Raw genomic sequence first — 60,948 nt, 5'->3', positions numbered from 1 at the left:
AGACCGGTAGCTGACATATAGTTGCAAAGTTACTCATAGTTAGAAGAATCCTAAATGCACTATTAAAAAATAGTGTTGCTAAACTTTTTATGCATTTGTTATTGAAATGACACAGGTTTTCTATAAAGTTACATACGGCTTCAGGCAACTGGAAAGTTGGTTTAAAACCCAAAAGATGTCATTCCTGATCACTTTTCCCCTTGAGTGTGACACTTAACCCTAGCTTACTCTCTAAACACTGTCACAGTAAAACGGCTCATCTGAAATAATCTCATTAATCCCCAAAACGCTATTATTAGATATGCCTCCAAGAATGTGGCTCTTTAACTCCACTATATAATATATATAATATAATAATTCATGCATTCCAACACACAACCCGTTGTTGACATTTTAAATGCGGCATGGATGAACCATCTTCATATAGTTTTTGCATATTAAATAACATGCGGCTGCTATCAGGCGCTAAATATTTGATAACATCATTAGGTTTTATTGCACAGTGTGAAATAGGGAGGAAACTAAACTGTCATTAAGTGCGAGGTATGCACTCTCATTACGCTGTGGGTGGGCGCGCGCTCTGCAGGTGGACCGAACAGAAATGTTGATGGGATAGTCCTAAAGGCTGATTCTAAACACTCATCAGTGTCGACTTTAGCCCATGTATTAGCTCTGCGTTTCACTTTGATTTACTGCCACGCCAGCTGCCGACGTTTCCGCAGACCACATGTTCACACCACTAATTTAACTGTGCTGTGCAAATATGCATTTTTCTACAAGCGCATGCCACATGTACTCTACATAAACGCTCCTCGTGCTTTTTTAGGTGGATCCCAACCCTGGACAGGTAGGCTTTTGAACCCTACTATACATACGCATACGTTACATATTAAAAGTTCTTTATTGGCATCTATAATTCTCAAACGAATTTGGAATGCGGAGACTTTCCATAAGTCAAAAAGGAAAGCCTTTCAATTTAAAAATGTTGTTTTTTTTTAAAGTGCCCCTAATTATGGATTTTTGAAAATGAATGGAAACATCCTGCAAAGTTTTAAAACTGAAAGTGCACCGTGTATAAAGTATAAAAGGGTCACAAGCAGTTTCATGTTGATGTCAACGTGAAACATTTGCATATTGACCCGCCCACCTGTGGCGCGCGGACCTGGGAAAGCTTGATTTTTGCGTCGTTCTGAATGAAAACGCAGGTGTTGCTTTTGGAGCTTTAAAAGCTCACAGACACTGCTTTAAATCGACCAACCACCAGAAAGGGCTTGGAAAAGTCAATCGTTAAACTAATAGTTTGGTAAAATGATGAGTCACGCATTATGAGTCAATGAAAGTGTTTTTTGACCTTGCATGCATATTAATCTGTGGTTTGGGACTCCCAAAAACAAAATAGGAACCTTTCATTATAATAGGCCCACTTTAAAAACCATTCACTGGAAGTTTCTTTGGGAAACCAAAAATGGTGCTTCTACTGCATCATTGCAAGCTTCTTTTTTCCTTATAAAATGGCAAATGCACGTCCAATATAAAGCTTCAAAACAGCACTAATCATATAGTTTGCTCTACACCATTGAACAGCCTGTTTTCGCTCATTAACTACTGAATGGTCAGGTGGCACTAAAAACAAGCGAGAGCTCCAATCTGAGGACATAAGCAGTTTAATTCAAGCGCCACGCTCCATTTAATTTAACTTAGGAGGGTGTTGACGTGACGGCTGGAGAAAACGGACCCTGCCCTTAACGTCCAAACAGAGCCAGAGGGAAGCATTTTATATCTGCTGGCTTGCACGAGGAAAGTAAATTATTCAAAATGTATCTGTCAAATTGAAAGAGTTATTGGCGCGTGGATGTGAGAGATCAGATCATATTTGGTTAAAGAGGTCTTTATGATTGCCATATGCTCCTCAAGACCACTGAACAAACAGAGCGCTGCCAAACGAGCCCGGTCAATCCTGGATGCCTGTATTTAGGCAGTTTCACATCCTGGCAGCTGGCATTGTGTTGGTGATTGTTAGACTAATCATCAGCTCAATTACGCAGGAATGTGCCTGAGAGACGAGGAAGAAAGCTCTGTTTTGACAGCTCAGCGCTCCAGGGGCGAGAAGTCAAGCCCCTCTGCGGGCTCACTCTCTTTTACTGGGACTTGGGAATTTGACACCGTGCTTTTCATGCGTTTATCCAGCATTAGGCATAAAAAAGATTCGTTTTCCGGATTTGACACTTTGACCATTTAATCAGTCTGTTTCCCCAAGCACAAGCTGATACGCAAAAAATTATGGACTTTTTATGATAAGAAACCATGACATAAAAAAAAACCTGCACGATTTTATATGCCATTAGCAATAGCAAATTTATTTTTTTGGGAAAATTTTTTTTATATGATCACTAGAATGGGTGTGCCATTTCATTTTTTATTATTTTATCTGTCTACCCTATAGTGAAATCAAAATGGAGGCAGACACACTGATTTCCGTGCCTGTGTCTTTAAATGCGGAATAGAGCTGCTCCATTACAGCTCGTACCTCCTAAAAAACATCAGTTTTGGTTTTGATTATCAAGTTTATCGCTCCGAAATCATGCCATTTTTAAATCACATTAGTTTGAACTTCTGATATACGGTTTTCTGAGTGCACACATCTGAAGGACACGGACAGAAAGCGGCTGTCACGGCATGTGATTACTAAACCGAGTTCTCATCCACAGTTACCTACAGAAAGCGCCGGTTCATTATGCTTGTGAAGGTAAACAGCTGGGAAAGAAGTCACATGTTCATTTCAGATCTGTGTGACAGCAGCAATAGACAGCAAATGAATCGATAAATCCTCTGTTCTCTTGTCTCGTCTGAAGATGGGAGTCTAAACCTCATCTGTGCACCCAAAGACAGCACAGTTTTTCTTAGACTGTTGCCATTAGAGCTGGTAATTGTTGCCTTGTGAAATCAAAAAGCAGGTGGAAGTTTACAGATCAGGGGCAGTAATATTACAAAGAGATCCCTTTCCAACCAACCTGGACCAGATCATGGACCCGATTATAGCACTTAAAACCTGGAAAAGTCAGATTTCATGACATGTCACCTAAGGGATTTGTCAATAAATATGATTTGAAGTAGCCTATACTTAGTATGAAATAAATGTATTTTAAATGAATGATTTAAAATTCTTTTTCTTCTTATATATATATATATATATATATATATATATATATATATACACATATTTATGTTTTGTTTGAAATATTATATATTATCTTTATAATAAGATGTAGTTTTAGATGTAGATATAGTTTTAAAAGCGGCAGGCAGGCAAAAACCACGCGTATTAAAGACGGAGAAAGTCAGACAAACTGAATACAAACAGACTGGACTTAAATACACACAGGAAATTACTAAATTAACTAGACACAGGTGAACACACTAAAGATAATTAACAGAAAGTAGGGCACAGAGAGCACATGGGGAGACAAAACAACAACAAAAGAGTCCATATGTGTGACATAAACTCAAGACTTATATTATATATTATATATATATATAATCTACATCGCCTCCAGAAACCTGAGATCTGAGATCAATGCCTGGTACATCACAGAAAAACACATTTTCTTTATTTATTCCTTTCTCCTTCCAGCATGTACTTCTCTGAACAAGGTCAGGCTGGTATCACAAGCGCTTCCTCTGTCTGTTTGCTTCTTTAAAATGAATCGCTTTACGTATTCCCCATCTCTAAAACTACTACGTCTTGCCAGAAGGAAAAAAAGACTTCATTTAAAAATTTTGGATTTTCAGATTTTTTTTAAATGTTAGAAATGTACCTCTTTTATTCATACATAAGTTTTCACACTCCCTATTCTGACATTAAACCGTACAATTGATATTTTTTTATAGTTACTGCTTACTTTCACAAGCTGTCTCATACACTGCATGGAAATATTTAAACAGACCATGTTCTGTCATTTGTTCAGTAAATAAAGCGGCATCACGCAGCTTGTTTTTAACCGGCAGAATGATAATTAACAAACTGAAAGACGGTAGCAGTCTGTGGGACAGTCCGACCAATTAAAGTCATGATAAAATGTGACTGGAGAGCTTCATCTGGCCTTCTTCAGGCTCCTGGGGTGAACTGGCGTGACCCTCCGGTCTTTGCGCGCGGGGCTTTTGTTTGACTCACAGTCAAGCCATTCATTTCATTTCACCGACTTTAAAGCAAGTGTTTGAGCTGACTGGCAGATCCTGAGCTGTAATGAAAAGAATTAATTCATAGACTTACTCCAGCACTTACAACTTACAAGTAGCAAAGAAAGAAAAAAGGTCATTTTAAGAGTGTCCTGGGTGTACTATTAGATTAATTTGAACTTAAAGTATTAAATTAGTTAATTGTTTTGTATTCTTTGCTGCGAGTGCAAGGAATGTCAATCAGCTCCCCCGAAACTCTTTCTGACATATGGATATCAAACAATATGATCAAATAAATGCACTTTTTGTAGTGGATGTGTGAAGTCCTCACGGGCGCAGCTAAAATTCATTGACGTATCAACATCAGTTTGAACGCCGCAGATTGTTACGGTACAACTGTTTTTAAACGGTATTCAGACTTCAGTGAAGGTGTGTTGGGATTAGACCCTGGCTGTAGCGTCTCGGAGGGGTGCCGTGGATTAGCATGCCATGCTAATGTGACGCTCTGTTTCCTGAAGGAGGAGCGGAGCCTGTGGAGAAGAGCCAGGCCCACCTGACAACCTTTTAGCTCAAACGGAGGCCCACGACGAAGTAAATACCATTTTTATTAACGATTTCACTTACAACTTCACGTAAATTATTCGATTGCATGTATCTTTTAACCACGCCAATCCTAAATATTATTAGTATATTAGAAAAGTAAACAACTAAATAGATGGGTCAAAATATATGAACCTGTCGCAAGTAGCACAGCAATAGCCACCTTTTAAGGCAAAAATCATTAGGATCATAAGATCATGTTCTGTGAAGATATTTAGTACATTTCCTACCTTAAATATATCAAAACTCGGCCAAATATCGTCCTAGCCTAACAAACCATACACCAGCCTAACATAAAATACTATAAAATTACCATTATTTAAAAAAAATGGGCCGTTATGACTGGTTTTGTAGTCCACAGTTATGAAATTGTTCAACAGAAAAAAAGCTGATAAACGAACAGAACTGTGGATTTCTCTCTGTTACCATTGCCGGTTATTCATTTGTTTTTATGCCTTACAAACGAAACAAGCAAAAAAGCAAAAAATGTATTAGTTCATTCATGTATTCATCCAATTCAATAAATGAATTGTGCATTTATTCATATTTTAAATTGTGTGGAGAGTGAAAACATTAGCAGACAGGCAAAAGACCGCACTGTAAAATAATAAGAAAATACTCTAGTCTGCAAGCTTTGATGTTTAATTCAGTGCATTAATTGCTATTCATTCGTAATTATGCGTGACATTTACAAGCAGAAAGGAAACACGAGTTTTGTTGAGTCCTGAAAGGTCCTGATATATTATTAAAAGCTGTAAATTAAGCCTACTTTAACTACTTTGCAGGTAGTGTCTTTGAGCCTCCGTGACGTGAGTGGTGTTTCTGGTTTGGTTTGCAGCGAGCGCTCTCGTATCGACCCGGCTCTGGAGAGCGACTGAACGTAGCAGGCAGGTCTCTTCACCCTCATTTATCTGCTGCTTCAGGAGCTCCACTGCCTGTGATCACACGGCCATCGCAAAACTTATATAATTGAGTACAGCAATTAGCAGAGCGCGCTTATTCACCCACTACAGCGAGATAACAGCCATCATTTCATTTTAATGGCCAACATGGGCAAAAACACGGAGGAACATGGATGAATCAAGGTATAACAATGACTGTTGGACACAGGAGAGCAGAAGTAGACTCTCGCTGTGAAGGTTAAAATCACTGTCATTCATCATCTTCACTGAAGTATTGTTTGCTCTGCTACTAAATCCTGAAACATATGTGGATTAGACAAAAAACTTTACAATTTAGAGTGGGGTCCTCCATCTCTCGAGGACATCTAATGAATGTATATTCTGTAATCTTTTTGTCTTCCTACAACAAACAAATGATTAAAAAAATTTTAATCTTCAGCATTTTTAATAAAAATTAATTATAGTGTTTCTTACATGAGTAACATGCTTTAAAGTAGTAAATGAAAACCGAATGTAACGGATGTAATGTTTTTATGAACTTAATTACATGTCGATGATAGTGAAAATATATAGTGAATATATTATTTGTTAATATTTATTTATAACAGTTAGTTGAATGCCACTGGACTTTAGTGCTTTGACATACTTGAGTAGCTTTTAATAAAGATATACTTAAAAAGATATAACACTGAATTAAACGTGTTTTTTTTTTTTTTAAATGATGAATATGGTTAAAGTGTACTGTTGAATGCATATTATTAATATTATTCAATCACATATTTATATATATATTTGTGATTTGTTTTATATAATACATTTAAAAGATATTGACTTGAAATATAATATCAAATAACACACTAATTACAAATCAAGTACACGTGATAGTGTGCTTTTTAGTATTTAGCAATATTTAGCGCTGCCAAAAGATTAATCACATCCAAAATAAACTATTTTGTTCACATAATATATGTGCGTGTACTGTGTATATTAAGTATGTATATATAAATGCACAAACACACAGTATATTTTTAGGAAAAATTGCATATTAACTATATTTATATGTAATTTAAATGATCATACATCCATCTAAATATATACTGGATGTGTGTGTAATTGTAAATAAATAATAATTATACACAGTACACGTTATGTACACAAACACTTTTATTTAGCATCGCGATTAATCGTTCGACAGCCCTAGCAGCCCTCAAGTTCTCAATCTGACCACGAGGGCACACTCGCTTAAGCATGCTTTCTTTCCTACGCCGTATTTGACAAAGATTCAGTAACACGCCATGTCCTCCGCAGTCTCCGGTCTGAGAACTCTATCACGTAAGTCTGTGCGTCTCGGTCCGGAGCAGCTGCTGATGCTCGGAGCAGCACCTGGTCAGAGATCTCACCCTCGAGCCGCAGGACAACCGGCCCAGCAGCTGTCTTTTACGACCGGCATAATGCAGTATCTGGCACTGCGCTGGTATAAAAATATTTCAAGCTGCGGCCCTCCAAAATAATGTTCGATTTCACACCGGACCGCATTTTCTACGCACTCTGCATTCTTCAGGTCCTCCATTAGGACGTATCTGCAGCGGACGAGAGGAGTCTGCTTCAGCCGCAATCGCCCCAAGTCGTCTCGGACGGCCAGACAGGAAGCGCATACCGACTTTTGACATTTAAGAGCATTCACGTAAACATTTTTGCGACGTAACTCCGCTTATGACACGTCCCAGATTGCGCGGCTCTTGCGAGGAGAGAGATGAAGTTAAATGTGAATGGAATGACACTGTCCCTTCTGGGACTTCGCGTTCTGCTTATTTCCTTCCCAAAATTGGTCAAGAGCAGCGTAAGCGGTGTGTTTTGGTGCCACTGACCTCTCGAATGCCTCACAGATGAGGGAAAGCAAACAGATTCGAAAGCAATGCGGAGTTATAAAGCACCGCGACTCACAACGTTTCAAAGTAACGCTTTAATAAATCCATCCAAACGAAGCAGACAGTTTGCCAATAAAACTTAGCAGGTCATGTAAAGCGGTACAACTAACGGCAGACGATTCGACATCGAAAATAATCTATTGACGCGAACGGAAAACACCAAATCGGTAAAGTCACAAGACAAATATATTAAAGTAAATCAAGATCTTCTCACGCGTTTCCGCCTGCTGTACTAATACAGTCAGTTCTTTCAACAGAACCTGCGGCAAGTACAGAAACGCAGTTCTATAAAGCATCAACCTTCACCAGAAAGCCTCCTTTGTGTGAAGAAAGAGCTCTTGAACAGCTCTTTACAGAAGCGTCCTGAACTGGTCCACGAGCGGGCACGAGCTCAGACAGGATGGTATGCTTTACGAAGCTGTTTTTGTGCTTGTCTCACTGGTAGAGACTGACGATGCCCTGAATAGTTCCCAAGAGAGTCCTGTGAAGAAGGGCTCCACGCTGCAGAAGTGGTCCGGTCTCGGGCACGGAGTCCAGTCGAGCGTCTCTGACTCAGAACCAAACACTGGCCTTCGCTTTGTCTTGCTCGAGCACTGTGGGTAAGCAGATAAACCCTTTAAACATGCTTGCTTTACGTAACATTTCTATATATTAGAAATGCAACTATATATATATATATATATATATATATATATATATATATATATATATATATATATATATATATATGTAAAGTTTTTGTTTACATCATATATGGCTGTGAACTTGTAATTATGTACATACAAAAAAAAGCACGCACATGCAGCTTATATTTTGAAAATATTTAAATGTACTTACATGTATATATTTATATTCATATAATTATATGAATGATATTTTTCTTGAATTTAGGCATCATAACATGTTCAGAATTTTAAAAATCTGTTCATTAAATTAAAAATATAATAATAATAATACATATTTTTATATAATAATATAATTTTTTTTTCAGCAAAACAAATCGAACTGTAAAAATAGAGAAGATAATGACACAAAATTATTCAATATGCCCAAGTATCCTGCACAAGTATCAAGTGTCCAATACTGGCAAAAAAAACATTTGCCTGTGACTAATATGGTAGTGATATTTTAAGCATCCAATTATATAAATTTGAATTTAATTACAGAACAATGTAAAAAGTAAAACCATTTCAAACTAGTGAGGAGAAGGAAGGTGATTATTGGGCAATATGAGGTGCAACTATTCTTTTCTTTTCAGTGTTTTGTGTCTTTAACTCATTTTTATTTATTTGTTATATGCGCTACTGTTTGGGCTCAGTCAGAAATTATTACTTTTATTCATAAGATTATGCATTATTGCATTAAATTAATAGAAACTGCATTAAATTAATCCAAATTGGGAAAAGATTTGTAAATATATTCATCAAGAATCCTGAAAAATGTTTAATTTTTTTTACCAAACTGACCACACTGTGATCATGCCCACAACCCACCTGCATCGTGATAGATGTCCACCGAGCCGTGGAACGAGGCGGGCCAGCTCGGGATGCCGCCGGCCTCCAGCTCCGTTTTGATCCCGTCCGCACAGGACGGCGGGCTGCACGACGCTCTCACCCCGGGCAGCAGAAGAGGGCTGAAGCGCGGGTCCAGAGCGGGGCTGTGGGCGTGATGGAGCACGTGGTGGGTGTGAGGGTGAGCGTGACGCACGTGAGGGTACATCTCGTGCACGTGGGGGTATCCCGCCCCACCCTGCGCTCCCAGGCCGTAGTGCCAGGAGTCAGCCAGAGCGGAGGGAGGGGGCAGGCTGTGGCCGCTCCAGAGGCCGGCGTCGGCGGGGTGGAAGCCAGCGGTGTGGGGGAAGTCGGCCTGAGGTGGGTAGCTGCCGCCCCACAGGGACGACGCTAAAGCTTGACCCTCGGAGTGGGGGTTTCCTTCTGAAACACAGCGAAGCGTTAGTTCCTCGCTTTAAACAGCGCTGTAGATCAACGTTATAGTCCAAAAATATAAACTGGCTGTAATTTCGTGAAGTTGTTGAATGTGCACTGCACTGGATTTGGGATGATCTTTCTGTTTGAGCTTCAGCCAAGCACACAGAAGAAGAAGCGTTTTTTTTCTATTTAAAATGTTGAATGCACTTTCAAATGTTTAAATATGAACATGTTTGTTTTGGTTTTATTGCAGTATGTAAGAACTATTAAAATGACTGGATTCAATCTGACCCGCAGGTTGCAATGAACTGCATGAAGCTGTTTCAATTCGGTCATCGGCTACATTTATCCACGAACACTAGTATTGCATTGTAGGATTGCAGATATCGTAGATAATCCCATAAAACCCTGTCTTGTACCTTTCCACGGCCCTCCGGAGGGAAGTCTGCCGGTCTTGGCGTCGTTGCTGAAGGCGCTGGGCTGGCTCAGGGCACGCGAGAAATGCTCGTCCACCACATCCCCGATGTCTCCTCTGAAGTAGGTGAAGACCACACACCTGGCACTCAGGTACTCGGCCTCGGCCGGCTGCGTCTCCTTGCAGCGCTCCTCTTCGCCTCTTCCCTGCGCCTCCTCCGCTGGAAGCTCAGGCTCAGGACGTGGCTTCAGCGCTCCAGACGGTTTACTCTGGCCGCAGGGAGACGGAAACTCCTCAGAGTCCTGCATCCTGCTGTAGGCACTGAACTTCTTCTGCTGGAAGACACAGAGAGCGTTAAACGTGAAGAATGGCGGGTCAGGGGTGAACGGCACGCACACACACCACCTGGTCCTCGACCAAAATAGATTGTCTCTAAACCGATGGCCCCGTGCCCACACTTGGCACATTAGTGTCTCGCTGATTTACGGCCGTGAAGATTTCCGTACGAGAGACTGTATAAACACATTCAGCTGTAATTCACTGCACGGAATTTGAAGAATTCTATATCGAATGTCATGCGGTTTTATTTGATAACAGTAGAATTTGGAGGATAAATCAGCCTGGGGACAGCCTTCTCACAGTATTACTACATTACACTTTATTTAGAGTAAAAATAAAATCAGCAAATCTTCAAATGCAAGTATAGGACTGACTAAAATGGGTAACACTTTATTTTGAGGTGTCCTTGTCACATGCACTTACTATTATAAACATAACAATAAGTCATGCGTAATTACATGCATGTATCCCTAATCCTAACCATATAGCACGCAGTTAATTAAAATTGCTATAACTTAAATGTATTATTACACTGTAACAGGGACGCTTTAAAATAAAACATGACCCTAAAATGCTAAAGAAAACATGCTTCATGAGCTGCATATCTGAAATGCTTTTTAAACAGTGTCTAAACACTTGTTGACTGCAACTCCAACTTCATCATTCATATATATATATATATATATATATATATATATATATATATATATATATATATATATATATATATATATGTGTGTGTGTGTGTGTGTGTGTGTGTAGTGAATTTATTCAGACAACATTTCTCACATTATCACATTAGTTTAGAAAATAGACAATAAAGTTAGAGGAACTTCATCGTGATAATGTCAGATAACTTTGATAGGAAGGTACGGCCAAGCAATGCCTAATTTTGTTCATTAACATGTTGCATTAGCAATTAAAGGAAAAACACGTAAGCAAAGCATGGTCAGCTCAAAGTGTTTGAATATTGTTTGCTGCCAAAGTTTTATCGGCATCCCCCATATGAGCGGTTTTTGACCAGCCTCCACTTTATTTTGCCATCCTCACTTACATACACGGACTACAGTGTCCTGCTCAGAAATATCACACATCCTACCAGCTGATTTCTGGTCTGACCGTACATGCAGGTAATAGTTATAGGCTGTAAGCTGTCTTTTCGTGACTCTTGATGAGTTGTGTGACCCACCTGCTGCTGCTGCTGCTGCTGCTGCTGATGGTGATGTTGTTGATGGTGGTAATATGCCGCCTTGTAAGCCGCCGCTGCTGCCGCTGCCGATGTCGCGGGCAAGTAGTGATGAGCTCCATAACTCTGATGATACATAACATCCAAACAACTCATGGCAGAGGCTCAGGCGATCTCGAGAGGCTCTTCAGGAACACGGCAGCTTCCTCAACCGCGGATAAACGTTGCCATCATTCCCCCCCGATATAAACCTGAGCGTTGACAAAAGCGCCGCGGTTCGCAAAAGAAAATATTAGCATAAAAACAAAAGCGTCCCCGTCGAGGCTTCGCCGCCTACAGACGGACGGAGCGTCAAAACACGGGCGCGAGCCGCTCGTGGAAGTTACGGGAGCGTCTCTGATTGGTGGGAAGTTTGCGCCGCCGCGATCTGATTGGTGGAATCGGCGCTGCGCTGAATAAATGAACAAATATTCATAAACTACGGCTGGGAAGAGAAAAAGCGCGTGCTAATGAGCTATCTCGTAAACGCTCAAAGCTAACAATTACATAATAATTAACAGATACGTAGCTGAGAGCATGATGTCTTTATTGGCGTTATTGCTTTGCATCTCTAAATTTAATTTATGTTCACTTACGGCCTAATACGCATTTTGATAATGCGGTATATTAGTTGGTAATGGTAATATGTTGGGCGCTTGAGGCTAAATTGTAATAACTGAGGTTTGATTTCATGTCCCGTCCTCGTAATTATCAATGATTTAGGTAGGGCATGTGCTGCCACCTGCTGTAGACCAAACCTCGGTTTACTGGGTGGTTTTCCTTCGGATTAGACAGATAAACATCATGTCAGACAAAGAAACAATCTTTTTCTTTCATTTGATCGCTCTTGCTGTTTTAGTAAAATGCACAGTGTCGTTTAAATGTAAAATGAATACAATTGCGTACAACAGTTTATGGTCAATTATTGTTTAATTAAATTTAGCTATAGCAGAAAAGTAACATTTTGAGATTATGATTTTTTTAATTAATCGTTTACAGTACACAAATACTAAAAAGGCTAAACAGATGAAAGTGATGAAAAATGACTATATTATGACGGAGTTTGTTCATTTAGTAACAATGCTTGGAATCAGATTAACACACAAGGACCCATAAATCCTTAAAATAGGATATGCATAATACAATATTTTTACATTTCCCACTTGCAAGAGCAAGAGTGATTATCATTCATGGTCTATTATAAAGTAATGGTTCATCATTTTGATCTTTTTATCAAAATCTTATTATCATACTCCCTTATTATCAATAATCCCAATTTTGATTTATTTATTTTTTGTACAAAACCTCACATTTGACTGTAGTCGACTACAGAGCAGGAGAGCAGCATCAGAGCACGTATTCACTGTAACAATGAAACCTGACGCGGTGGGGGGCCATTAAGAAAATACAAGATGGTTCATTATATTATTAATTTGCTCTGCCTAGCTCTGCTCCCAGTTGTTGTTTGATCTCGTCTACTCGTGTAGACAGGCCTGAACTTGTCATTACAAAAGAAAATCACTCTGATGGCTAGACACAATGTGCAGAAAGAGATGTGAATAATTTAGGGGTGTTGTGATACAAAGTTTATCTAGGGCACAGTCTGAGTAGGGACTTACAACCACAACAGGACACACACACACACACACACACACACACACACACACACACACACACACACACACACACACACACACACACACACACACACACACACACACACACACACACACACACACACACACACACACACACACACACACACACACACACACAGACACACACACAGACACACACACGCACACACACACATATACTCACACCCTCAAACACACACACACACACACACACACACACACACACACACACAGACACACACACATACACACACACACACACACACACACACACACACACACACACCACACACACACACACACTCTCTCTCACACACACACACACACACACACAGTATACATGTTGATCTAAGTCAATCCTACAGACCTAGCTGAATCTCACCACAGTGTTCCACTTTTCTCCACAACTCTTCTGATAATTCTTATCACGTTCATCATTTTCTTCATAATCATCTGAGCAGGAAACACAGAGGAGCTATAGCAATGAATCAGTTCTCTCTCTGCCACACAGACCACAAAGGATGCTTCAAAGGCTACTATTCCACTGATACACATTTTAATAAATCCCTCGCGTGGTGGAGGCATTTTACTTGAGAACAAAGGAAAAAAACACTAAAATAAAGCGTGATCATTATCTTCCCCTGTTCTTTTTATTATCTTTAGAGTAAAAAGCCATTGTGTTACATTCAGTCGCTTCTATATCACTTTCGGAGCCGCGGCACCGCAGGGTGTCAATAGAATTTAAAACAAAGTTAATTCATTTGTTAATTCTAGATGGAAGGAGAGGTTAGAGGTCGACGGAAAGAGGTTTTTAATAGTCAGTGACAGCACTTGTGATTACAGAGTAGGGGACAACTTTTGCTCAACTCATTAAATACATCCACTTGCTGTAAAAAAGAAAATTCATGAATGAGAAAAATATATTTAGTTCAGCTGAAAGGAGAATGCTGCAGTGTTTCAGCTGTATTCATCATCGACCGTGGAAGTCGTCACAGGTGTAGCACAGGTGATGTATTACGCCATCTAAACACAATCACTCCAGACAAGACCTTTGCATGTGAGAAGAGAAGTCTTCTGTCCAGAGGTTCAGTGGCATTAACCCTCAATTAAATGCAAATTAGAGAAACACAGCAACTTTGTTGGTGCTGCGTTACTTCACTCACCAATGAAGACGGAGATTAACTGACGTTATCAAAATCTGCCAGACACCGAAGATAAGATCTAAATCCAGTCTCACATACTAGACATTTGTTATATACTTTTCCCTAAATATATTCATGAATCAAGGTGTGACTTAGTTTTGGTAAGTGCATATTTACCACGACTCTTTTCTATATTTTAAATACAACGTTTAATAAATTAAGTACTCTTAAAATCCTGTAATGATGGGAGCTATATATATATATATATCTATATACTAGTAGATTAAAATAAAATGTTAATAGACCTCAAAAAAATGAAAGGAGTATGATAGTACTGACCATTTTCTGCACCAGTATTAAAAAGGCCTGAATGATGTGCTTTCTGATAAAGGGTGAGTGGAGTCTAAACATGACGAGTTCGGACTTAACTTTGTAGTCTGTTTTTATAAAATATGTTGCATTTCTTTGTTAGAAAAGATTTTTGACATAAAAAGGAACACAAATAAACGCTTACATTATTTTTCAAACTGTGAAAAAGTGGGACATGATGCTTATTAGGTCAAGATACAATCAAGATACAAAACGTCTTTTTTATTAATAAAATGTCGAGCTTCTTGAAATGAACTGTATCCGTGGCAGGATTTATCTTCGTGACAGTTTTCCTTGAACCTCGTCTCTCCTTCTCCTCCAGATGGCTGTGCAGAAGCGTAGCCCTCAGGAACGGATAAATCCCAAGAGTCTCAGGGAGCCGGAGCTCTTAAATGTTTATTCTTCGCTTCCCGTCTTTGCTTTAATACTTACTGAAGCCCTCGGTGTGTTCAGCAACCTGTCAGATAAAAACCAATCGCGTTAGTGCGTGGGCCATTTCATATCAACGCGCAAGGCTCAATGCTCAATGCTTCTTACTGAAAATCCCACTTACTGTAAATCATTTCCGTCGAGTGTTAAGCTAAACGGTAATGCTGTGGTAAATCGATGCGTTATAAGCCGTATAATGAAGCTTCAATGAATGCAGTTATGTTTTCTACTCATATTATTTCCACATAATTGCGTTAAATTAGAGGTTCGCGTCAAATCCTGTATTCTCTAGAGTGCTGTAATTCATAAGCTTCACGAGACACCGAGAACACAGCGATATCTCCAGCAGAATGAGGTAATCGTGTGCATAACTATCCCATCATGCCTTAAGGCAGCGTTAGCAGTTATCTCTACGACATCAGTGAGGCGTAAGGTTTAATGGGGTTCAATTTGTGTCACGGGCGAAATCAAAGAACATCATTTCTTGGTGGAATTTAAAATCCTTCCCCAAGACAAATGGCGAAAAAACGTCACAGAGATCTCAGTGGGGACATCAACAAGCATGTCCTAGGACACCAAGATACTCTTCAAATTTTTAATTGTTCGGAAACGATCCAGCTGGTTCAGAAATCACACGGTCACAGTCGTCCTGCATCACAAATTTGAATGTTAATTGCACACGCGACTCTTGAAAGGCGGCTCGTTCCTGCTGCTTTGACCACCGCGGAGCTGGTTCAGACTCAGGCTTTTCATCTTAATTGGTCACCTTCATTATTGTTCATTTAAATAAAGGCACCAGTCTATCTGGACCATCTTCAGCACTGATTGGACTTGGTCTTGGTCTACGAGCGCTAGATAATTGGATGGTTTGTTTCCGTATTAAAACAAAAATGGCTTTTTGAAGAAAATTAGCAATTAATGTCATGTTAAAATGTCAAAAACCTCGTTGTCTGGGACAGGCACGCTTATCTTTGCTCGTTCAATGCCGTTGGAGATATCAGATAATATAATTTTGGACTGCTATCAACAGTGAATTGTAAATGCAAATGTGAGACATTTTAAGACTAAGTAAAAAGAACAATAAGTCAATAATATTCTCTTAAGCGTCTTGTATTACAAATCACCCCTATTACAGGCTAAAATACCTTCAAACCACTAAAATATGAAATACATTTTACTGTACTTTCTGATCACGCTGCAAAATAATCTCAGTTTTTTTTTTTCAAAACATGCAACATTTATTGCCATTTATTGGACATTCAGACTGCTCTGATTTAACTTTCTAAAAACCTTTTAAAGACACGCAGAAAGCGTTTGAAAGAGGAAAAAATACTTTTTGTCTTAAGCATTTTTGTCAGAACACTTAAGCATGCCATCCGATGAAGTCTTTTCATTATCACCACTGGATTTAATTAGAAACGGCCTTATCAGACACATTGAGTGTTCAATTTGAGAAAAGTTGTTCAGAGCACCATGGCTTCTGAAGCAAGCTATATTGTTAGTAATGAACCTCACAGATTCAGTCACAGGTCCTTCATTCTGCTGTGCCAGCGCTTTTAGTAATTAACAGAGAATGCGCTTAATTCCCATGCATCTCTGCCTGAGTTGCTATAATTATACGGCTTGCACTGAGACCTCGGTTAGTCCATGAGCATTGCTGGCACACAAAGTCTGTCTAGACTTTCTATTTCTGAAGGACTGCGTTTTCCTCTATGAAGGACTCGTCCTCCCCATGCCCTTCTGCCTTTAATGACTCTAATTCCCCATGCAAACACCATTCATTTGCCTCAGTTGAATAATTCTGGCCTCCGTTTAACCCTAAGGCTGTAGTTACTAGAAGAAGACCTGCCACCGGGACCCCGTTTTGTAGGTGCGCAGCACCTCACTTGATCATTTCAAAGGCTGAGGGTGTCCTGCATTGGACTGATTAATTAAGTGGTCATTAGCGGTGTAGTATGTGACAAGTGCTCATGCGGAATATGTCATCTGTACTATATGCGTGTGTGTGTGAGAGCAACTCAACAGGGGTGATAATCTCTCATTACCCGTAATCCCTGGTTGGGATCCGGTGCAGTATGGCATGGGACACTCTCATGCTGTATTCGTCCTGGGGCAGATGGAGTGGAGTCAGTCACTCGATATATTAACGCCCTGCCACCAGTTCAAAGCAGTGGGGCAAAACGCATTCATCACCATGAAGACGTGGCTACTAAATCAGCATGATGAGACCCAGATTCAACGCCGCTTGTTTGCGTACGTCCATAAGTCTGCCTTGTTTACAGTCATGTCGCGAACAGGTACGTTATTGTGCCATAAAGACTATTTCGACAGTCTGCTGATTCATTTTACGTTGCATAATTTATTAGGCTACATGTTGGTTTTATATCGTACAGCCTATTGTGGGATTGTAGGGTGCGCAGGCCAATATTATAGCCATCTTTGCTAACACCTAGTGGTACATTTTTAATTAGCAAAGGTTTAAAGATGTAGTAAATAATATTTTGATGGTCATGTGATATTGTCACGGCAATGATGAACATAACTGCAAAACAAAACTGAGTAACACATTATTGTCTATGCACTTGCTGTTTTTGTTGCTGCTTAAGAAAAGAAGAAACATTACCTTGCAATTTACTTTTCTGATGTAACATATTCAAAATAACGTGGGAGAAACATATCACACGAATAAAGGGATAGTTCACCTTCAGCCGCATGTCCCCATTGAGAAAAAAACACCATGTAAGTCAATGGGGACCAACCGAAGGTAAACTATCCTTTTAAATTTGATTATTAGCCAACATGTTTTATATTAGAAATAAGGCTAAATAAGGCCTTTCATGATATCTCTAAACATCTCCGCTCCACTGAAGAAGGAAAGTCATACACTTTCTGAGTGTCCCACTGCACCTCTTTAAATAAAAGACACTGATAGCATCAGAGCGGAAGAACTAGCGATGAGTCTGGATCAGAAACACCTCCTCTAAACATCGACGCTACAACAGGAACGGTGAACGCATCCGGTTTCACAGATGAGATCTCTTACTTTATATTACTGTCTGGAAACATAGTTAGCACATTAGCATTAAATGTCTGCCAGCCCCGGGCAAAAGCACGAACAGAGCAGATAGATAAATGTTTCAGAGGACTCTCTGTGGGACTTCTCCGAAGGCACAGAGAAAGATCCTCTCTAATATGAAATGGAGATTTTAATATACTTTAAAGACACCCTCAACAGCAAATAAAATTGTAGTTTTGCCTCATTATTGCAGACTAGAATTGGTCTGTGTGCTTGGGGCGAGATGGATCACCAGTGGGCTTATTACCATTATTAGCACATTTAGTGCTAGTCCCTGTTGCCAACCTTGCTGATTGTAGGAAAACATCTCCCTAATAACCTTAACGGGAATAATGCCCCGGGATGCGCCATGTCCTCCTTAGAGAGAGGGTATAATGTGCTGGAGGCCACGCATCCGCTATCCCTCCCAAAGTCACTCCTGTCTCGCTGGCTCCGGTTTCTTTGCTGTGGGGCAGTAATCTCCTGTCTGCCCCACTTTACCATACCACGAGAATTACACCCACAAGGAGCAGAGCCACAAATTGTTCAGATGGATGGAGCGTAAAATTGATAAGAATATTAAATTTGCCATTCGACAATGCTGCGGCATCTCCAACCTGCAGTAAAGTCCACTGGAGTGATGGAGACTCCAGAAGCACATGGCTTTGTTTATAATGCACGATGCTAGGCATCCAATGCATTTGTTGGAATAAACTGGGGGAGAAATTATTATTTTGGCTATACGCGATAGTCATTATGCGTTTGGCTGACATATTGATCTCTTGTTTATTTGTTTAACTCGTAGCCCAAATCGCAAATTTACATATGCAAGAGAAACGTGGCAGTTTCGCTTAAACCATCCAGCCTGTTAATCACGACTGCTTCGTTTTGAAAGGTCCCGCGGTCGGTGTGACGAATTCATTTTTCAGGCCACAAAAACGCAATTAATTGTTTAAACGCATAAAATTGTTTTAGACGAATTAGGGTGAGCGGCTAGAGACGTCAGTCGGCCAGAAACCCGTGCGGCCGGGCCGCCGGAGCCACGGAAGCCCGGGGCTGCCCCCTACAGGACGTGAAGGAGAACCGCGCGGCGCGCGTGACGTCGCGCGCGCGCTGACTCGGTGGGATCGCGCGCTGAGAGCGAGAGGGGCTGACAAACAAGCGAAACGAGACCTCTGAGTGCATCGGTAGACGGCCGAGCCCCGGCGGTTAGACAGACTGATTAGTTTTGCGCTGAATTAAAGAGAAAAACGCAGTCTCAAGTTAAGCTATCATGGCATCGCTGTTTAAAAAGAAGACGGTTGACGGTAAGTCACTTTGTTTCTTGCTTTACGATAGTTTTCGTGGTCAGACCCCCGTTGTAACTTACACCTGCCTGCCTTCTGCATCTGCTGAAACTTTATCGGCGTGTTTCGCTAGTTTTAGGTGCGGGATAGTTGTGTTTATAGATGTTTTTGTTGTTAATAACGACCGTGAATAAACAGTACTTTAATGATAAGAACAGATGTTTCATTAAAAACTATGACAGCTGTGGTTATGTGTCCGTCCGCAGTATTTAACCTACACGCACTTTTTTTTCTTTACATTAATGATTGTCCGCTGTGCAACGAGTGAAAACGATGGGATTTAAGGATTAGTCATGTTGGGTACCTCCTTTACATGTCCTTTTTTTAGATATTTTATTTATTTATTTTTTACATTTTTACGTTTTTTTCATATAGACGTCAACGTTTTAGCTCAACATGCGCTGAATAATAGTCAAAGTGAGCTGGTTATCTGCTTCAAGACTCTGAACTGATCATTGTAGTGCTCAAAACCTTTCCCTTAATCCTGCCTCCATTGATTACCAACAGAAACACTCATTCATAACTGATTCAGTTCATACAACCTAGGCTTTATATTATTATTAGATTCTGCACTGTCACCATCCATAATGTTAAGTCCATTTTTATTCCTTCGTTTTTTGCTTTGTGTAGCTACTTGTATAGCTGATAATGGTGTGTAATAAATGGCCGGTGTTTGTGAGTAAAGCAGAAGAGTTGCAGGTAAACTGATATAAAGTGGTGGTGTTTACTCACGGTCTGAGGCTGTCGTCGCGGTCGAGCTGGATTCCCGTCCTTCTCGAGCCTTTGTCCTCTTGACCTTGGTGCCAAGGTGAGCCAAGCCTCGCCGTGCCAAAGTATCCTCTCAGATGGCAGAGCTGGTTTAGCTCAGCGAGTTTTGTGGACGATAACCCTCCCTCAACACTACGTTTTCGAAACGTCATCTTTTGCGTAGACACGTACGTGTACACAAACTCTCCCATCAAGGTTTAGAGATGGGCGAGTAGCAAAACTGTGATAATTACGCAAAGAAAAATATTTACTAACTTTTTGGTATTTTTTTCCCAATTTCATGCAATACCAATGAAGTTTTTTAACTTAACTTTTGCATTGCATGCATGTAGAGTTTTCATTTCACACGCTTAATGCTTATTTCAAACTTTAAATATATATTTAAACAACAATTAGATTTTTTAAATTATATTCTTATATTACTTATATATATTTTCTTTTATGATTTGTTTTCTAATAACCGATCAGTTTGCATGCTATTCCCATTTTCCTCTCTTATTTTTAACGTTTTAATTTTTACTTTTTTCTCTAATTTATTAAATCATTTACTTGTTGACGGCTTTATATTTTTCCTTTTTTTATAGTTGCAACTAATCAGTTAGCACACGAGACCTCTCTCTTTACTACTTAATCATTTTTCAGGTATTTGTTTTAACCCAATGTAGTTTTCCTACTACACCCTCTTTGAATATCGCCTGTTTAACCTGACAGGATGTTATGATATGATTGGCGTTGGTGTTGGGCTGATGGCTGTGTAGGAGAGCGTATCTTCCCTTATTAGCGTTGAGGCTGCAGTCTGCCATCCTTAGAGGTGGAGTGTGAGGAGCAACCTTATGTTCAGTGCACGTGCTTAGGAAGAGCGTGATCCGGCTGGCTTCGCTCCCAAAATAATGCTTTTGGCTCCCCGGGCTCATGAAAGTACATTTCATTAACTGCAATATTCAAATCCAAAATAAACTGTGAATTAAGTGCTTTAGCGGTTAAGGTGCCTAAATAGATTTTCTTCCTTAACTCAAGCATATCAGTTTTTCTTGACCACAAATACTTCAAATAAAGGCATCAAGTGTTTTATTTTATTTTATTTTTTATGCATCACCCAAAACACACTTGCAGTTTTGCATCTGCAAGCCATTCATATTTTATTTATTGCAAAAAAAAAAAAAAAACATACAAAAATGAAAAATATTATCGTGGTGTTTTAAAATGTTTTTTATTCCTGTGATGCAGAGCTGAATTTGCAGCATCATTACTCTCGTGTCACTTCAGGGTTTATTATTACGAATTTTGAAACTGCTATAATATTTTTGTAAAGAACAAACATTTTGTAACAATTCAAAATAGTCTTAAATCTTTTGTACAGTAATGCATAAAAAATATATCATCAATATATATATAAATTGTGTAACTTTTGCATTGTTGCTATAGACTTTCAGCTAAACGCCTTTACTTTACTTTTTTGTGGCTAATAAGAGCAAGACTAAAGTAGGAGGGGAGGGTGAGGAGAAAAAACACTCTCCGTTTCAGATCAGTGAACTATACAAGGATTTTCCAGACGGTTTTATTGCATGTTTTTCTCTGCCCCATCCTGTCACAGATATCATTAAAGAGCAGTCCAAAGAGCTGAGAGGCACCCAGAGACAAATCACCAGAGACAGAGCTGCCCTGGAGAGACAGGAGAGGCAAATGGTAAGTGCAACAAAGCAGTTTCCTACCAGTCGACTTCACCTCTTCCCTTCCAGCATCGCTGCTTGTCCCAGAAAGTCCCTCTTTAATTTCTCCTTTACTGCGTCAAAGAATCGAGTTCGCTAATTAACTTATTAGGTGGGCGACGTGGCCTAAAAGAGTTAAAGCCGTTCATGTCTCTACACTCGTGAGCGTGCACCGCACTGTTAAAGCTCAGAAGAAATCGAACACTCCCTCCATTTACGTTAATTGTTTCTATGTAAACATAAAAATGTGCATAATTGCTTCCCGAGAGGGGGGTTCTTTTTTCTTTCGTCTTTATTGTAATTAGACGCGGATATGCTTTGTTGTCTATTTCATTTTTTTTTTTTAAATGACCTATATTAGAAGATAGCTGCAGGGCGGTCGTGTGCCGCTGCTTTAATATCCCACACGCATTGAAAATCTGGGCTACAGTTTAAAGACTTTTTGGATGGCGAGGAAGCGAAAGAAACTGTTTCTGTTCTGATATGTCTATCGGCTGCTGGATGATTATCAGTCACCTGAAGTGGGTCATGCTTTTCATTATCTGGTTTCTGAAAGCACATCAGTGTGTCACTTTTAGTCTAGTTTTTCAATCCGTAGTGCTGCTTTGTGGCTGACGTGACAATAAAACATCTCTGATAGGCCTGATGCTACGGCTTCATCTCACTCAGCTCTCTATACATGAATATTTATAATGATGGCATGTCGTTTTTTATCACGGTGAAACAGTAAAAAATGCCCTATTCCAGCCATATTTTGTTAGTGGCAGGCAAATATGGGCTGTCATGCAACGTCGTTGTGTGTTAAAGTAGGACAGTGCTCTGTGTGTGTGTGTGTGTGTGTGTGTGTGTGTGTGTGTGTGTTGAGCAAGCGTCATGTGAGGTGAGGGCAGCACCTGCTCTAATGTGTGTGTCGTTAGAGTTCATTCTGTCTAATGTCTCTGTTTAGCTGATCAGCACGAGTTTACCTGAGAGACTAACGTTAAGAGCTCACAGGAGAAAACTGAATCTGCTGAGGTAAACGTTAAAAAGAAAACAATATGCTCGGGATTTACATTATGTGTTTAGTCATGAATTTCTGCACAATTATTGGAACCAAACAGAACTGCGAACGCATATATTGTTGATATGTATCTATATATTTTTTTCAATACATTTTAAAATGTAACTTATGTCACATGAGCTTTCAAAACTCACCCTAATATGCCGATTTGTTGCTTTGAAAACGATAATTGTTATCAATATTGAAAAGACGTGCTGCTTTATATTGTTGTTGAACCTGTAATGCATTTTTTAGGATTATTTGATGAATAAAAAGTTAAGCATTTTATTTAAAAGGGAAATATTTAAGAACATTAGAAAAGCCTTGACCGTCCCATTGGACGAGACTGAAATGTACATGTCAGACCTCTCAAGAAGAGTGTTTTGGAAGTGTTTGCTGTTTTTGCATTGCTAACCTACTGATTGCTTTATTACAGCCAGATCTTGCAAAAAAAAAAAAAAAAAAAAAAAATCATCAGCCAGGTCTGACAAAACAAGCATAAAAAAATAAAGCCAAATGCAGGGTCAGAAAGATGAACTACGGTCTTACGAATTTGGAGCGATCATGTGTTCATTTTTAGAAATGATTGGCTTTCCATTAACCTGACATTTAAATAGGATGGGGCTTTTATTTAAAAAAAGATTTGTCTCGTCTCTCAATGTTTTCTAAATACATTGTAAAAAGAGAGCTGAACAGTCTTTAGTGCTGATCTTCTTGTTCTGTCTTAGGAGTCGAAACTCATCGTCGTTCCAATTATATGTAGAAACAGCCATTGTTCACTGGATGTGTTTCTTCTTAACAGGAAATGGAAATCAAAAAAATGGCCAAGACTGGAAACCGAGAAGCCTGCAAGATCCTTGCCAAACAGCTCGTGCAGCTCAGAAAACAGAAGAACCGGACCTACGCCGTGAGCTCAAAGGTCACGTCCATGTCCACGCAGACCAAGGTCATGAACTCTCAGATGAAGATGGCTGGAGCCATGTCTACCACAGCGAAGGTAAGGCATCCGAATGGACCTGAATGACTGCCGGATCAGTTATTGCTGTCTATGGCGGACGTGAGCGGGAGCTCCTCGTTACAGACCCCCCCGATGACGGCTCTGTATTATTCACATGTAGCCTGTTCCCGGGAAGTGCTGGAAAAACAGAATCCCTTATGTAGAGAAGAACTTCAAAAGAATCTTTAAACAGGGTTTAATTATCGTGTCGTTGAGGGAATCTTTACTTCACTGCTATTATTGTGACCCAGTTTATATAGTTTCTGCACTGCATTTAGAAAGAACTGATATCAGGGCAGTCTTTACATGTTGATTCACACTGTCCTCATTACTGCTCATTTAGGGCTTTCCTGTGATGCCTGAACAGAATTTGAAATATGTGACATCTATGGCACTTAGAGCAGCTGAATAAATTGGCTTTTTTATATATATATATATATATATATATATATATATATATATATATATATATATATATATATATATATATATATATATTTATATGGTGGTTTTCTTTGTTTTAAGCAAGCTCTCTTAAGGACTTTTTTCACTGTTTAGTTAACATTTTGGTAATTTGGTTGTGTGTTTTTGTTATTAGTTAGTTTTTTTGTGTGTTTTAACTGTATAGTTTTTATTTGTTTTAATTTCAGTGTCAGTTGTTTCAGCACATTAAATTAAACTAAAATAAAATATGAACGAACCTTTACTTTTTAGCTGAAAAATAGTTTGTTCTTTATTTTATTTCAAGTAACAAGTTTTAGTTAACTATAGTTACCTTGCTAAATACTTTTTTGTATTTTTTGTACTTAATTCATTGTTAAAGGAAACACATTTACATAAATTTTATTTCATACAGCTCCATAGCATGTAGCATAAAATAAAGTCTGTACGGTGCAGCTTTTGCCATGCGAAGTTTTAGTTGATCACATGGCATTAAAATCTAAACTACTTGCCTTTGTTTTAAGTCTAATTGTTACACTTTAAATTTTGCATGAGATGGTTGGGTTTATTAATTTTATCTCTGGAGACGCTATATTGTTGAATAGGAAGGCATGCAAATACACAGCGTGCGCTTCTGAAGCACGTCTTATCTTCTCCAATCACTACAGACATGCAGTGGCATCACATAAAATGCAGTTTCAGCCATTTAAATTCAGTCTCTGACTGCTCGTTGATGGGCTGTTGTTTTTCTCTCTCTCGTTTACAAGCCGTACTCATTCAGATTCGGTCTGTGTGTGTCCAATTCATATTGTATGAGGAAGGAGCAATTAATATTTCCTCACCTGCTTGTTAATGCATCATGGGATTTGTAGTCAATAATAAGAAGGTAGCTGGTGTAATAGACATGAGATGGGTGATAATGAGGCCATGTGTAAATAATTCTCTATAATCAGACAGGACTCTTCCTGCGTCTGCCCTGAGGGACAGTAAAACACACTTTTCTCCATGCGACCTATTTTTATGTTCAGTGTCATCTACTTACTGTTCCCCCCTTCTCACCAAATGGTGTGAAGTTGAAATTTATGTTGAGCTGCATTCAAAATGTATTCGCCCGTGGTGGATTTTTGCCAGCGCTTGTGTTATTTTTATTACCGTTTTGTGCACCGTAAGGATGCTCTATTCGTTCTCTGGGAGTGTTGATGGATGGCTTGAACTCTTTCTGTCTTTTAGACTATGCAGACTGTCAATAAAAGATTGGACCCCAAGAAGACTCTACAGACGATGCAGGACTTCCAGAAGGAGAACTTAAAAATAGGAATGACGGAGGACATGAGTAAGTACTTCGACATGTTAGAGACTGGTTTTGGGGATTGATTGAGAATTGCATTTTATTTTTTACGTATTATATTTTTTCAGTTTATCTCTCTTTGTATATATGCATAGGAAAGATAGCAAAATAAATAGACTCATCAAGACATTCATCCAGTCAACTTTGGCGCATGCTATCTATCGCCTGGCTTGAAGCAGCCAAGTTTGGTAGATGCCAACCTGGACAGATTGTGTGACATGCTCTCATCCTCAAAAACCATGTATAAAACTGCATACATTAAAAAAATCTGAATCGAACTACATTAAAACCGGCTCACTTGCAACAAGGGCATAGTTTGTGCACACAATGAGTTCTGGGCAGTGAATTATTGGCTGTAGACAGCATGAAACCGTCCAAATTCGTTATTGTGCAATTAACAGTTTTGGCACTGTGTTGGGTTGTCACTAGTTTTCACTAGCTAGACCTTACGGCCAAGTAGTCCACATTGTAGTCAAAAACTGCCTTTACACTTAATTGTAAAATAATGACTAATAATGAATTAAGATAATTAATTAATTAATAAAAAAAATAGATGAAAATGAGTTGCTAGTAAGTACTTTCAATTCAGTCTCTTAACTTGCAAACAATCTGGTTTCCAGGTGGATTAATAAAGATTAAAGGGCCCGTTCACCCAAAAATACAAACCCTGTGCATAACATACAAGAAAATAAATTATAGATTGTGCGCAAGATTTTCTTATTCGGCCCTCGATTTGCTAAAATGTGCGATAATGATAAAAAAACCAAAACAAAACAAATTTGTTCCCTCAGTGTAAGCTGTGTGCACAATTTATAAATCAAGGGAACAAAATAGTAAATTGTACACAATTTAATTTGTGTTTAGTAGATGAAATAAAGATATTAGGTTATTCTGTCAACTTTCTGTCCTCAGTCAACGATACGCTGGATGAGATTTTTGATGAATCGGGCGATGAGGAAGAAAGCCAGGACATCGTGAACCAGGTGCTGGATGAGATCGGCATAGAGATCGCAGGAAAGGTAAGACGCTTTCTTTCTGTCTGCTCTGTTCTAGCGACGGCCCCAGCGGCGGCTTTCAGCAGATGGCTGGACTCTGGCTGTGATTACTGTAGGCCTTTCTTTAGATTCATGAGATGCAGAATCATTGTATCCGATTACAGCAGATGTGTATTCCCTTGGGCCAAAATGTAATACTGATATTACCATATTCCACAGATTCTTTGTCTTGTTTTTTCCCCCAAAAAAGTGCTTGGACTCTATAGAACAGTTGGGATAAACAATGATCATATTTGATTGGCGCCGCATCTATTGCCCAAAACAACAATTAAACGGAGGCTTATGCTGGTAGTTGTGCAGCACCAGGTGATCTGTGAAATCTGAAGTTTTACTGCTCTAACAAAGGGCTACAATTGTTATTGTTTCTGCAGATGGTAAGAGCCCCCTCAGCGGGAAAGATCCTCCCCGGCGCCTCCCCAGCAAAGTCTAAAGCGGCCACCATCTCAGACGCCGAGATCGAGAGACAGCTGAAGGCTCTGGGAATGGACTAAATCCCACCAAAGGACTCAGACTGGGAGAAGGGAGTGTTTAAGTAATAAATGAAGGAAGAATGTCAACCAACATGCTCTTATTGAAGTACGGCAGTGAATTACTGGAGGAGATTCTGTGGTCAGATATATACAGCAGATTTAGACAAAATACTCTCCAAATCTGCTGCACATGTTTAAAGGTAAAGGATGTCATTTTTGCACCACTAGAGCTCCAAATGGAGCATGATTTGGTGGGGGAGGAGCTATCTGTTTGGGCAACCAATGAAAAATGGTGGTTTTTAATGGCCAAAATTGCATACTTCCTTGCTATATGGTAAGCAAACAGATTAGCATGTTCGATTCACAGTATTCATGAAATAGTTCATTTTTAAGTAATCTTGGTTGACTTGTTTGACATTTGTCGAAGTTCTGAAGTGCATATACAGCCCGATCTCACGGGTATTTGTATGTATTTTACTAGGTGGCTAATACATACAAATTTATACAACCTCCATACAGATTCATACTTTTATTAAATCTTACGAATTTGTACGAGTGACCAACACCCAACCCCAACCTTATACCTACGTCTCTGTGGTTTAGACAAAGTGAGGTTGTACGAATTCGTACAAATTATCCATCTCGTAAAATATTTACGAATTGGTCGATAGCATTGCCGCATCTGATGGACGTTTCACGTTTGGAGTGGATTCGTGAATAACAAAACAGTGACACTGGGATGTCACATGACACTGATAACATGGCAAATATAGTCCACCTGGATTACATACTTATATAACAGTCTGTCTGATTCTGATCGTGTGCAAAAATGACAGACTTTACTTTTATTTTTAAAGGGTGCTATTAAATGCGTTAAATGTACTCAAACATTGGGAGATTTTTTACTCCATGGGATTCCCATGCATTATAGGGCTAATCATCTCAAGTCATGTTAGTTAAAAGATGCTCATCGTGTGTATTTTCATGTCTTTTTAGGTTATGTATGATTTGAGGAAGTAACAGTTTTCCTTTGCAGTGTGATAAACACTCGCATACATACAAATCATATCTTGCATGAGAATCTTTGTCGATATGATAATGTGATGAAGTCTTTACTGATCAACCTTGCAACAAAACCCTTCTACTGTCTGATGATCTTGGTAGGTAAAGCTAAACTAAAACCGTAGTCTCAGAAAGTTGAAATTAAATAACTCGAATGATTTGCAACATATCATCATACCATGTCAGTGCTGTGAAAACAATAATTTTTCAGATTTTGAAGAGAAATAATCAGTCCTGTGGGATTTTATACTGTTTACATTGTTTGATTAATACTTTTCATATGAAGATTTACACGTGCAGGAGGGAGCAACTAATAACTTGAACTTGAACCTCACGATAAGAGGTGATTTTAGTATTGCAGTCGCAAAAGGTGAACAACACAATGAAGGAATGAATGAGACCAGTGTTACTGACAGATCTCCTGCTCATATCTTCAACTCATTTGTACCGCTGTCTCTGCTGGGATTATAAAAACCGCAACCATGTCAGTGTGTGTAGCTGGATACAAGACCTTTTGTTTTACTGATATTTGGAGTGATTTCCAGCAATTGCTGAAGGTCAAAGTCAGTCAGAAAATCACTATGAATGGGTATTCCAGCCTTCAGTATCGTTTTTTCTTTTCAGCTTTATCTGTCCTTAAAAATGTTTTTTCCCCCATTCTAACCAATAGTGTGTATATAAATGTACAGTTGATGCTTTGATTTGGTTTTCTAATTAATAAAGTACCTCCATATTTGTGAATAACGGTGTTTAACATGTTTACTGTAAGTACATTTGTACAACCATTAGGAGGTCAGCTGGAAATAAGGGTGGCTTGTACTGATCTGTTAGTAGTCAAAATGTTATGAACCTCTACGATTGGCCTTTTAGAGCATTTCATTAAATTAGACATCATTAGTCATAATCATAATGAAACATGGTTTTTAAATAAGGCCTTAATGAGTTTGTGGAGTGACCTTTTTTAAATGAACCACGGTGCAGTCCATTAATTTTAAAGCAATTTAATGTGGTATGGATGTGTGACTGCTGCAAGCGTTTCTGTAGGACTGAAAAACTTGTGCTGGGATAGATAAGGCAAGTCGATAATTGTATTGTTTTTATGTCTTTTTATTGCATGATTGTTTATGTATGATATATACTGAAAATGTCAGATCCCGCCAACGTTATCCCAGAGTATGCTGTATTTATAGCATTATTAGATCACACGGGGCCGTAAGTGATGTGTTGCTGACACGGTCAATGGTAGGAGATGATGATCATATAGATCATCAGCCATATCTCTCTGCTGAGAGCGCTTGTGTGCAGGTGAGAGGCTGTGCTGCCTCATTATAACACTGACAGGAACAACGTAATACTGTAAAAAAACCCAGCAGCGCTCCGATGTTTCCACTGCATGACAACGAATTAAACACGAAACATACACACACGATAGATGCTTAATTCTCTCCCAATGCAATGATGTTTGATTATATCTAATAATCCGAATCACAACACACTTCACATATTGCTTCAATTCATGCAAAGCGTGTAATTGACATTATAATGCCTGACAGATTGCTGCTGAGCGGCTAATGACTTGCAGGATCTTATTACAATATGACAAACCAAGCATGACCACATTATTAGTCATCTATTTGGACAAATTTATTACTTTTTTACAAAGTACATGGGGAAAAAAGGTTCGCTTGCTTCGTACAAAACTCTACAGTGCAATGACACATTTCCAGGATATGCTTTCAGAACATTTCGCTAATATATTAAACTTTGATTGGAATGCATTTAAATATATTAATGATGAATAAATTATTTTAAATATTAAAAAAAAAAGTATCGAGATTTAATAGCTCGAGTGTAATTTCCAGTGAAAAGGTTGCTTAAATTGCTTTATTTATTAAAGAAATTAAATAGAATTTGGACACTAATTATAAATGTCGCTGAATCATATAACCTTTAATTTAATATTAAAGTAAAAAAATAATAAAAATTAACAAAATAAAATAATAACATTTGTGTGACACTAAAAGCACCCCCTATAATCTATGAAGGCCATTCCATGACACAATATCAAACCGACTGGCATTTATCTTAACCCATTCATACTGTGACATTATTAGGACTCCTGCGTGAACCTGAGAAGAACTGACTTCATACATCTTTTAAATACGAGACCTCTTTCAAACGTGTCACTCAGTTCGATTTTTTGATACTGATCTCACAGCAATTCGTATATCTTTTACGAGGCGGCTAATCCTCACTCGAATTCTATCGATTTGTGCTAAATCGTGCATGTTATACCATTTGTGCTAAATCGTATGAATTTGTACGAACGACCTACGCCTAACCCCGCCCCTAAACCTACCCGTCTAGACAAATCGTACAAAATCGTGGGAGTGAGGTCGTACGAATTAACCACCTCATAAAAAGCGTACAAATTGGTGGTGAGATATTTTTAAGTGTGTTCAAATACTTTTTCCGAGGTCACGGCATATCCAGTCGTCCTGCTGGTGAATCGGTACAATAAACCCACTCACCGCCGAAGGCTGCTGCTGGTTTTTTTGCCTGTAGATAATCGCGCATCAGCGTCTCTGAGGCCCTGGACCTTCAGGGTCTACAGGCCACGGTCTCTTTGGCCATGAAGGAGCTGTGGTGTAGGCTGGTTTTGACCCTCTTCTCCCTCTGCCGCCGGTTACAGAACCAAACACGCACCACCTCCTTCTCCAGATGGAGGCCCTCCGCCATCCGCACGATCTCCTGAGATGACGGCTTACTCTTCTCCACAAAATTCCTTTCTAAGGCTTCCTTAGCCCCAAGACTGAGGGAGAAAATTAAGAACTAATTAGGCATTAATTAGAGGGATATGCTGATATAATGGCTTTTGTTTTCCGTGTAGGTTTAGCCCAGATTCCCTATTTACCTGATGGTTGTTCTCCGTTTGCGTTTACGCTCGTGCATGCCCATCTTCTCATTAAAAAGAGCTGACGGGAGTCACAGATTAGAGGAGTGATTCGGCCGTCTTACGTTTTCATTAAAAGTTCAATCTCAGTCAGGAGTGCGTTGACTCACCACCGGCTTGCTCAGCCTCCTCCAGCCACTTTGCCAGGATGGCTTTGAGCTTGCAGGCGTTTTTGAAGCTGAGCTGCAAGTTCTCGAAGCGGCAGATGGTGGTTTGGCTGAATTCAGAGCCGTGCACGGCCGCCAGGGCTTCACCCACATTGGTCTGTGTGTAACCTGTCGATCAAAGCTAGAAGTTAGGAGAGGTTTTAACGCTTGCGAAAAAAGAAGAGTGCTTGATTGTACTGATCGTGCGCATTTAAAGTACTTCAATGGCCGGTGTTGTCTCAGGGTTCTTCCGGTAACATTTACATTTACATTTAGTCATTTAGCAGACGCCTTTATCCAAAGCGACGTACAAATGATACGGTAATGTTCGTCCAAACATTTTAATTCTGTCAATAATTACTCAACTTCGTTTAAATCACACAAATGAAATATTTCAGTGTGTTGATGCTTTCCTGAAAGCTTGGCAAAGACTGACACGGAGAAGAAGATTTTGTTGAATGAAGGCATTATTATTGTTTTCTTTGCGCACAAAAAGTATTCTCATAGCTTTATAAAATTGTCACATGGTCTTTACCACCGTTGTGGGTCTTAATGTGTCAGCTGCGTTGCTCTCTAAGCAGGTCAGAAAGCTCTCGGATATTTTGTTCTGAAGGTTAATGAAGGTCTTAGAGGATTAGAACGACGTGAGAGCGAGTAATTAATGACAGAATCTAATAAAAATTAGGTAACACTTTTATTAAGCCTGTATTTATAATACATTATAAAGGTGTTCTTAAGGCCTTATAACGAATGCTTAATGCATTATATATAACTTTATGAATTTCATGAATATTCATAAGAACAGTTGTAACGTGTTGCAATATTGTTTGTGGTTATAGCTTTTAAGGGTATGATCATTTATAATACACAATGAACACGATTCAAGTTACAATGGATAATATTTCTCATAGTTATAATGCATTATAAGTCTCATATCTTGCCATTTAATAAAAACAATCCAATTTCTTTCTCAAACAGCCGTGAGATCAGATATAAAATATTATAAATGTGTACTGTATTACATTTGCCGTTGACCTTTAAGCTCTTCAGCTACATGTCAGCTAGCCTTCATCAGAGTATTAGTAGTCTGTCTGCTAAGGATATGCTTTATCTTGAGTAAAGGATACTTTGCAAGCATGTGAACATTTTTTTCAGTTTAGTATTAGCTAAATATTATAACGAATATATAATTCAATATGCATTCGTTATAAAACCTTAAGAATACCCTTATAATGTATTATAAATACAGGCTTCATAGAAAGTGTTACAATGTCTTTAGCAATGTTATTTCTACTATATTTCTAGTACATATACTAAAACGTTATTTCTATATTATACTACAAAAACACTTTTTAGTTGGATGGTCATATGTCAACTTTTAAACTGCTTCAAGTTTTATTGAAAAGTGTTTAAAAAATATGGAAACTAACATTCAAGAACCCTCAGTAACCAAGAAAAAACCTTTTAAAGTGTAGAAAGTCATCTAATAAAGGTTATCTAATATAAACTAATCAGCCAAGCTAAATAAATAAAGCGATATAATAAATGCCGTGTTGTAATATTTGACATAATCTTACAAAACTGTGTTCCAGCTCAGAAGACAAACCTAGCTTGATCCTCCTCAGTTTGAAGTCGTTAGCAAACTTCTCCAGTTCACGGATCTGAGGGGAGTCCATGTCGGGCGGCTCCTCCAGGGGCCGGCTCTTCCTGCGCAGCTCCTGCTTGATGTCCCCCAGGGTGTGCTCGTCCGAGAGCAGGGCCTGGGGCAGCGGAGGTAAGCTGTGGGTCAGAGCACAGGAGCCCCCAGCCAAACTGTGCTCTGGGAACTTATAGAGGCGAGGAGCCAGAGCTCCTGAGGGACAGGACACAAACAAAAGTGTTAGAGAGAACGACGACTGTTCGGTGGGATCATCGTCTTTTATTACCCTACAGGCTATATTAGTAATATTAAACCCCATTCAAACAGCCAAAAAGGCCATTCGGTTTTAAAGATGCTGTGAAGGGAGACCTATCTGGTATAATTTTGGTTATGAATCACCTTTTACAAATGAATATGTGTTTTGAAGATAATGTATTACAGAACTGGCTTTTGATAAAGAAATATATTAGATACACAGAAAAACATAAAGGCATTATTACACCATTACATGAGAGAGAGAGAGAGAGACATAGAGAGAGAGAGAGAGAGAGAGAGAGAGAGAGAGACAGAGAGAGAGAGAGAGAGAGAGAGAGAGAGAGAGAGAGAGAGAGAGAGAGAGAGAGAGAGAGAGAGAGAGAGAGAGAGAGAGAGAGAGAGAGAGAGAGAGAGAGAGAGAGAGAGAGAGAGAGAGAGAGAGAGAGAGAGAGAGAGAGAGAGAGAGAGAGAGAGAGAGAGAGAGAGAGAGAGAGAGAGAGAGAGAGAGAGAGAGAGAGAGAGAGAGAGAGAGAGAGAGAGAGAGAGAGAGAGAGAGAGAGAGAGAGAGAGAGAGAGAGAGAGAGAGAGAGAGAGAGAGAGAGAGAGAGAGAGAGAGAGAGAGAGAGAGAGAGAGAGAGAGAGAGAGAGAGAGAGAGAGAGAGAGAGAGGAGAGGGGAAAACACCTTAAATATTTTTGGCAACATTAAGTTTTTTTATTTTATAGGACAAAAATGCCAATTTTATAATAATAAAAACAATAATATAATATATAATATAATATATATATATATATATATATATATATATATATATATATATATATATATATATATATATATATATATATAGATATATAGATTTTTTTTTCATTTATCTATTTTCAAAAAATTACAAATATACAATTCTATCAAATATTTCTGAAAGTGTCTGAGGTGTTGCTGTAATAAACGGGTCTGCATCCCCCTCCAGTGGCGAGACGTTTTCAGAGTAATATTTCCTCTGCCTCGCACACACTGTAGTGGCGGGAACTGTAGAATACAAAAGGCATTGTATGTCTAATTTTACGTTATGCGGCATAAACATTTACCAAAACGCTCAACATTAATATTGCTATATGAGTTAAAATGCAATATAGGCAAAATTGATGCATTTTCAGCGGTTAATCATACAGTTTTTTTTTTATTATGCTGTATATCGTTTAATTCAAATGTCTTCTTTACGCATCACTAAACGCACGCTTGTTATTTCTTACTCCAGACACTAGGTGGAAGCACAAACACACTCTTACATGTGCCACAGTTACTCCAGACACACACACACACACACACACACACACACACACACACACGCTCATGCATCCTTTATTCTGACTCAATCTGATCATTATAGACTCTGGGCACTGTGTCGGTGTGTCTTCACGGGGGTTCGAGCGCAGGGTGTACCTTGCAGCGAGTTGGCTCCGTTGACCATGTTGGCGTGAGGCACGCTGCAGGTCTGCAGGATGCGGGTCTGGGAGATGCTGGCTGAGAGCATTTCCTGTGCTGGAGACACACACGCGCCGTTACCGCGCGCGCACAAGCGGCGTCCCGTAATTGTGGGCTAATGCGCACGCGCAGAAGAACGCTACTCGAATCGCCCGCGTAACTCGACGTACCTGTCATCATGCCGTAGGTGGTCTGCTGGTTGCTATAGTGACAGGGGGGCATCGGGTAGTGCAGGCTGGCCGAGGCGTTGCCCAAAGCGGAAGTGGACAGGTGCATGTGAGAGCGTTTGGACGACTGGACCAGCGGCAGACCTGCGGGGAGCAACGCTAACGTCTGTGAGACATCCTAGACAGACAGATATCGACGTTATCACGACACACCTGGGAAACGGAAGCAAAGGCAGCTGTGGGAAAAGTCCTTTCTTTCGAAGTCAGACGTGTTTCAGTGCACGGCTGTGAACGATGCAAGATCGACAAAGATTGTGACCCCGGAAAACCGAATAAACAAGCTTTCCGCTGATGTGCGGTTTGTTTGGACGATACAATGTGAAAATCTGCAAAAAAAATCTTAATGTAGAGAAAATCGTCTTTAGTAACGCGTTAGCAATGCATATTACTAGTCAAAAAAAAAAAATACGTTTTGATATTTTTACGTTGGGAAATGCACACAATATCTTCATGATCTTTAAATAATGCTCTAAGGATTTTGACATAAAACGAAAATCTATAATTTTGACCTATACAATGTATAGGCTCCTTAAGACTCCCGCGGGGTCTCGTATATTTACAACAAACAAAAAGAAATTGAAAACATTATAATGTAATCATATAATAATTATAATGATAGAAATTACATTATAATAATTTACGTCCATCTTGCAGAATCTGCAAAATGTTCATTATTTTACCAAAATAAGAGGGGTCTTGTCATTAGATGCCGCTATTTTGGCGGTAAAAATAGCCGTTTCCCCGGCAACGGTCGTAAACAGAGCAGCACGTGCGCTCACAAAAAAAAAAAAAAAAAAAAACTCAAACATTGTGTTAATATGCATTTACTTTTTACCTTATTTGCTTAAAAGACTCCCAAACGATTAATTTTAATCCTTTAATCATTTGAATTTTTGTTTTTTGACAGTGCATGAATGTCAACCTGTGGTTGGGGACTCCCAAAATCAAAATATAAACCTTTTATTACACATATAGGTGCACTTTTTTGTATTTGTAATAGTGAAGGAGGAAGTGCACCCCGTCTCGCATTTATGCGTGTCAAAAAGGAACATAAGCCAAACCGAACGGCACCGCCTAGAAACCCTTAACCTGAAAACCTACATCAAGTCGTACAGGATGACTGCGGGCATCGTTTCATTGATAACTCAGCTCCGAACGTGCAGAAGAAGCACATTTCCTGACCCTCATCGCATCTCTGCAGAGGTGACATTTACACAAATAATTCATTATTGCATCGCTAATGAATACCAGATTGTATAATTCCTTCCTTCATCAGATGCATCTGAAAATAAAATTAAACTCATTTAATGAAGGAAAGCAAGTATGTAAATACAGATAATAGTTGGTAATGTGCAGAGTGACCTCCGGCTGTCAGAGCCGCGCGGAACATTCAATTGAATTTGGTTCAGATCAGAGTAAAGCCGTGGGTGGTAATCAGACTCAACAAGCACCGCTCCATCTCCCCGAGACCAGCCTCCACTAACACTCATGTCAAGATGACGGCCGGCCCTCATTCAGCAGAGCGTGCGCAAGACTGCCATTGAAACGATGCCATCGACCTTTGATCCCTCGTTCAAAACACCCCTCGCTTTCTCCAGAGCGCCGGCGGTGAAGTGCTCGGTTACGCCGCAACAGCCACATTATGATAAATAACTCTTCAAACTTCAGATGGCTGTAAACTCTGACACCCCCAGCCACTTTGGGCAGGTGCGAGCGGAGTTAGCAGAGGGCAGTGTGCGCATGAATAGAAACGGCAAAACATTTCATCGGAGAGTTTTGCATCTTCTGTCTCCGAGCCTGAGTTAAACAGCACGGTTCGGCAATTATGCACAAGAACTGTTATTTACGACGGCAAACAATGAGCAGAGATTTGACTCGATTCGTCGAGTTTCAGGCGAGACTTTCGCCGACGCTTTCTCGCGCGTGAGGCAAAACCGGGACAAAATACGTACGTGATAATTTAGCCATCAACGCGTCAAGCTAATAACACGTCTGCTTTGATAATTATCTGCGGAGAAGTAACAGCTGTGCAAATTGAGCTGATTAGCCATGAATTACTGTTTGTCTTTTCTTGCTCCCGAATGAGCGTGAGAGGTGTCACTGAAAACCCACAAAATATACGCTACCTCTCAAAAGCCTGGGGCCTCGCCAGAGTCATTATTTTGACTTGATTTGATTTAAATGAGTAGTTTTAAGATGCGTCGGACTGATCAAAGAGTCACAGTAAAGACGTTTGCGAAGTTGCAAAAGATTTCTGTTACAAATAAAAGTCGTTCCTTTCAATATTCTATTCATCAAAGAGTCCTAAAATCAGTTTTCAGATAACGTTAATCATGTTTTCGGTATAATAAGTGTTTCTTCATCAGCAAATGAATGCATTTTTAAACATTTCTTCTTATTTTACTCAAATAAAGGCGGCCTTGGTGACAAAAGAGAAACTTCTCTTCAGCAGAATATGTGTTTCCTACGTAATAAGACACTGTTCGGCGTATTATATTTTTGATTTGGCGATATTTCCTCTAAAAACATTTCCTCTGGGATGCAGAGATGCGATCTGTGGAAAGGTCACTTCCTCCGAGTGAGAGTCAGACAGATTGTGAGTGATGACAGCGGAGATAATACCAAATAAAATGTGAACTTTAGGGTCATAAAGACTAGGTCGAAAGGACACCCGCTTCTAGTCCGGTGTCTCTCTTTCATCACCTTGAGTTTGTTCTGTGCTTTTCATAAAAAGGGAAGTATCCCCGGTGGACAAATGCTGTCATCACAGAGACTGATCTATATACAGCTTCACAACTCATTTCAGATGTAATGTTCATTTCTGTGAGTTGGAGTTTTTCCACTCAGAATCGTTTGGTGGAATATTCAGTCGCCTATTCATTTCTATTTATATAAGAAATCATTAAACTGACTCAGCAGGGGCGAATTAATTTGCTGAAAAGTGACAGTCATTTGTAATATAAAAACACAGGTGAGGATGTCATTGTCTTTCACAGACGTATTAAAAAGAGTACATCTGTGGAGCGAGGATGCATTCAATTAATCAAAAGTGGCACACAAGTCAAAAAAGTACATTCCAAATAAGTGCTGTTTTTTTAACTTTCTACTCATCAAAGAACAGAAAAATATTAAGGCAACGCTGTTTTGACAATAACTGGAAATGTTTCTTGAGCAGCAAATCAGCATGTTAGAAAGATCTCTGAAGGATCGCGTGACGCTGAAAATTCAGCAATAAATTACATTTACAAATATATTAAACGAGATAACAGCTGGTTTAATTTGTAATCGTATTTCGCAATTTTAACTGCATTTTTGGTCAAATAATTTAGAAAATAAATTTTTATACATATTTAATTCAGTATTTTTAGCTGTGCTAATGAATCCTGTTGTCACAAAAAAGTGTTATCGATTAATATTTTAATCATATTTTCTTCGCATCGAAGGTGAAAATATTATCATTATGATTATTAGCGTTGGTGATCATAAACATTTTACAGACCCCAAACTTTCAAACCGCAGTGTGTGTGCGCATTTCATAAAATTTATAACTTTAAATCTTTCAAATATACATATATAAAACATTGCAATGTGATAGAGGAGCAAAACACAGTCTTGTGAATAAATTGCAGCAGCAGCAGAACTGAACCAGTCAGACGCATGGACCATATATTGAGTTAGCATCACTGCCAAATGCCAGATCAAAACAGATCATCAACAACAAAAGACACAGTAATCAATATCGCGCCCATTTCCTTCTAGCTGTGCACCGTACCTGAAGGCACCATGCTGGCGGTGTGGCTGGTGACGGGCAGGCAGTCGGCGGCTCCTCCGTGATGGTGCATGAGCAGAGGCAGAGCGGCCGGGTCCCCGCTCAGCGCACTGAAGGAATCGCCGGCGCCGCTGAAGGCCTGGCAGGTCATGACTCGAGGTGTTCACCTGTGTGCCGCCGGCCGGGCGCGTGCAGGTATTTATACCGAGCCCCCTCGGACCCCCTCGTCCATGTTAATGAGCTCCTGTTGTTAGCAAACCACCACGGCCCTCCGAGGCAAAGCTCTGGAAATCAGGGCAAAGAGGTGCAATCTGATACTGTCCATTTCCACTTCCAACGAGCGCCAGAGACCGCTCTCAACAAACCACGGCTTATGAGACTTAAGATTAATTAGCCGTTTCGGGACGTGTTTACATTTGGCTACATTTTAGATTCAGTCCGATTACGTTAATGTGAAGTTATCATTGAAGGTGTTATGGGGAAGAAAAGGATTTAGGAAGAGCGCACGAGTATTAAAACATTTATGTTATATTACTGCTTTTAAAATATTAAATCATAAAAAGTTTTGAGAAGCACATTCAGTTCTTAATCGTATTTATATTACCAACATGTTGTTTTTTTAATTCAACATCAAGATTTTAAATAAAATTACCCAATTTTTACATTATTTTTATGCATATTTAATTCAATATTTTGGCAACACTTTACAATAAGGTGTCATTTGTTTAAACTAACATGAACAAACAATGTACTATGCATTTTTTACATTATTTATTAGTTAATAAATTGTTTGTTCATGTCAGCCAACAGTACATGAACTAATGTTAACAAACACGTAATAATGCATTAGTAAATGCTGAAATTAGCATTAACTAAAGTACGAAGTATTGCTTATTCTTTGTTCGTACATGTTTAGTGTTATTAACCAATGTTAACTAATGAACCTCATAGTAAAGTGTTACCAATATTTTATAACAAATCTTTCAAAAAATGCCATATATAATATCTGATACATATGTAGGTTTGTATCGCACTACAGAGCTGGGAAACTCCTTTAGCTCCAACCCTAATTAAAAACTTTCTAGTGATCTTAAAATACAGGAGCTAATTCTGCAGGAAGCTTCTCAACCCTGATGTAGCGTGTACTTTACTCTGTGTTAAACTTCAAGAAGCACTTCTTCTCTGCTGTGAAACAGAGGCGCGTGTTACACATTTTGCACATCACTTTGGATCAGAAACCTTGCATCTTTCCTTTTTCACATCCGTATGTATTGTCAAGGGGAAATCCTGGTTAGGTAGAGCAGCCATCCCTTAGCCTTTATAGAGCGGCGTTACCCTGAGGCAACGAAAAGAAAAACTGAATTCATGAGCATGCAAAATAAAAAAAGTTTTATAAAACCGGATGAAAGTCTTTTATGCACACACACACACACACACACACACACACACACACATATTATTTTATGTACAGTCGGTGTCATTTTAAATAAGATTCGTAAAGCCAATAATTGTGTCTTCTTCTCACACCATGTGCTTCTGCGTCAGAAAAAGACTTCTCGCCTTTAAATGGTGCTTGATAGTGACTCCCACACTTTATTGGGCCCTTCTTGGATACTTTTCAAACATTTTAATTGGTTTCAATCATTTAAAAAAAAAGGACTGAACAGGGGCATGAGTAAAACTTTCTGTTGCCTGAGGGATACATATTTTAATCTTATTTTCTACGCACCAAGAGCGTTGTTATTATTATTATTATTATTATTATAATTGTGTCGCTTTTTTAAGACTTAAAGATATTTTCACGAGCCATCACATCATTCTTTTTTAAAGAAACAGCACTTTCTAAAAGCACAAACGTAGCTCGTTAATTAACACGAGGTCCTAAAAAGAATAATTAGTGTAGCTGAAAATGTTAGATTAATCAAAGCACGTCAAAATGCCGATGGATTACGGAACGTCAAACGGCTTGAAATTTCATCTCAAGCATTGAAATACAATTGAAAAAAATGCGACAAACGCGAACGAGCCGTCGGCGTGATATATTTGCGCGATACGTTTGTTCTCGTGACAGCCGAACAATGTCTCATTTGGTTTGCTGGAACATGATTTGGCTTGATCCCGCAAGAGCGTGAATGTTTACTTGACCGGCGTGCTGCCGGCCATCTGGTCGCTGGACAATTAGTTTGCGTTGTGTTTGTTCTGGCACATTCGCCTGTTTGTTAAAATAAGCTCCGAAAGCCCTCGTCTTAAAACAGAGATGTTGTTGCGACTTGCTTTATTTGTGATCATCTAAATCGCTCTGCTTAGCCGAGCAGGTGCCCGTCTGACGCTCAAAATCTCTGTGTTTGCGCCGGAATGACAAATTAATCGCCTCAAGGCTATTCCCCCTTTGCATACTGAGGAGGACGTGGGAAATATTTCTCATCAGAGTTGTGAATTGTTGAATTGCGGCCTGTATGTTTTCTTTACTTTCGTACTTTTTACTTTCGTTTGGACATTATCAAGGTCTCAATCGTGGATTTGAGCGGTGGAAACGCCACGTAATAGTTACGAAAACATAAAAGTCTCCAACTTTCTAGGTTGTTAATGAAAGACTGTTGACTGATTTTTATGTAAAAGAGTCTGTGTTTATGCATACTCCCAGCTGCCTCGAGTACGCTTATGATCGGATGCTTTCTTAAAGTGTTCACGCAAAATACAAATTAGCTTGTGTTTTAATCTACCTGGTCTCGTGGCATAAATGTACCTCGATGCACTTTTTATGTGAGACACGAAATACGTACCAATACGTAAATATCACTAAAAGCAGTAAAACTCTGACACCTCTCATTCCCAGTTTACACAGTTTGGATTAATAAAGAATAACCTTCACACAATGACTTGGAGAATATCATGTTATGACTTCAAAACAATATTAATTAGCTGGGAGATTTGAAAACCGAAGAAAACTCTATTAATCTTTGAGCTGAATTAGGGAACAGATTCAAAATGTATTTCATTCAGTGCATTTAGAGATAGCCCTTAAGATTTAAGGTAACATGGCTCTCAGCCTTGCTGAGCTCCAATGCCCCATATAATGCTCCAGGGCCCCACACAAGATAAATGTGATTCAGAACAGCTTTTGCCATTGTAGCAAATTCCCACCCACAGCAAACATGCTGCATGTGTCAGGGTTATGGACCTGCTTTTTGTTTGTCTTTGTGCCATGTGCTCCTTTGACCTAGTTTACTCCCTTGTGTCTTGTCATGCCCATATTTGGCTCTTCCTTCCTTTTCCTGTCCTTATTGTAATTATCAGTTCGACCTGTGTTTGATTAATTATCTCATTTGCCCTCTGTTTCTTGTGTCCAGAGCTGGAGGTTATTTCGTCATGCGCTATGTGTGCGTGTAAAAATAATACATTATTATTTTTAATTTTGATATTTTTCCATTTTTCACTTGAAGTAAATTATTTTCTTGTGTGGTTGCCATTAGTTTTACTTTTTAGTTTTCTTCAAAATATGCTTTGAAAATAGGTTTTTAATGAAATTAAAGCACAATGAGAACTACCTTGGCAAATATACAAAATAAGCATGTTTTTGTTTGTCTTTTATAATATTAAGGGATGGGAATAACAGCATTACTAACTACGTTATTTTATTCAGAAAAAGTGTAATTAAACAAATTACTGTTTTCTCCGATAAAAAAAGCTGTTACCGTTACCGACAATAAAATGTGGCGTTACTATAATTTATTATTAGAATATAATTTTTCAGTTCATCTGAAACCTGTATTTGACGTAACATAAACTCGCCGTCGCTTTGACTCACAAACACAAAGATACAGAGCAAGAGAGTCGTTTATAACATGCAGACTTGACGCGCTACATGCAAATGATATTCTTTGATGTATTTTCCTGTCAAAGTAACAGTTTCTTTGGAATTCCTCATCATCATCATCATCATCATCATCATATCATATAATTCTAAATTATAATAATATTATAATTCTTGACTGACTGCTGCTATATGTCTATATGTGCTATAATGTACAATATTTTATAATAATAATTTATTTAGCGTCTATTTCATAAATGTAACATTTAATATTGGGGGTATCCAAGTTATTATTATTATCATTTTTTATAATAATCAAAAAAATTATATTGTTCAGAACAGCCCTGTGTATATATAACGTAATAGTTACTTTCCCTGATAACTAGTTACTTTAAAACGAGGTATTTCAGTTACTAACTCAGTAACTAGTACTATAACTAATACTGATAACATCACACATTACCAGGTTTCCAGCCAAGTCACTGACATTGGAGGAACACTATTTTTCTAAGAGCTACCATAAATGTCTTATTTTTGGGATCATCCTCTGAATGGATTAAACTCAAATGTGCCTAAATAATGGCGTATTTGAGTGTTTGATAAATGAATGTAGTATTATAAAGTAATTAAGTAAGCAATCATTATTAAAGTTAAAGTTTTATCATTACCAATACATCTGATTTGTAGCTGCAGTGTGTAAGGCAGCGGCTGCTTCTAATCCTCCGGCCTGTTGAAGTAAGTGACCGATGGAGGTGAGAGCAACACATGTCCCAGGTGAGTTAGTGTCTGCCCTTAAAATAACTCCTATAGTAGCTACAAGCTTCTGTTGTGATGGAGGGTGTAGCTGAGAGAGAGAAAGAGAGGGGGGAAGCCCAGCAAAATCAAGCTTCAAGCACTGGATTAAGGGGAGCGTGAAGAAGACCCTTTCCCACGAGGATGAACAAAGGACGTGTGATTTGAAGAAGTAAGACCATGTTCATTACGTCTCTGAGGTAAATCCCTGCACATTGAGTCCTCGTAGCCTGCCAGAGTAACCAAGCACGGCCGCACAAAGCCCCTAAACGTAATTAGCGCAGCGAGCATGAGCTGAGGACCGGCGCTCGGCCCCTGCACCTGTCCTGAGCGGGCCCTGGCCCCAGCCTCACACACACACACACACACACACACACACACACACCTCGGTCACTGATCCAGCCCTGCAGTGGGAACATGACCGTCACACACCTTCTCACAGGTATCACATCCGTCGAACACGACGCACACACACTTACTGTACACCTTTCTAATTCTGGAGAAATCTCCTTATTGATTGAACTGGTGGGTCGCGACCCCAAAAGGGGGTCACGGGTCTGTTCTGATAAGGTCAGCAGGCAATCAGGAAAATCTATGAAAAGAACTGATGGTTAATAAATAAGATGTTAAAAAGGAAGACAAACTAATTGTCAATTTTGTTTTTCTAAACTACTATATTATTTACATTACATTGTATTTAAAAAAATAAAATAAAATAAAATAAAATAAAAATCAGTGTGTATTTATATGATTAAAAATGCCATAAAACATAATATTGTGAAATATATTTAAATACATAAAATATATTTAATATAATATATATTTATTTATAATATAATATACATTAAATATATTTTACATATGCTGATTTGCAGTTAAAGGAACCTTTTTTAATATTGTCACTGTTTAACAGCTGTATTGCTTCATATTTTTATGGAAACTGTGATGCATATAAAGTAAAAAATTACAGTGTTTGCATTGTGAACACACGCAACATCTGACAATATTTATTTAGTATTATAATTTTTTTAATCCACTATTTATTTGTTTGCGCAATTTTGGTAACAAATCTGGTTAACAAAGTACTCTCCTAATCTTAATATTTGCATTTTCCATTTCAAATGTATAGTAAGCAAGTTTCAAACGTTCAAATTCAAACTATTCACTATGCATTAGGAAACATCTATAAATTCAAATCTGAAGTCAGACGGATCGAGCACGGATCCTGCGGTCAATAGGAAATTAAGGAAGAGATGGGCCGTTGTTAATTACATTGCTGAACAGTCATTACCCCTGGTTTTCACTCTCACCATGTGTGATGGGAAATGCTAAGTTAGTAATTCTAAAGCGCTGGAAAAACCAGTTTCTCTTCGACTCTTTAGACAGGAGCTCGTAGCTTGTGTTCGTTTCACGCACATTAAGCATCCGACTTGGGCTGTGATGAATGTCATCTGCAAGTAAACAGGCCAGAGCTCTGGAGCAAAGCAAGCGGCAGCTCCCAGCCCTAATTCCTTAATTCATTATGCAAACATGATCTATTGCCGAACCCGGTGTACTGATGAATATCAAGAGAACCTTATGTTTAAGTCCTGAAACATCTGCCGAGTGGGATCAGTCATTCAGTTTTCAATGCATAAACAGGCCAAACCGAGGCAATAAAGGTAATTTCATCAGTATATTCAGCATCAGCCCTTATCCTGAAAGGTTAAAGCAGAAAACCGGCTTGCTAGTGACCGCATCGGTCCGCGTGGATTCATCAGTTTCTAGTACATTTGATTTCTACTCGTTTAGTTAATGAATTGCATATTTTAAAATGATATAAATGCATTTTTATATGATGCACTGTATAAATGTCACTGGGCCAGTATTTGTACCTTATTTACCCCAAAGTGTATATATATATGTAGCTTAAAGGTACATTTTAGTGTCCCGCTTTATATTAGGTGGCCTTTTTTATGTACTTACATTTAAATTAATCATTTGGTACAATGCACTTATTGTGTACATACATGTTTTAACATTTTATTATATATATATACACATCTTAATTAATTTCTGTACTTACATTTATAATTACACTGTTGACTCATCACTTTAACTTACCCTTTAACCTACCCAAACCACCAAACCTGTCCCTAACCTTACCTGTATCCCAACTCAATACCAGCAAAAGTGTTTTGTAATACAATATGAACACAACAAGTACATTGTACTCATTTTTTGATGCAAGCACATAGAACTTAAGGCCACCTCATATAAAGTGTGACCCGTTTTAGTACCTAAAGTGTTCATATTAGCACTTTAATGGTACATATTTGTACCTTTTGAGAAGGACCACTCTTGTGACAGCTTTTGTACCTATTTTCCTAAGCCATTAAGACACCTGTAGGGGTTTATTTAAAATGAATTTGTATTTATGTATTGTAAATTATTTTGCATAACATGGTTTAGTATAACATCCATGCTAATTTATTTTCACTAGTAGGGCCTTTTACTAAACTGAGATGTAAAACAAACAGCACAAAAGATAAACACTGAATTAAGTGACTTATTATTTTATACGAAATGGGGAAAAAGTACATACCTTTCAAGCAGAACCTGACTTTTTGTTCTTTCTGTATATTTTTCCCATGAACCAAAAAGCATCCAAAAGCATCCATCTGTACGACTGAACCGTGCTGAACTCGCCCAAGGCATTGCATTTATCATTTCTCTAAAAAACTATTATTAAAATAAATGTGATGTTTTTTTAGCGGAGCTCCACCTGTATGAAACTCTCTCTCTCTCAGCCTCGCATCTTCATCAACCGTGAACGTCGGGTTGTGAAGTTTTAAAGGTTTACTTATGCAGTTTCCAAATGCTTCATTCATACCTTCTCCATTTTCATCATGTGTCCAGTCTGTGCACTTTACAGCATTCGGCTCTAAATATTGATATTTGTGAGTCGATGGCAGCTCGGCCTCGAATTATAAATTTCATGTAAATATTTCACCCGCCGATGCATTTGTATAACTTGCGCTGAAAATATACATATTATTTTTTTTTTATGATAATGAGCAAAATCAGTGCATATGTAATGCGATGAATGGTGACAAGGATGAAATTCACAGCAAAATCGATTACATCCACATCGCCCGCCGACGTAAGATGGAAACATTCAGAGATTGTTGGTAACTAAGCAACAGGCCGAGCGAGGAATATCATGCATATCATGCTGCTGTCTACCAAAGCACACTAGATAGTAACCTATATGCATTTTTGTTATTCTCAGAATTGTTCCTCCTCGTGGACAAAAATAACCGTGACAGGTATTTATAATGCCCTGGGTTTTTTCCTAATGTAAAATTTGCACAAAAAAAAATCTGTCATTTACCCGGAATATGCCTTGTTAGGGCAAATGACCTTCAGAGATACACGGCAGGTAAAAGTGGTTCAGTCACAGTAATAAAGGCTTTCCAAGACAATGTCTACTTGTGAACCTCAAAAGGATACTTCAGCCCAGAACAATGGCCTTTCATGTCCTTCAGAAGATTCAGAGCACTCAACAACAGCCACAGAAAGGCCTTTTCATGACCTCAATTCACTGACAGACAAGTCTGCTGTTATTTCTTCCTGTATTTATGTTGGTGGAGAAGGGAGACTCACATAATGAGATACAGTTGTGTATCTTTACAATTATAAGTGCATCTGCATGCGCAAGACCACAATTGTACTATCGATTATTTTACTCATACTATGTATTGTGCGCGAGTGTGGATCATCTAAAATTTTCATTTCAAGAGTTGTTCATATCAGAGGCCATCTTTTTTGGCACCGTGGCAGTCCAGGGTGACATGGAGCTGCAGTCGAGATGAGATGTGACCAAAGAAAAGAACACGTTTAAATAACTTAGTAGCTCTTCATATACTGCAGGTGTTAGTCTACTGGTCACAGATTCTGTGAAGGAGAGCAAGGTTCAAAGGCCAAACCGTGCAGGTATATACAGACGTACAAATATGTTTTTAAATAAATATGTATGTTTGGTTACTCTTTATTTCCATAGTCCGCTTCAGACAATGTACTAATGATATGTAACTTTGTAACTGCATGTATGTCCACTAACTCTCAGAGTAGACTGTTAGGTTCAGGGTTAGTAGAATAAGTTGACATATATGCAAAGTGTCTGATAGGTTCACAACATACAACTATCAAAATAAAGTGTTCGAATATATTAAGCAGACAGTCTACTAATGCCAAATACAAAATCCCAAAAAAAGGAGCCACGCACTCATTTCGTTTTAATGACTAACACTCATTTATTGGTCTCTTTATCGAATAATTACTTATAATTAATATAATATTGTGATTTCAGAGATATTTGACCAGTCTAATTGAAGAGAACATGATATTAACCGAGAACCTTATGGGAACTAAAACGGAACTCTGGAACGTTCCCCTAACCTACAGTGAACGTTCTATTTACAGTAAGAAAACATTCCAGAAAAGAATGTTCTGGGAATCAAGAATTGAGAGCTGGGTACAGCTTTAATATTTCTGTAACTTCTGTAACACAGGTAACAACCCTCATAATGTTAGGTGTAAATATAAATGCGTAACAGGACTTTGTAACAACACTTTTTTCACTTCACTAAGTACTCGTGTAGCAGGAATTATAAACCTACATTTTGTAACAACAGTATGAGTTGTCGGAACTATTTGATAGAGGGGGTGGAGATGGGTTTAGAGATATGTAAAGTGGGAGGAGTTAGATCTGGAGTTGGTGCAGCACTGTAATACTTACATGGCAACTTCTCAGAAACATTCTGCACTCCAACCACATTTTATATGTAAAGACCAATTTACTGACCGCTGCTGTGTTTTTATAGTATACAGCACTTTAGACAAATTATTTTTATCTACAATAACCATGCAACTTTATCATGAAACTTTTTTTTTTTTTTGGTGGGTATGAATCACGATGGGGCCATTTGAATGGGTCTGATGATTTTGGTAAATATTGACAGTTCCCCTTAGGGCTCAGTCAGAAGCTGTCATAACGTGGGTCTGACACATCCTCATCTCCTATTCACCGTGCAGCACTCTCATTTACCTCGCATCTGTGTTTCCAGCCCAGATAATAATTAGCTTCACTTTTCGTTTTAGCTGACAAATGCTAATCAGCCAAGGCAAGAGGTTAAGGTTAGAAAGCAAGGTTTTTTTTTTTGCAATCTGAAATCAAAATATTGAGCGGATGAAGTCTACCTCAAAAAAAGATGCTAATAAACATTCAGACATCCGATGTTGTCGCAGAGTTAAAATTATAACCAGATGGCATTTCCATCACCATTTAAGGACAGTATTGTCTGATCAGTGGCTTTGATGCAGCCTTTGCAGATAAAAGTGCCACAGCTAATGATAGGCTACTGCTGGTCCTTTAATATGAGCCTGGAGGTTGAGATCAAACAGACTGCGATGAAAGTGGCCTGCCGCTATCTTACTGGACAGAAATTCAAGATTAACCATAGCAGGCTCATAGCGGTTCACCGTAATCTTTAGGATTCTGGGACGCTTCATTGATATAACGTCCATACAAGGTGTTATCAAAGGAAAATGTGAAGTGCACTTGTACAAGGGCCGTAATTGTCCGCTTAAGAGCCGATGTCATTTTGACTATTTAAGCTTTGTTGGGACTAACACAACTGGCTCGCTCCTCATCCCCATTCAAAGCAGACACACCGGGGTTTATTTAATATGAGTGTCTAGAAAGTCACTTTAAGTTAAGAGCTTCATTGTAGGGCGTGACCAAAGAGAATGGCAGACACATTATAGTAATTGATCCACAAGAGCCCAAGCAGCAGCTCCATTTGAAAGTCAGCATGTGCGATGCATCAGCTGACGTCAAAAAGAGCTCTAAAAAAGCTCTAGTAACAAGTGCAAATAACGTTTGGCTGAGAACTTTGGCTAATGTTCTGGTAAGGTTCTCTAAATGCTTTTCAGGTAACATTAATAGAATGTTTGTTCAATGTCACCAGCACTTTGTCTCATACCTCATGCCTATACTTCCATACTAAATAATAGTTGAGAAACGGAATGCTGAGAGAGTTGCAGTTCCTAGTATTCTTTAATAGAAAGTGAAAAGTACCCGATGACCTGCCATTTCTGCCAGGATTCTGAAGTGTGGATTCGATGGAGACTTACAATTAAGACCATTATACAGACTTACTTTGATGACAGATTTTGCTCAGGCATTTCAGAATGGCTGAAACACATTTTTGATGCTGTGCAATGAGATCAGTCCGCTGGTTAGTCAAATTATCCCACCCCATAGTGTAAAGTCACTTACTGGGATTTGCCGCTGTGAGCATGTAGGAAGTGCTGCTGCACATGTAACTCATGTGAATAACCCCCATATAGCATACATGAATCACCCTGTAGGAGATCTATACAGGTGGAGCTGGGGAAGGTGGAGGGTTTCATAAAAAAATCAGCTGTGATGATTGAGTTACACCCATCTAGAGTTTCATCCAGAACTCCATATTTACACTAGAACATCCTTTTTCCTTTTATCCTTTTTTTTTGTCAGGAAGTTCATTTTCAAACCAAATGTAGCATTTGAGATTTGAAATGCAGTTCTAGTCCTTAAAACTATTCTAAAATGTTAGCACAAAATCATTCACCAGCCAGGAACAGAGATTTTGAGCCTTTCTGTGATGGTACCATGAGGCATCAATCTCAGGCTTCTGGAGGGGATGTCGATTTGTAATAGTGAGTGGATGTAGGCAGATGTTGAACCCATGGTTGTTCTGTAAGCAAGCATCAATGTCTTGAATTTAATGTGAGCTGCAACCGGGACAGAGAGCAAGGAGATAAAGAAAGGTGCAACATGGGCTCTTTTGGGCTTGTTGAAGACCATTCATTCTGCTGCATTGGTAAAGGTTTGCTTGTGTCCAGCGAGAGGAGCATTGCAGTAGTAGGCCTGAACAAGAAGTTGTGCAGCATGCTGTGTTAGGAAGTGCCTCATCTTACTGATCGTGTGTAAGGCAACATCAGTGATGTAGTGTATGTGAAGAAGAGGAGGGGTCCAAGAACCGATCCCTGAGGAACCCCAGATACCTATCCTCCCCGGGCCACCCTGAAAGACCTACCAGTGGGATAGGATTCAATGATAGCTGGTTAAAAACAACTCATTCAAGTGTTTTTACTATGAATGGAAAAAGAGAGACAGGTCTGTGGTTTTCTATAAGAGAGGGCATGTTGTAGGATGGCTGGAGAGGAGAAGTTTGGATAAGTCTGCCTCCGTGAGGAGACAGAAGGAGAATAAGTAAGTGTCAGCAGTGAGCAGTTTTAATGTGAAGTGCAGGTCAGTGATTTAGTCAGTGAAGAGAAGTTGCAGTGTGAAGTGATGTCCTCTGCTTCAATACCAGTTTCATCACGAAATAAACATGAATAAACATCTGAAGGTAGGAAGTATTTTTTAGTGTGTAGTCATCTGCGATACTGCCGTGCAAAGGTAAAAGACCGTAACTTAGATTTTGGTCGAAAATGAGTTATTGATATTTGGGAGATTCCAGACATCCTTTTTCATGTGCATAATTCAATTTGGTTGTTTTTCAGAGAAAATAATGAGTTGTCATAACCGTAACTCCAAAAAGCCCCAGAGAAACCAAGGCAGAACACCACATAACACCAGTTGTGGTTCTTTCACTTTGCTCGAAATGCTCAAGATGAGTAATGCCATTCTGCCTTTGTTTAACTGCACGTCAGAATGAAGTTATAGCACCGGCTTGGAGTTATACAGTATTCTGCCTTTGTTTTACTGAATATTAAAGACTGTTATGTTTTAATTGCGCTGTAACTTCAATGCTTTCATACGTCTATCTGAACCACGAATTAGATAGATTACGATCTCTATATAATAAAACATTGCAAAGACTAGATACCTTGGCAGCAATACAAAATTGTGAATTATTAATTTTCAGAGAAAATATATTTTTTTATGATAATTTTTTTCCTTTTTGTACGACCAGCTTGTCATTTCTAGTTTGATGCACATGGACTCAATGCCATAACAGCTACTGGCAGTTTTAATTTTACATTCAGAGTATCTTTTATTTAATGGACACTAAATGGCTTTACAAAGGTAAAAAACTCATGAAATGTAAAAATCAGTTAAAACTTATTGGAAAAGATTCATTTCTATCTGAACTGATCACCACACAGAATATGAAGAAGATCTGTCCATGGCAGTCATTAAGGTACTAACATAATAACACATTCAGCAAAATACTGTCTAATTATAAGAATAATTATAATAATTACCATTATGATAAAATCAGAGAAAATATAGAGAAATTTTTGTCACATTTCTGTATGCAGTAGCATTGATGGTAATGTAACGATTTTCTAAATGGTGATCAGCAACCAAATATTGATAAAGTTGGTATGACTTCTCACGTTTTGCAGAAAATGCAAAGGTAGAGTACAGTAACTTCAAAATAGGAGTAAAAGTATTTGTGAAGTTTATGTATGCAATTTCCAGTTTCCAAATAGTTTTTTTTTTTGGTAACCCAGTGATGAGCGGGTGATGGTCTTTTATTCCCCGGGGAAACTGTGAACTTCAGACCGCTGCCTCGCATTTCAGGACTTCATAACCTGTTCATAAGAAAACAGTACAGAGTTTTGAGAAAATATTATAACATCCGAATTATTAAGAAGCAGTATTATAACGAATAAAGTGAGTGTATGCTATTTAATTCAAAGCATTACGCCAAACGATCGTTGCTGACGCATTTAATCTCTTCTGTACGTTGCATTGCATGAAATAAAAACATTTACAGCTAATAAAAGACTTTAAACTATAAATAAAAGGCTGTAAACAATGTCACAATTAAGCTACCTCAGAAAAAACTAAACATATTTGTTGGCCATAAACTTGTTAGTCAGTTGAAAAAATAAACGATTAAAGATTTTTTTTCCTTGAGAACATTTAGCATGTACTGTACCTGATGAATCATCAGAATAATTCATATTGAGTTGAAGTGAATTTAATCAGAAGTAGAGCCTGTGAGTCAGAATTGAATTGAAATTTGTGTCAAAAACCTATTATTTATAATAGGTTTCCATCAAAGATGAAACGTTGAGATTAAAAATGATAAAATTAAATGTTTCCCTAATGTTTACTGTTCACGCGACCAAATTACATAAATAAATAATTAAAAAATAATGAAAATGTTTATGTCTCTCACTGTTTTGCATTCAGCTGCTCGTTTCTCTCCTGATTTTTCACCTGAGAAAGCAGCATTATGTATGGAGGACTTATATTTTGTCAGTTTAATGTTGAATTTGTTTCTTACACCAGAGCTTTTCACTTCACAAGACATGAATTGGTTTTCTGAAGTGGCGTGGATTGCTTGTGGATTATCGTGATGTTTTCATCAGCCGTTTGGGTCGGCACCCATTCACTCCAGCAAGCGGGTGATGTGATGCTAACTTTCTCCAAAGCTCTTCCTATAAAGAAACAAGCTCATTTGCATCTTGGATGACCCGAGAGCGAGTAAATCTTAAGCAAATGAACTGTTTAATAAACTTTTTGCTTAAGAGCAAAACTTGATTCAAATAGGACTGGAAATGGATGCAATTTATGCGCATGGAAAAGGGAAAAAAAAAATCCCAAGTACTCTTCATCCACCCCTTTAACCTTTTTATTCACTGCAAATTCAATACTGTATGCAGTGACCTGCTGAAAAGTGAATATTGTGTCATTCTACTGTACGTCTAAAGCAGACGTCTGAGAATAAAAGACGCTCGCTGCAATTTTCTCCTTGAATTCAGCAATGCAGTCGATATTAATGTTGGTATCGCAGTATATCCATACGCCTGTAACCTCTGTGAAGGCACAAACTGTGATGTCTCACAAGACTAATGGCAGAGGCTAAAGAGGAAAGTCTTGGGTGACAGGCTGTTAGTGGGAGATAAAAGACTGATACAGACACTCGGGCAGCTAGATCATTTCATGGCTCTTTAACCACCAGGACAAAAAATCAGATGGCTTCATATAAAGCTCTGTGAAACGAAGGACAGACGGTAAAAGAAAGAAAAGACGCAGACAGAATGGGACAGGGACAGACGGGGTACCGGGAACAGATTGATTGGCGAACGGAGAGACGAGGAGAGTTTTTCTGGCTGTAATGAACAAAAATCAGCAGCTGTCTGGAAACCCGTGGTCATATTTCTTTTCAGTCCATCTGTTTCTCGTCTGCTCGTCGCTGTTTAAAACTTGTGCATAATGTTGTTTCACGGAGCCCACACACGGCATTCGAAGCGTTGCTCGTCTACAGATATTCTGTGCTTTTCCTCAAATGATTTTAGCACAGTTCCTTTAAACTATGGGTCAGCGCTCCCAAAACAATTAGCACAAACATCTGAACACTACACAGCTTTCATAAACAGACATAAATCATTGTGGCGTGCCTTTTTAGACCTAGACCTAAGATTCATGTACCCGAATTAATCACAAACTAAGAAACTTAATGTAATACATATAATTTGACGGAAAAGGGTATAAATAAAATGAATGTGTTTTAAATAGTAATTTTTTTGAAGCTCATACAAATTAATTAAATATTGCTTTATCAACAGATATAATTGAACAAAATTATATATATATATATATATATATATATATATATATATATATATATATATATATATATATATATATATTTTTTTTTTAATTTATTTATTTATTTATTTTTTGTGGTATATACTTATATACTCATATAAAATATGAAGACATTTTTCACCAGACTATTTGTGTCTGTAGCTGAATGCATTATATAATCAGTAAAGAGCAGTCTCAAGTCAGTATTTGCTTTTAATAAATGTCAGAGGTACTTCTTTATTCAGTGGAATTGGACTGTTTTGCTAAACTAAGAGTCTCTTTCAATGGTCACGTCGACTGTTTGGAGAGAACTGACCGCGGAGATGCACGTAATCAATTGAGTAAAAGCGCAGTCATTAATGAATGTCTACGAGCAGCTGAAACAGGGGAATGTAAAGCAGGTGCTAGAAGCGGCCTCAGTGTTACGCTCTGCCTGCGCTCCACGCACAGTAATGCACTAACCTTAACACCTCTGAAATTGCTGCACATTTGCTGCAAGCTTTTAATTATAGTAATTCCACTATTTGCGGCTTGGGAACGGTTGCACATGGAAAATAATGAGTGGCTCAAGATAAACATTATTACACGTGCGGCGTGGCTGGGAAATCTTGAAATCTGTAAATTGCGGTGCTGTGTAGCGCGTGTACAACATCCTCATTAGCAAAGCTCTGCGGAATTCTGTTCTAATCACACTTTGCTACCAAAACGTCTGAGGGAAGCGTCGCCGTACGCTGGCGCCGCGGTGCATTTTAAGTCTAATTAAGCATCGCTGTCACTTTTTTAAGGGAGAGAAACAAGGGCCACTGGATCTTGCAGCGGGTTTCATAAAGATGCTCTTATTAAATAGACATCATTCTGATCGCAGCCAAGAGGCCGGTCAACTCTGAAATACATAATAGTTGTTTATCTAACCATTATTTATGACTACATTACACTGCGTTAAATCCATTATGCATCGCTATTAAAATGCGGCAATACACATGCCTCATTTTTTAAGATGCCGTTTTTCATTCAGATCTGCTAGCTTTTTCATTCAGTGAAAAATAACATTCATGACTTTTTACGAATAACACACTTCCTGTTTTTCATCGTTTTTTTTGTCATTTTAGTCATATCTGTTAATACAGGTGCCTTTTTAATTAAAACCTTCCGAATATTTCTTAACATTTTCACATTTTTTCAAAATGTCCACGTTTCTTTGTGTTTTTAACGTACAAAAGCTTTTATATATACCACATTCTTTGACATATTTTTCATGATTGAGACAGTTGCATAATTGCATATTGTTTTAATAATTAATTAGGAAATTTTCTTTTACAGGAATGACTGTACGGCTGCTGAATTATGATATACGGCCCACACGTCTCATACGTTGGTATTATTTTCCAATATTTATTTGCTATAAAATGAATGTTCCTTGGAAAACTTAAACTGTTTATAACTAGATATGAAATCTCAGATCCACTCATTGTGCATTATAACTAGTAATTAATGTCAAGTACAAAGAGTGCTGTTTTTTTTACTCCCAGTCTCACTATGACTGGATTTCTAACATAAACATTGGTTTAAATTTTTTACTTTTTCATGCTTTTAAAATAATTGTTAGCTACCCCTGCAGCTCAATTGTAATTGGTTAAACCGATAGCCTCCCCATTAAAATAATTTTTAATTTCTGTTTATAAAGGCAAACCTAATAAGAAATTTTGAATTCTAGTCTCAACAAGCCCTCCAGCTGCTGTCAGTCTGTCCTCAAAGGAACTGTGAAATAGAGCAGTGTCTCAAAGAGTGCCACGTCTTTGATTCACTGAGCTGAATGATTTATGATTTTAATATTTTCTCTTTTTTAAATCTGACAGTTTCCTCTCAAAGACCTCCCGAAAAGTGTGATGTTTCGCAATAGTGTTTCAGGCACAGCTTTTCAGCCGAAACTTTAAAAGAAACGGCGGTGCTTCGGATACCAAACGGGCATTATTAAGCGATCGTTTAAAATCCTACAAAGATTAAAGCTTAATTTGCGAGTTATGTGGCATGAGGTTCCTGTGTTAATTTCCCGCTGAAGCAGAACATGAAGACCGTTCAAAGCGTAAATGGCCAACTGGGATTTTATTGTATTGTCGTCAAAAGGAGAGCCAAAATGCACAGTAATTGTGAAAGTGGAAATCACACGTAATGTGATACAGTGCAATTACGCCAAGCGATTATACCCTGGTCATTTTTATGGCTATTTTCACTTGTGTAGCCTATTAGAAATAACAGTGGCGCTGACCATTTGATTTCAGCGTTTCATACTTTTTCACATTTTACATTAGAAGAGATTCGAATCCCTTTACTTATGAGCTGTGCGTGAGTGCTAATGTTTCTGTGGTTTGTATGATTTAATGATCTGCACAATGCAAAACTATAACATACACGAATGAAGAACGAGAAGGTCATATCAGTCCGTTGAAATAAATAATTCATAATTTGTATTGTTAATGTCACCGGCTGTACAGAGACCGCACCGCGTGTTTTTATTATGACAGAGCACATAAAGGCCAAAGAAAAGCTACCTTCATTGCTATCTATTATTAAAGCAACAGTTCACCCAAAATGACAATGCTGTCATCATTTATCAACCATCGTGTCATTCTAAACCTCTCTGCTTTTCTTCCATAAACACAAACCGAGGCTTTGGACCGACGTGCTGCTTTCCCTTCGCGCTGTGAATATCTCTAAAACAAAGTCGACGCGACTCGAGCGCAACATTTCGAGTGTTCGGAAGCTAATTTATGCCCGTAATTCACCAATTATCTTGCCTTTAATGTTTTGACACATTAATTACCATTCATTTCCCGGAAAGAGCATCTTAGGCGTTCGGCGAAAAAGTCTTCTTTTGCGTTCCCCGGAGAAAAGACATTTAGAAATGACACAAGGGTTGAGCAAATTATTCCTGTTCGAGAACTGTGTCTTTAAATGAAACGAGTATTGGACGGTTAGATGTATACCAGCCATTTATAATCCCAGGGTCAGTTTAATTATGATTCGGAGGCTGAATGAAACGGGTCACATGATACACATAATACGCACTTCTTGACTGGGCCAGTCAACATTAATCAATGACTGTCAGTGTCACGGTAGGTTGTGCATATCTAATTAAAAAGCTAAAATAAACTCTCATTAGTAAACAGGAGGCGCTGCTTTGACGTTGCTTGTGAAAACACACCTGGTGGCTCAGATAATCAGCCTCCTCGTTCCCTTGCTTGTTGGAATTGAATTCTTTGACATTTTAATTCATCTTGAGTGTAATTCTGCCGGGCTTATCAAGCGCGCTTATTTCCCCCGTTGTCCTAAAGCAGGGCCGAGGTAGCCGCTGCTTTACGTTCAACCTCCTGCTATTTTCATCAAATAAAACTCAGTGTTTGACAAAGGTATTTGAGAGATTATGATACGATACGAAGCGGCAGAGTTCGGGTACGAACTAAACCCTTTACTGGCTTCGGCAAACACCATCTGTTAATGCATCAGCACACGAAGCATTGTTATCATGACTGTTATTAAGTTGAAGGAAGTGCAAAAATAAGGAATACACTGTTAAATGCCACAGCTCGGCTGCTGTTTAAAAGAGTTTCACTTCAGCAATATTTTATTTAAAAATGGCATTGAGGTTTCAAGGGACTGAACTGGATATATGCTAAAATAGTCTATGTTTGGTACGAAACCTTACAATACTTTAAATAAAGCATTATTTACTCTTAATGCACAATCAACTTTTTACAACCGTATCACGTTGCATGTTTAATTGTATTTTGCATAACATTTTCTGTAAAAATGGCAACTGAAAATTGCATGTGTAGCTACTTCCCCTTCTGCTTGCCGTAGTGACCCTTGCACGCTGCTTGCGTTCTTATTTATCGATCAAAGCATTTGGCAAATACACCAATGTTTTCATGAAGCAACAGAAGCAAGTTTGATTTAACACTATATGTGCTGCCTGATTTATTGTATGCACAAAAATAAATAACAGCGTAATAATAATATATCGCATTTATCTACGTTTTTACTAGGTTTATTAATATAGCGTTGAAGAATATCTTGTAGTGATTTCAAAACAATGTTAAAATGCTGAAAGATTTGAAAACGGATGCTTTTGAATGTTAGCATCACACACATCCTGCTTCGTGTCTATTGGTTTTCATAGACGTAGGGCATGTTTACAATAACTTTTAGTCCACAAATTTCAATTCTGGACCACTACAATACATGCATATATCAATGTAACAACATTTTTTTATTGAATATTGGATTTGTGTAAAACGGTGTAGCATAAAAAGCGCACAGAGGTATATATTTTTATGAGACCAGGATGGTGAAATTAGAGAAAATGTCTACTCATCTTGCATTGATTGAAGTCGAACACATCCAGTAACAGGTTTCAGTCAGACAAACTAGTGTAGTCAAAGGGTGCCTCAAAAGCTAGGCTGCATCTTAGTAAGGATGAACAGCTCACCTTTGAAGGCCGCCTTCATTTTGTTCCCTTTATTCTGTGTATTTTGAGGAATGCATCCTTCGCATTGCTCCAATCACAATCCTTTGCACACATTCCAATTTATGAAAAAAAGTCACACTAATCTTGCATTAATGCATAATGAAATGCATTTTTTGGGGGTTTTGGACACGAAGGCCTTTTGTTTTCTTTTGTGTTGCGGTAAGGTTAATCACATTATTATCATAAACTGACTACGACATGCAATTCCCATTCACTAAAGTGCAACAGCAGTATCTTTCCTACATTTTTTCCAGTACTTATGCGTCACGACCAAAGTGGCCAAAACCTATACGACAGCCCTGCAGATACACCTGACCGTCTCATTCCAGCATTTAAGATTTCACTTAAATAATAATAAGTTTCATTTATGCAGCACTTCTGCGGAGCTCAAAGCGCTTTACAAATCAAAACATAAACACGAAGGAACGAGAAAGCACCCGTCTTTTCTGCCGTCGTCTGTTAACGTAGCATCCTTAGACAGCCAGTGTTTCACACTGTGCACATTTTAGGGAAGATCACCGTACGGTACGAATTTCATCCTTCGATATTAAGCTGAAATTGGAGAAAGCATTTGCACATCAAGAAAACACTTCACCTTTACATTCACTGTGACTTTTTGATTTCCTAATTTTTTTTTAAATTGACTTTCAAAAGGTTTGTTCTCACTTTTTTTTGTTCCAGCAGCCAAAACGATGAATTGATTTGCCTCCGTCCGAAAGAATTCCTCTATAAACCCATGCATCAAAAACAGCACGCACCATTTGAACCATATTGCATAGTTGCATGCGTCAGGGTTTCTCAGCATATACCAACACAGAGAAAATGTGTCCGTTGTTCCGAGTCGGCGTGATTTGCGTGAGCCTATGCAACAGTTCCCGAATACTTGTCACAAAACTAAAAGCTTAACAAAGATGAAAGGACCGACTTCAGAGAGAGAGAAAGTATTCCCCGAACTCTGGGTCTGAAAATGCCTCAATACCTGACAAAAACAGTAAGAGGAAGAGAAATGATCAAAACACATCCGCGGCTGGCTGCATAACGCATGCTTCTGTATTAGCATTTGACTTCATTGAGACGGAGCCACCAGCAGGTGGCTGAAATGGAGAAGAAACCTCAAAATAAGCTGCTGCTGCATTTCTCTTATGAATATGAGACAGCATTGCTGAGAGAACCAGTAGACCGACAACTACACGAGTAATTGTTTATTTGTGCTTAAAGGACCTTCACTTTCATAAGGAGACGTTATTCTAGCAACTTTTATCCAGCGCTATTAAAATGCGAGTCTTGCGCCGGCCATTTCTTTACTCCAGGCTAAAATTAGTTTGCCCTTATGTCATTTCAAACCTGCATTATTTTCTGCTGGAAAACAATGCAGGTTCTTTTTTTTCTCTGTGCGTCCAATCTGTGAGGTTTCGGTGGTGCAAGGATAAATGTTTTATGGTAATGTTTTCCTATGAGATTTCCTGAGGAATGACGCTAAGTTTATTCAGTAGGTCCATTTTGCCACCATCTGTTCTGTTTTTGTTTGTTTTTTAACAAAAGAGGGCACATGTTATATGAATGGAGGGTGTTATATTAAAAAGATAAACAGTACACTACATTACATCAAGGCCACAGACAATTCTTGAAGTCTGGAACATTTTCATTTTTCATTTAATTTGAAGCACTGATAAGTTAAGAAGAAAGGGAAACACAACCCATAAAAATTGAGAATGTATTATAAAGTAATGCATTTGGATTATTTGTAAGCAATATTTTAGGCTACAATATGCTTGTATTCAGACATTTGCCATATCCATCAATGCTTCCTTATCTTGTTACTTCATCGCTAATGTATTGCATAAGTTATAAGCCTATAGTTAAAATGGCAAAATAAAGAAATTGGAAATAAAAATGGATTCGTATCATAAAACAGTTGCTCCTATTGATATATAACTTCACACTCTTGACTTGTTAAAGCTTAAGCGACATTCAGGTTGTCTCAGTCGTGTTGAAATTTCAAAACATCGAGCAGATTCGTCCGTCTCAGCGTCTGGTGGTTGTGGGCCAGCATTACAAGCTCTGTAAAATAAAAACGTTGCCCTGCTGAGCTCGCATTAGAGGTGATTAGAATTAGGCAAAGGCCAGGCGCTCATGGAGACGGCCGGGAACGCTAACTCAGCGAGACGGAGGGGGGAGGCTGATTCTCTGGATGTTTTTGGAAGCTGTCCGTTTAATTGGAGACATTTTACAGTTTACCACAAGCTAAAGAGGGAGGATGAGACCAATTTACTCATGAAAAGGGTCTTACTGTTGCATGCAAAAAGAAAGTCAAAGGCCACTGAC

The 60,948-nt window shown here is 38.6% G+C and overlaps 3 protein-coding genes and 1 long non-coding RNA gene across 7 annotated transcripts; 1 reads left to right on the top strand and 3 right to left on the bottom strand.

Moving 5' to 3' along the window:
- Positions 1–7,771: 7,771 nt before the first annotated feature.
- vgll3 (vestigial-like family member 3) lies at positions 7,772–11,826 on the bottom strand. Of its 4 annotated transcripts, none has more exons than XM_043248229.1 (4): positions 11,478–11,826; positions 9,954–10,284; positions 9,100–9,540; positions 7,772–8,199 (listed from the first exon to the last, which is right to left on the bottom strand). In XM_043248229.1, exons 1-4 carry the CDS (start codon positions 11,628–11,630, stop codon positions 8,159–8,161), a joined length of 966 nt encoding a protein of 321 aa, XP_043104164.1. In that variant the 5' UTR covers positions 11,631–11,826; the 3' UTR covers positions 7,772–8,158. The 4 variants fall into 4 exon arrangements, with proteins under 4 accessions (XP_043104164.1, XP_043104166.1, XP_043104165.1 ...); XM_043248231.1 differs by having other exon boundaries at positions 9,100–9,537; XM_043248230.1 differs by having other exon boundaries at positions 9,954–10,281.
- A 1,952-nt stretch (positions 11,827–13,778) lies between these two features.
- LOC122351269 lies at positions 13,779–20,350 on the bottom strand. The gene is made up of 2 exons (XR_006251721.1): positions 20,224–20,350; positions 13,779–15,118 (listed from the first exon to the last, which is right to left on the bottom strand). It is a non-coding gene; the product is annotated as an uncharacterized LOC122351269 (long non-coding RNA).
- Positions 19,164–29,121, top strand: chmp2ba (charged multivesicular body protein 2Ba). Its single transcript, XM_043248233.1, has 6 exons — positions 19,164–19,452; positions 21,854–21,945; positions 23,810–24,004; positions 25,676–25,778; positions 26,706–26,812; positions 27,220–29,121. The coding sequence occupies exons 1-6, from the start codon at positions 19,419–19,421 to the stop codon at positions 27,337–27,339; spliced, it is 651 nt and encodes a 216-aa protein (XP_043104168.1). The 5' UTR covers positions 19,164–19,418; the 3' UTR covers positions 27,340–29,121.
- Positions 29,122–30,058: 937 nt separating this feature from the next.
- Positions 30,059–39,029, bottom strand: pou1f1 (POU class 1 homeobox 1). The gene is made up of 7 exons (XM_043249416.1): positions 38,857–39,029; positions 35,028–35,183; positions 34,816–34,914; positions 33,086–33,331; positions 31,444–31,608; positions 31,295–31,355; positions 30,059–31,192 (listed from the first exon to the last, which is right to left on the bottom strand). Exons 1-7 carry the CDS (start codon positions 39,002–39,004, stop codon positions 30,982–30,984), a joined length of 1,086 nt encoding a protein of 361 aa, XP_043105351.1. The 5' UTR covers positions 39,005–39,029; the 3' UTR covers positions 30,059–30,981.
- Positions 39,030–60,948: the final 21,919 nt, after the last annotated feature.

Source organism: Puntigrus tetrazona, chromosome 9 (genome assembly GCF_018831695.1).
Source record: "Puntigrus tetrazona isolate hp1 chromosome 9, ASM1883169v1, whole genome shotgun sequence".
In the NCBI taxonomy this organism is placed as follows: domain Eukaryota; kingdom Metazoa; phylum Chordata; class Actinopteri; order Cypriniformes; family Cyprinidae; genus Puntigrus; species Puntigrus tetrazona.
Note: the sequence above shows the minus strand (reverse complement) of the source record. Positions and strands in the feature narration are given on the sequence as shown.

What these genes read in the sequence shown, in the direction of transcription:
- pou1f1 (XM_043249416.1), bottom strand. Translation starts at nt 39,004, where the DNA reads ATGACCTGCCAGGCCTTCAGCGGCGCCGGCGATTCCTTCAGTGCGCTG. An exon ending in ACTGAGGAGGATCAAGCTAG is followed by an intron (nt 31,609 to 33,085) that starts GTTTGTCTTCTG and finishes TTTGATCGACAG; the next exon opens with GTTACACACAGACCAATGTG. An exon ending in AAACGGAGAACAACCATCAG is followed by an intron (nt 31,193 to 31,294) that starts GTAAATAGGGAA and finishes TTTCTCCCTCAG; the next exon opens with TCTTGGGGCTAAGGAAGCCT.
- chmp2ba (XM_043248233.1), top strand. Translation starts at nt 19,419, where the DNA reads ATGGCATCGCTGTTTAAAAAGAAGACGGTTGACG. An exon ending in CCATGTCTACCACAGCGAAG is followed by an intron (nt 24,005 to 25,675) that starts GTAAGGCATCCG and finishes TCTGTCTTTTAG; the next exon opens with ACTATGCAGACTGTCAATAA. An exon ending in GCATAGAGATCGCAGGAAAG is followed by an intron (nt 26,813 to 27,219) that starts GTAAGACGCTTT and finishes TTGTTTCTGCAG; the next exon opens with ATGGTAAGAGCCCCCTCAGC.
- vgll3 (XM_043248229.1), bottom strand. Translation starts at nt 11,630, where the DNA reads ATGAGTTGTTTGGATGTTATGTATCATCAGAGTTATGGAGCTCATCAC. An exon ending in AGCAGCAGCAGCAGCAGCAG is followed by an intron (nt 10,285 to 11,477) that starts GTGGGTCACACA and finishes TGTGTCTTCCAG; the next exon opens with CAGAAGAAGTTCAGTGCCTA. An exon ending in GGACATCTATCACGATGCAG is followed by an intron (nt 8,200 to 9,099) that starts GTGGGTTGTGGG and finishes GCTTACCCACAG; the next exon opens with TGCTCGAGCAAGACAAAGCG.